Source organism: Tamandua tetradactyla, chromosome 20 (genome assembly GCF_023851605.1).
Source record: "Tamandua tetradactyla isolate mTamTet1 chromosome 20, mTamTet1.pri, whole genome shotgun sequence".
NCBI classification, from domain to species: domain Eukaryota; kingdom Metazoa; phylum Chordata; class Mammalia; order Pilosa; family Myrmecophagidae; genus Tamandua; species Tamandua tetradactyla.
The window spans coordinates 44334883-44395830 of record NC_135346.1 but is presented as its reverse complement, the minus strand read 5'-3'; the positions used below and the strand labels follow the sequence as shown (position 1 = coordinate 44395830).

Here is a 60948-nt window from a genome sequence, read left to right as displayed (position 1 = left end):
ATTTTTTTATTGGTATTGATTTCAGAGTATTTTAGTCCATCACTCCTTCCAAGTGGTTATTGTTTATGAATACGAAATCTATCAATTATTGTATATTAACTTGATATCTAGTTTACTTACTGTATTTGCTTTTGTTTATAACAGTTTTTTTCACTGAAATCTCAGGTTGTCCTTGTACACAAAAAATCATCTTCAAATATTAAACAACTTTAGACTTTTTTTGCATTAACTAGAACCTGCAGAATAATGTTAAATAGTTGAAGACATCCATTTTTATCTTATATTAATAATTATCTAATGTTAAGGAATGCGCATTCCTGTGTCTACCCCAATTGGTTATTATTTTAAATTATTTTAATATATATTATTTCAGGTTAGGTCAGATTATTTTGCTTTTTTTTGTTAGAGAAGTTGTGAATTTACATAATAATCATGCATTAAAATATAGGATTCACGTACACTATCCCACCACCAATACCTTGCATTGGTGTGGTTGTTACTATTGATGATAGCACTTTAGTTTTTATAATTGTATTTTTCTTTCAGTAGTTATCTTTGTTATAATTGATGAGATATTATCAAAATAGTTTTATCACCTATCATTTGCATTAGGTGTATTTTTCCCATGTACCACTCTATTAATACCACCCTGTCATACATTTGTTATAACCCATGAAAGAACATTCTTATGTTTGTACTAGCTACTATAGTCTGTAATCTACAATAGGGTTCACTGTGCTGTACCATAATATACACATTCTAAAGTTTCCTCTTTTAACCACATCCACCTGTATAGTTCATTGCTCTTGAATACATTCACAATAGTATTCTACTTTCAGTGCCATCCATTTCCAAACCTTTACTATCAACCTGAATAGAAATTCTGTACAACTTAAGCATCAACTCCCCATTCTCTACCCCCAAACTATTGCTTGGTAAACTATATTCTAGGTTCTAATTCTATGAAATTTCTTATTATAATTAGTTCATAACAGTGAGATCAGATAATATTTGTCCTTTCATGTCTGGCTTATTTCATTCAGCATGATGTCTTCAAAGTTCCTCTATGTTGTCACCTGTATCAGAACTTCAATTCTTTTTATGGGTGAATGATATCCCATTGTGTATGTATATATATACATATACATATGTACATATACACACACACACAAGATTTTATTTATCCATTCATCAGTCTGATGGTCACTTGGGTTGATTTCATCTTTTGGCAATTGTGAATATTGCCACTATGAACATTTGTGTGCAAATTTCTTAATTTGTGTCACTGCCTTCAACTCTTCTAGGTATATACCGAGTATTGGTATTGCCAGGACATAGGGCAACTCAGTATTTAGTTTTCTGAGGAATCACCAAACTGATTTCCATGGTGGCTGAACCATTTTACATTCCCACCAACAGTGAATAAATGTTCCAATTTCTCTGCATCCTCTCCAACATTTATAGTTTCCTGTTTGTTTAATAGCAGCCATTCTTATAGGTGTGAGTTGATATTATCATCTTAATTTGCATTTCTCTTCTAGCCAGTGAAGATGAGCAGCTCTTCATATGCTTTTTATTCATCTGTATTTGCTCTTCAGAAAAGTGCCTATTCATTTTTTCTGCCCATTTTATAATTGGGTTGTTTGTTCTTTTGTTGGTGAGTTGCATAATTTCTTTATGTACACAGGATATCAAGCCTTTATCCAATATGTGGTTTCCAAATATTTTCTCCCATTGAGTTGGCTGCCTCGTCACCTTATTAACAAACCCTTTGAGGCACAGAAGCTCTTGATCTTAATGAGTTCCCATTTATCTATTTTTTCTTTGACAGCTTTCTGCATTAGGTGTAAAGTTTAAGATGCTATCTCCTTTTACTAGATCTTGAAGATATTTCCCTACATTTTTTACAAGTAGTTTTATGGTACTGCCTCCTACATTTAGGCTTTTGGTCCAATTTGAATTAATTTTTGTATAGGGTGTAAGATAGGGGTTGTCTTTCATTCTTTGAACTATTGAAATCCAGTTCTCCCATGCCCATTTACTGAAAAGACTATTCTGTCCCCATTGGGGGCCTTATCAAAGATCAAATGTCCATAAATTTGGTGGTCAATCTCTGCACTATCAATTCTACTCCACCGGTCAGTCCTTCTGTCTTTGTGCCAGTACCATGCTGTTTTGACCGCTGTGGCTTTATAGTAAATGTTAAAGTCAGGAAGTGATAGACCTCCCAGTTGATATCCTTAGCTATTTGAACTCTTTTTCCCTTCCATATATAAATTTGATAACCAATTTTTTAAATACTTCAAAGTAGTTTGTTGGGATTTTTATTGGCATTGCATTGAATCTGTAGATCAGTTCGGGTAGAATTGACATCTTGATGATATTCAGTCTTCCTATCCACAAGCATGGAATATCTTTCTATCTATTTAGGTCATTTAAAAATTTCTTTTAGCGATGTTTTATAATTTTCTGTGTATAAGTCCTTGACATCCCTGGTTAGGCTTATTCCTAGATACCTAATTCACAGCAATTTTTTTCTTAGTTCCTCTTCAGATAGATCATTGCTTGTGTTTAGAAACATTACTGATTTTTGTACATTAATCTTGTATCCTACCACTTTGCTGAATTTGTTTATTAGCTCAAGTAGTTTTACTGTAGATTTCTCAGGGCTTTCTAAGTATAGGATCATGCCATCTGCAAATAATGAAAGTTTTACTTCTTCCCTTCTTATTGTATGCCTTTTTATCTTTCTCCTATCTAATTGGTCCAGCTAGTACTTCTAAAACAATGTTGAATAATAGTGGTGACAATAGGCATCCTTGTCTCATCCCCAATCTCAAGGGGAATGCTTTCAATTTCTCACCATTAAATATGATGCTGGTTAGGGGTTTTTCATATATCCCTTTATGATATGGAGAAAGTCTCCTTCAATGCTTGACTTTCAAAGTGTTTTTATCAGGAAAGGATGCTGGGTTTTGTCGAATGCTTTTTCAGCATCAATTGATATGATCATGTGATTTTTCCCTTTTGATTTGTTAATGTGCTGTATTATGTTGATTGATTTTCTTATGTTGAACCACCCTTGCATTCCTGGTATGAATCCCACTGATCATGATGTATAATTCTTTTATTGTGGCGTTGGATACAATTTGCTAGTATTTTGTTAAGAATTTTTGCAACTATGTTCATTAGGGAGATTGGTTTGTAGTTTTCTTTTTTTGTATCATCTTTACCCGATTTTGGTATTAGGGTGATATTAGTTTCATAAAATAAGTTAGATAACATTCCTTTTTCTTCAACTTTTTGAAAGAGTTTGAGGAGAATTGGTGTCAGTTTTTTTTGAAAAGTTTGATAAAATTCTCCTGTGAAGCCATCAGGTCCTGGGCTTTTTTTTTTTTTTTTTTTTTTTTTGTGGGAAGATTTTTGATGATTGATTGGATTTCTTTACTTGTAATTGGTTTGTTGAGATCTTCTATTTCTTCTTGATTCAGTATAGGTAATTACTGTGTTTCTGGGAATTTGTCCATTTCATCTCGGTTTTCTGGTTTATTGGCATTTGGTTGTTCATAATATTCTCTTATGATTTTTTAAATATCATCATGATCTGTGGTAACAACCCCTCTCTTATTTCTGATTTTATTTATTTGTGCCCTTTTTTCTCTTTTCTTCTTTATTAGTCTAGCTAGGGGACCATCAATTTTATTGATTTTCTGAAAGAACCACCTTTTAGTTTTGTTGATTATTTTTATTGCTCTCCAGTTTATTTATTTCTTCTTTAGTCTTTATTATTTCTCTTCTTTTATTTGCTTTGGGGTTAGTTTGCTGTTCTTTCCCTAAATTTTCAAGATGAGCAGTTAAATCCTTAAGTTTTGTTCATTCTTGTTTTTTTAATATAGGCATTCAGGGCAATAAATTTCTCTCTCAGCACTGCCTTTGCCGCATCCCATAAGTTTTGATATGTTGTATTCTCACTATCATTTGTCTCCAGATACTTACTGATTTCTCTAGCAATTTCTTCCTTGACCCTCTGATTATTTAAAAGTGTGCTGTTTAATCTCCTAATATTTGTGCAAGCTCTGGTTCTTTGGTGATTATTAATTGCCAACTTTATTCCACTGCGATCAGAGAAAGTGCTTTGGATAATTTCAATCTTATTACATTTATAATATTCAGTTCATGTCCCAGTATACGAGCTATCCTGGAGAACATTCCATGTGCACTAGAGAAGAATGTGTAACTTGGTATTTTGTGATGTAATGTATATGTAATATATAATAAATGAAATACATATCTATTAGATCTAATTCATTTATCTTATTGTTTAGATTATCTATTTCCTTGCTGGTCCTCTGTGTCATTGTTTTATCTTTGGGGGAGAGTGGTGTATTGAAATCTCCCACTATTACTATTGATATGTCTATAGCTTCCTTCAGTTTTTCCAATGTGTGTCTCATGTACTTTGGAGCTCCTAGATTGGGAGCATACACATTTATGTATTTATTATTTGGTTATTTCTTCCTGGTGAATTGTCCCTTTTATTAACATGTAGTATCTTTGTTTCTTATAATATCTTTACATTTAAAGTCTATTTTGTCTGATATTAGTATAGGTTCTCCTGCTTTCTTTTGCATAGATCTTTTTTCCATCCTTTCACTTTTAATCTAACTGTGCCCTTGAGTCTAAAATATCTCTGGTAAATGGCATATAGATCAATTATGATTTTTGATCCATTCTGTCAGTCTGTATCTTTTAATTGGTGAGTTTAGCCCATTAACATTCAAAGTAATTACTGTAAGAGCAGTTCTTGATTCTACCATCTTGTCCTTTTGTTTGCATTTGTCAGATCTGTATATTATTTTCCTTCTCTCTTTCTTTTCCTTTAAATTACCCTTACTCATATTCTTCCATTCTGTGCCCTCCTCCAGGACTCCATCTCCTGTCTTTTTTTTTTTTTTTTTTAATCAGCTGACAGGGCTCCCTTTAGTATTTCTTGTAGAGCTGGTATTTTGTTGACTACTCTTTAGTATTTCTTGTAAGGCTGGTATCTTGTTGACTAGTTCTCTCAATCTTTCTTTGTCTTTGAAGATTTTAATCTCTCCCTCAATTTTGAAGGATACCATGGCTAGATAAAGAGTTCTTGGTTGAAAAACTTTCTCATTCAGGATCTTAAAAGTATCATACCACTGCCTATTTGCTTCCATGGTGTCTGCTGAGTAGTCTGAACAGTCTTATGCATTTTCCCTTGTATGTAGTAGATTGCTTTTCTCATGCTGCTTTCAGGACTTTCTGTTTCTCTTCAATACCTGACAGTCTGATTAGTATGTGTCTCAGAGTAGGCTTGTTCGGATTTATTATATTTGGAGTTCACTAGGCCTCTTTGATGTGCATATTAGTGTCTTTATAAGGTTTGGGAAGTTTTCTCTAATTGTATCTTCAACTACCTTTCTCAACCCTTCGCTCTTCTCTTCTTCTTCTGGGACACCAATAATACTTATATTTTTGCACCTCTTGTTGTCCCTCCCTTTCTAAGATCTAGTTGCATTTTTTCCATCTTTCTTGCCATTTATTCATTTGTGCACTCTAGTTCTATTATTCTATCTTCTAGCTCACTTATTCTTCCTTCACTTCTTTGAATCTGCTATTGTGTGTCTCCAGTATATTTTTTATTTGGTCTACTGTATCTTTCATTTCTTCAAGATCTATCATTTTTCTATTTAACTTCTTGAATTCTTCTTTATGTTCTTCTAGTGTCTTCCTGATATCCTCTATTTCTTTATAAATATCCTTAAGTAGTTGTTCCATATTCTATGTCCCATCTGGAATTTTAATTTGGTTGTTTAGCTGAGCCATTTCTGCTTGGATCTCTGTGTGATTTGTGATTTTCTGTTGTGTTCTGGGCATTTGTTCATCTTGATATGGTTATTACGCAAGTTGGTTTCCTTCACTCTTCTAACGTTTTGTATTTATTTAGTTTTTGCTGAATGTTTCCTTTTACATTTTGTTTGTTGGTTATTCTCTGTCCAGTCAAGGTCTGGATCTCATGTAGCTGATACTATTCAACTTAAGGGTCTGTTATAAGGTAGGCCAGGGTGCAAGGGTACTCCAGTGGCAGAATGACCAACTACCAACTTGAACTCCTAGCCCCTTCTCCTAGCAGGTGATGACTGTGAAGCTCCTTCTCCCTCAGCTCCACCCCTATAGTCAGGAGGACTCGGGGTTCATGCGTTCTGCAAGGCAGCTACCCTGTGTGTGTGTGTGTGGGGGGCTGCTCAGCAGGGAAGCTGCTGTGTGGAGGGGGAGACGCTCTGCCAGGGGTGCCGCCCTACCAGTTGGCTGCTTCACCATGAGGGCTGCCCAGCAGGGGGGCTTCTCTGCCAGGGGGCCGCTCCGCTGGGGGTGCCGCCCTGTCAGCTGGCTGCTTCGCCAGGTGGGCTGCCCAGCAAGGGGGCTGCTGTGCTATGGGGGCCTTCTCACCAGGGGCAGCCAGCTGGAAGGTCTCTGCCAGGGGACCGGGAGCCGACCAGCGCCGATCAACTGATCCGCAGTGTTGGTGGGCCTGCCAGGCACCGTGACTGCTTTTCCCGCATTGAGGTAATCAGTACCCCCACCCCAAGTCCCGCCCCGTGGTGGACAGTTGCTGGCAATGCCCACTGCAACCATATGGAGAGGTTTCCCCAGCCGGTAACTGTGCAGGCTGGAGCCAGGAGGGTCAGCTCCCTCTTATCATACCTCCCCTGCAGCCCACCCACTAGGGATCCCCGTCACTGAACCCACTTGCTCTCCCCTGATCCTCCTTCCCTCCAAAACTGACTAAAGACCCTCCTAGACTACTTACACCCCGGGACTTGCAGTCCTGGAGTCCTGGATATTTTCTCCCTGTCTTCTACCTCATTTCACGGAGCAAGGAGTGAACTCGCTGCAGTCCCATCAGCGATCTTCCCGGAAACTGGGCCATTTTCCATAAGCAGGCACCGAGAATCCAATCCGCGTCCCCAGCATGGCAGGTGAAAATTCTTTCACTGAGCCATTTGCTTTCATAGATTGGTTTTACTTACTTCCTCTTCCCTCTTCCTTGGCTAGGGCTTTCCTCCTATTCTCTCTTCTTTCCAGGGTGGTACCTGGTACTAGTGCATTTGAGTGAGTAGGTCAGTTGGCAACACCCGTCTCTGTAGAAGACTCACTCAGGTGGGGGTAATTTGGCTGCCAGGTGCTGTTTATTGCTGTTCTTCTCAGAGATATCTTTCTCTGCTCTTTGGAGTTTGCCCTTTGCTTAGCCAGTCACCACCTTAATTCTAACAGTACATCATTTCCCCCTCAGAGACATCTAACTCCCTTTAATCTTAAGGGAATTTGAGCCAATGGTCCATCTTCTGTAATTGCTTCAAGGTGTTAATGCATGTACTTGCTTTACTGAATATAGAGATCTGGGGCTATGCTATTGAGGTAGCTGATTCAGCAGGGGAACAGGAATGCATCCTCTGGCAAGAAGTTCTTGTGAATGGCTTCTAATCTGAAGAAACAAACTTGGTGAGAAGTTTAAAAATGCAAGGGCCAATCAATAGCAAGAGGAGCATAGAAATGGCTGGGCCTAAGGAAGGCATTAGCTAAGTGAAACTGGGGAAGAAGGAAGGAAATGACCATCCTTTAGGTCCAAGGATGAATTTTAGCTGGGCAGCTCATTCCTGCTTTACTGGGGAATAAGAGGGTACATGTGGCAATTTAAGGAGTGTAGGAATGAGGCTTAGAAGGGGCATGATGGACCAGGCTGTGGCTTTAGCTGCTGTGTTGGCCTGGTTATTTCCTTGAGAGATGTTGCTATTATTTTTTGATGGCCAGGGCAATGAATTACTGCTATTTTTGTCAGCAAGAGCACAGCATTTAAGAGATTATTTCTTGGTAGTGTTTAATTGGGAGAAAGCCTTGCTCTTTGTACACTGCTGCATGAGCATGCAGGAACAGGAAAGCATAGCTTTTTCCTTTTTCTTAGTTCTAGAGCTCAAGTGAGGTCAATTATATCTGTTTTTTTTGAGCTAAAGTCCCTGAGGGTAGGGCTTTGGCTTCACTCTAGTTTGGCTGATTATTGCATACTTTGCTTTCTTTGTTTTTTGTTAATAAAGTTACTTTTAGAAATAAAAATATTTGACAAACTATAGCAGACATTTGTCTTGTTTTATACATTTATTAGGGTTAGTGATAGTGATACTAGATTAATAGCTAAACTAAATCTAGTTAATAGCTAGAACATAGTTTCTATACTTGCCTTGTTTCCCTTTTAAAAAGTTTTTTGTTGAAGATGAACTTCTGATTTATTGCTAACCATGTGTACTTTTAGAGAAGTCTTAGAGAAAAGTAGTGTAACTGAAAAACTTGGCTAGTATGCAGTTAAGTATTAGGATGTAATATGGGCAGTGAGAATATTGTTAAGTCTTTAGGAATTTCATATAATTTCTAAATATATGAGAAATTTTAGCTTAACAGAAAGATAGAAAATTTCTTTTAATTATTATAATATTTCCTAAACACTTTTTATATAAAACTATTTTATTACCTAATGTTTACAAGGTGAGAGAAAATTTTTTTTTTTTTACATGGGCAGGCATGGGGAACCGAACCTGGGTCCTCTGGCATGGTAGGCGAGCATTCTTACCTGCTGAGCCACCACGGCCTGCCTGAACAAATTCTTTTTAACAGTTTTCCTTTAAGAGTGAGAAGACTTGTCTACTGAAATAAAGGATGAGAAGATCAATATGAATATTTAGACACAGTACTCCGATGGTTAAGAGAAGTTTTTTATTACTTTTTTACCACAAATAGACTAACAGTCTACATTATTTTAATAGAGAGAAAACTCAGTTCTAGTTTTGAAGCTATATATGGTTTTACACAATTTTTTAAAAAATAATATAAACAGGCTTATTAAATTTGGTTAGCATCAACTATGACAGACAGAATTTACTTTCATAAACCTTTTACAACTTTCTGTGTCCATTCAGTTGGCAATGACTACAGCAAATAAAATTTACTTTCATATTAGAATATATTAGTTCACAAAATTAACATATTGCAAGACTGCTCTGAGGCAGTTGTAGGTCAGTGAGGTCTGCTGTTAAAGCATTCTTTAAGATATGGGGACTATTTTGAAACACTTGGGGCAGCACTGTCCAGGTGAGCTGTGTGGGGATTTTATTAAGTTCCTGCCACTTAAAAGCAAATAGGTATTGAGAGTCAGGGTGAAGAGGGAGACAAAAAACCAAAATGTGTTTTTAAGAACTGGGATTGAGAATTTAAATGTAGGCAGGGATTATTCAGTAAGCTTCCCCCAGGAAGCCCCCATCCCATACAGACAGGCTTATTTGCACAAGGATCTCCTTTGGGATGACAAAAGGCCTTCACTAGTCAGGGCCTTAGGGCAAGCAAGGGGGTAAATGGTAGCTGGGTTTACTAGTCTTAAAGTGGCTGCAGGGAATGAAGAAGATCCCCAGTGTCTTCTTCATATCTTTTATCTCTTTAATTATATTTTCCTTCATATCTTTGTATTGATTTAGGAGATTTGTTTGAACATCTTAGATTAGTTGTTCCGAATTCTGTGTCTTCTCAAATGTTTTAGTTCTTTTGCCTGGGCCACATCTTCCTGTTTCTTAGTATGGCTTGCAGTTTTTTTTTCTGATGTCTTGGCATCTGATTATCTGGATGAATTTACTCTGAAGATCAGTTTCTCTTTCTTCCTAGGGTTTTGTTGTTGATTTTCTTTGTGTTAAGACTCTTTCGTGCACTTAAAGCTTAACTTATTCTAAAATTGCCCATGTTTAGCTGATCTTTTTTCTCCCAGTTCTCCTTCATCTGATTCTTGCCCTGGATATGTGGTATAATTTTTAAGATTCCTCTGTTTGTGCAATTGTTTCATTTCCAGGAAGACAGTTCCTTTCCTCTGTTCCTTCTCTAGGAGTCTTGATCTGTTCTATTTGCTTTTGTTTTCTCTAGAGTTTTGTTTACACTCCTTTCATTGTCCCCAGAGGCTTTGGTGGTCAAAATCTGGGAGGAGGGACATCCTGGAGAAGACTTACCCAGATCAGTATTTTCCAGGCCAAATGGTGCCATGGACTCATGAAGGGACACAGACCAGCTCCAACGTGCCCTTGGGAGAGGGTCAGGAAAGACCAAAACCTTTTAGACGTTTCCCCAATGCTGCACTTTGTGGCCTGCCAGAAGAGGACATCCTTCAGTGAACTGTTCCCTGCAGCCCTAAGGAGGTACTGTTTCTTTAAACCTCCACTGCCCCCACCCCTGTAGGGGCAAAGTTAAAACAATGGCTGCAGCTCCTTTTGTCTGGGATGGGTTGAAGCAGTTGCTCAAAGCTGGGACCAAGTAATCCAATTTCACTAATCAAAAGCCATGATTAGTGCTCAACTGTGACCTCTCTCTGCCTCGACTTTTCTTAGGGAAGAGGATTTTTATGTCCCTTTCTGATAGCTATCCAGGGACTAGATACCAAGGCAGCCTGCGAGGAATGGGTGCTCTCTCCTCTGCATGGAGAGAGCTACTCACAGTACTTTACTGCAGTTTTTCAGTCTCTTCTTCCTGCTCCCCCCCGGATGCTGTATGGTGTTCTGGCCCCCAGAACCTAGAATAGTTGTTTTAGGCAGTTTCTCCCTGCTTACAAGCTGTTTGGGAAGAAGAGTGAATCCTGGAACTCCCTACTCCACCATCTCCCCTCGATGTTTCTATTTTAATATCTTGCTGAATTCATTTTGCTAATGAAGTTTTTACCCTTACAAATGGATTAGTTTATAATTTTATTTTTATTATTACTCTTTTTGGGTTTATATAAAAATTACATTTGGTTCATAAAATGAGCTGTGATGTTTTTCATCTTTCTCTGGTTTTGCACTATTTATATAAAGAGAGAATTATTGTTTCTTGATGGTTTCTAGAGAAACGTCCATAAAACAATCTGGGACATTTGGGGAGTTAGTTCATTAATTATCTTTTCAGTATCTTATAGGGTGATTGGTCTGCTAATTCTATAGACTATTTTGACAATATATGTTCCAAAGATTGTTCTATTTTATTTCCATTTGCTGATTTATAACAATGAGGCTATACAGAATATTCTTTTACAATTTGTTGATGACAGAAATAGAATATTACCACTTTGCCATCCTTAATGAATTCATTGTTTAAGGTAATGATTAGTAGTGATTGTTACTCACAAAAATAGTGATAATTGATCTTGATGGGATTTCACAATAATGCCTATAAAGTAGTTTTATCAAATAGCGGAACCCTAATCTCACCAGTCTTCTGTATATAATGTCAAGTTTTAGAAAATGAAAAGTACAGAGGATTATAATAAATGATGTCAGAGGATACAGTCAGCAAAATCCAGAGTGTGGGCAAACCACAGGACAACAGACCCAGCTTTTTCAACAAAAACGTTGCAGAGTAAAAAGTGAGAGGAAAACAGAGAAGAAAAATCTGTACATTAAAAGAAACATAAAAGCCTTATTAACCAATTGCAATTTTGGATTTTGTTTGGATTCAGATTCAAACAAATAAACCAAAAAATTGTGATCTGGGAAGTTTGAAAATTGCATACTTTAAGGAATTATTTTTAATATTTTAAAATTATGATGTAGTGGCTACCTTTAGAAAAGGGATGCTGCATTTACTAGAACATACTGAATATTTATAGGTGAAAAGATTAGATATCTGAGATTTGCTTCAAAATAGTATGGTTGGGATGAGTAGGTGGGGCATAGAAATGAAATGAGATTAGTCATGAGTTAGTAATTACTGTAACTGGTTGATGGGCACGTTGAAATTCATTATTCTATCTTGTCTGCTTTCGTACATATTTGAAATTTTCCATAATAAATCCAACAAAACAAAACAGTTTTGAAGCTCTAGTTATATTCCATTTTTCTTGATTAATGCTCGTTATTTGAAGTTTTTCTTTATTTTTCTTGATAAAGTTTAACAAAAGTTCGTCTATTTTATTAATTGTTCAAAGAATCTGTTTTTTGTTTTATTCAGTTTATATCTTTAACATTTGTTTTCTTGTCTTTTTGCATTTCTTTCTGATTACTGATTTTATTCTTCTCCAGCCCTCAGCATTATTCTGACTGTGGTTACAGATACTTTTTAAGAGAGGAGTGGTTTGAGTGTTTTCTCTGAAGCATTCCAGTTCAGAGCACTAGAACTAGTGTCTCTTTCCCAGAAAAGATTAATCTCATGCTGTATAGCCAGTTTCCCTTAATCACCACTATAAAGTAAAATTTTCCTGGGAATTCACAATCACCCACCTTTTTGTCATCTGTACACTGCCCTGCACATCACCAGTCCTTTACTCCTAGACTCCCAAACGCTGTACTGTGTCCTCTGGGACCCACAAAGGTGATCAATGATTTACTCCCTATCTCTTATCATCTTTGTATTGTGTTTTCTTCTTGTTGTAAATTAAACTTAGATGTCATAGTATAAATTCAACTTTCTTAAAGGCTGTATTGTTTTCCTCCCTCATGCTCCATGTACTTCAAGAACAGATGCTGGGGTCGGTTTCCTCCTTGTTCTCTATTGCCTCTTCTAGACTATACCCTTCTTGGAAAAAACCCTGCTCCTTCTGGAAGTACTCAATCCCTCTGTCCCTACCCCATCCTCCATCACATTGTCTTCCTTGAGGCATCAGTATTTTTTATCATCATGCTTAGCAAAACCAGTTGCTACCCTTCAACATGTAAATTGAATTTTTAGGAAATGAAGAGTACAGAGGATTATACTAAATGACGTCAGAGGATGCAGTCAGCAAAATCCAGAGTGTGGGAAAACCATAGGACAACAGACCCAGCTTTTTTAACAAAAATGTTGCAGAGGAAAAAGTGAGAGGAAAACAGAGAAGAAAAACCTGTACATTAAAAGAAACATAAAACATAAAACATTAAACATAAAAGTCATATGTAAGTTCTTTGAACTTACTATTGTTAATGACCCTTTTCTTTACTTTACCAGCCTTTCAATTCCTGGTCACATCCAGAGCCATTTAAAAAGTAGCACCTCGGGCGGGCCGCGGTGGCTCAGCGGGCAAGAGTGCTTGCCTGCTATGCCGGAGGACCCCGGTTCGATTCCCGGCCCCAGCCCATGTAAAAAACAAAAACAAACAAACAAAATATAATAAAACAAGATGTTTCCCTTTCTTCCTCCCTTCCTTCTCTGTCTTTCCTTCCCTTCCTTCCTCTCTCTTAAAAAAAAAAAAAAAAAAAAGTAGCACCTCATTGTTGTACAGGCATTTTTGTGAATATCTTTTCATTTTTCATGGGTAATACCTAGAAGTTGGGTTGCTGGGTCATAGGGTAGATTTATGTTTAGATTTCTAAGAAGCTGCCAGATCTAAAGTGGTTGTAGCATTTCACATTCTCATGAACAACCTGAGAGGTTCTAGTTGATCAATAATTTTAACAACATTTGGTGTTACCAATTATAAATATTTTAAGCATTCTGTGTGTGTTTAGTGGTAGCTCGTGATTTTGAGCACCTTTCACATTTAACTGGTCCATTTATGTATTTCTTTCGTGAACCGTCTTTCACCTCAGTTTTTAATTGAGTTGCAGATGTTTTTAAAATTTTGAATAAAATCTGGATATGAGTCCTTTGCCACATCTGTTTGCAAATCCTTGTGTCTTGCCTACTCCTTTTCCTAACAATATTTTTTGATGAATAAAAGTTTTAAACTTTTTGATCAAGTTTAATTTATTTTTGTGTATGTGTTAGGTAGGAGTCACAGTTTATTTTTAAACATATGGGTAGCAAGTTGTTCCCTCACCATTTGTTGAAAAGACTTTCAATTCTCCATTAAATTGCTTTGATAGCTTTGTTGAAATCAAATGAATGTATAAGTTATTTGAACATTACAACCAGCATTAAAAAGATGAAGAAGGATATTATGAACAACTTTGTGCCAAAAAATTGAAAACTTAGATGAAGACAGCTTACTATGATAGAAACAAGATGAAACATAAAATACAACTAGCCCTATTAAAGAACTGATTTCATTATGAAGCATCATCCTGAAGAGAAACTGTAGGCCTAGACTGTTTTCACTAATGCAGACTATCGAACATTTTGGGAAGAAATAATACCAATCTTACATAAAATCAATCTTAAAATAAGATTTTATTTTATTTGGGGCCCTTAGCGCTTTCCTTCCCAACTCATTTTATGAGGTTGTTATGACTATCAACATAACATCACTGATGATGTTAATGATGATGAAGGTGGGCTTCATTATTTGGCCAAGGTAGTTTTGTAGGGTTTCCACTAAAATTCCTTTTTTCCCTCCTTTCTGTATACTTACTCTCTGGAAGCAAGTCACTAAGAGAAGCCCACCCTAGAGTAGTGGGAAGTTAAGCTCCATCTCCTTGAAGGGGTAGTAGCTACATAAGTTATTTAGAATTCTATGTGAAAGAGCTGTCTCTTGTAAAGGCAGCCATTTCTTCATCTTTTTTTTTTTTTTTAACATGGGCAGGCACCAGGAATCGAACTCAGGTCCTCTGGCATGGCAGGCAAGCATTCTTGCCTGCTGAGCCACCGTGGCCCACCCAGTAGCCGTTTCTTCTAATCCCTGTTTGGTACTGTATGTTGGAAACTTTAATTACATTATCTCCCTGGAGATGTGACTCAATCAAGAGTGGTTGTTAAACTGGATTAAGTGGAGACGTGTCTCTACACATTCTAGGTAGGTCTTGGTTAGTTTACTGGGATCCTATACAAGAGGAAATATTTTGGAGAAAGAAGGAGATTCAGAGAGAGCAGAGAAGGACAATAGAATGCTGCAGAACCACGAAGGAGAGAGTCCACTGGCCAGCAACTTTTGGACATGAAGGAAAATGCTTCCTGGGGAGCTGGAGCGGAAGCTAGCAGATGATGCCATGTTTGCCATGTGCCTTTCCAGACAAGAGAGAAACCCTGACCCAGTTTGCCATGTGCCTTTCCACTTGAGAGAGAAACCCTAAATTTCATCGGCCTTCTTGAACCAAGGTATCTTTACCTGAATGCCTTAGATTGGACATTTCTATAGACTTGTTTAAATTGGGACATATTCTTGGCCTTGCAACTTACTAAATTCCCCTTTTTAAAAGCCTTCTGTTTCTGGTATATCACATTCTGGGAGCTAGCAAACTAGAACAGTACTGTATTACTTTTTTTTTTTTTTCTATTTTAGCAATCATGCTTTAACTTCCAGAACAACACTATGACCTCTGATTACTTTAAAAACGTGCTTTCTTATTTTGTGCACTAAATATCTTATGTATACAAATTTGAATTTTTAGAAAATTTCCTTCTGTTGCCTATATAATGTCTGTTTCCTCTAAAGTCAGTTTCCGTGGTTATTTATTCTTTTGTATGCTGTATTGTGGGGTGTTGCATTTCATTTTTTTTCCATGTGAGTATCCTGTTATTGCAGCACCACTTGTTTAATTTTTTTTTGGGGGGGGTGGAGAAGTCCATGGTCTGGAAATCTCTGTGGTTAATTTGATTTTTGTCTTTCAAGTTTCTGTTGTCCCCAAACATCTAGGTCTTCTGGTTTTGTTCAAATTTATGTATAAAGCTAGTACACGGATCCTTAGCAGTTATGTTTGCTTGTTTAAGCAACAGGACCATCAAAAGAAATGGGAGGGCTTACTATAGACCAACTGTTGGTAAATAATCTGTACATAGGGGTAGGCTTTCTACTTCTGAATCATAATATAACAAGGAAGGCTTTTTAAGAGAAGAAATGAGAATTGGAGGTGCTATTTTGGTTTTGACCAAAAAGATTCCAATGAACTCTGCAGCCAACATGAAACCATCTGGGGAGAAACACTTGCTACTCATCTTTTCTACCACTAAAGAACTTGGTTTTAGAAAAGAAACCTCTTCCAGTGACACATTCTGAGAAGAAAGTGTGTAAAATATTATATGCTTAGGAAAACTGAAGATTTTGAGATGATGGTTTATATCAACAGTGCTTCTCCTTCTCAGGAGGATGCATATAGACATTTTTTTATCACATTGGTCATGAAATATTTTCTGTGATATGAACTCCCTACTATTCTTCAGAGACAATATTAATATTATTATCTATAAGCCTTCAAAATATTGCCCATGCCTATACACAAGTAAATGTATATATTTTGCAATACTTTAATAATACTATGTACATTATTTTAGGTCATGTAAGCATCATGAACATTTGTTCAAGTTATTAAATATTCTTTGCAATATCAGTTTAGTGGCTACCGTGTTCCAGGGAATGGGTATATTGTAATTTGAGTTATATATATTAAGCTATCACAAATAATATTTTGAGGAATACATCTGGATAGTCACCTTTGCATATAGGATGATTATTTCCTTACAGCAAGTTTTCTCAGCATTCACAGTCTTGACATTTTGAAAGCATCATTCTTTGCTGTGGGTGCTGTCCTGTATATTGTAGGATGCTAAGTAACAACACTGCTCCTGTGTACACTAGATGCCAGTGGCACTCTACCCACCCCATTGTGATAAGCAAAAATATTTTCAGCATTATCAAATGTCCCCTGGGATCCAAAAAATCTCCTGACATTGAGAACCACTTTCTCAGAATAAAATCTTTGGGGACTAATTTCTCGCACAAATGGTATATACGGTTTTCTTTTTAAAAAAATCCATGTCAGTTTTATTTTTGGTTTGAAGAAAGCGATATGAGGATATAAAGAGACAATTTAAAAATTCATGAAAAAGTTTTCTTATGCTTTTCCCCTGAAAGTTTATAGTTCTATATGGTGATAGATACCATGAAATCCAATTTTATTGTTAGCTGCAGGAAGATCACACTTTGTACCTAGAGAGCGATAGAGTGCAGAGATATTGGAAGAAGGAAGACCCAGCTCCTAAACTGCTTCTCTTCTCTTGACAATACAACATTTTGTGAGTTCAGTTTTTGTAAACACATTTATACATTTTGGGGACCTTAGCGCTTTCTTTTTCTAGACAGTAATTTAGGGCTGATTAATTGTTTGAATTTTGGGATCAGGTAGATTAGGGTTCTGATACTATTGCTTGCCAGTTTCTAAGTAGCTGTGTGATCTTGACTACTTTATTCCTCATTTTTTTGCATCTTTAAAATGGTAATAATGTGTTCTATCAAGTAGAGTTATTGGGATGGTCAAACATAAAATATGTTAAGGCTTTTAACAATTCTTGGCACCTCGAAAGCACTCACTAAATGGTAGCTGCTCCCTTTCCCTCAATATTGAAAGAAGAATGTTTTATTTTCTCAACTTAATTCTGTACCCATAAGTCCTCTAGGGAGCAGCAGTAATTGTCTTCAAACTTCTTCACTGGTGTGATAGCTCAAGGTGTGAATACATAATTTGTTGCCCAGAATCACACACAGTTCACAATTTGACATATCCTTCTAGGTCCTTCATGTGTATACATACATTTTTATATGGCTGAGATCACACAAAATGTATCGTGTGCTTTCCCGAATATTTACCAATTCAAAGTCCCCAAACTATGATTATTTTGATAATCAAGAATATATGAGGCCAACTTAATTGGGGGGAAAATGTATTTCTGCTTTTCTTAAGGACAAAAATTCCATAAAAGACTTGAATGGAAACAGGCCTCTGTAAGTATTGACTAGAGTTACAAATACCACATTTCCTTAATGCTCAATATAAAATGAGACATAAAACAAGATGACAATAAATATAATGCATCTAAGAGAATTCATTAACAGATCTATATTCAGATATTAGCAAGAAGGTACGTTTCCACCATATCGTATAACAATGTTTTCCTATGGTATGGGCACATACAATGTGCACATGCAATGGTTACATCAAAATGGAAATACGAACACATCTGCTTTCGTTCCTCCTCTTATGCTTCTTTCTGCTCCTCTATAGCCAATTTAGTGAACAAATCCGGATGCATACTTCTCAGAGATGATTAAACAATTCCACGTCAAATGTGCTTCTTTTCTATTAATTTATAAAATTATTAATTCACTAGCTCTACTTTATATCATACCTTGCCACTTCAAGATATCTAAAAAAGTTTAGCTATAAATTTATTAATTCACTAGCTCTACTTTATGTCATACCTGGTCACTTCAAGATACCTAAAAAGTTTAGATGTAAAATAAAGAATGAACCTATCCACAATAAACATGGGTATTTTACCAAAAAAATTGCACATAAAACTATGGTGATAATCTAACACTGTCTTCTAGATATAGAGATACTAGCGAAGAGCCATTCCCTTTGCACTTCCTCTTCCACCAATTTAATAACTAAATACAGAAATAGGTCGAGCTCCATGAGGTGGATTAAAAAGGTCATTTCCAGGAGAAAGTTCTTTCTATAAACTAACACAAGGGCATTTCTATAGGGATTATTTTACTACCTTTATTTTAAATACACTTTGGACATTAGGACTTGAGCTTTAATGCACAGAAATAACTAAAATGCTTGTATGGAAAAATGGTTAGACAATTTGAACTTGCCTAACAACTCACAGGCAAAGAACGGTTCCCTGTCCCCACCACTGCCCTGTCAGTATACCGTTACAAGACATCTAGTTTACAGTGCCATTCCCCAAGTACAGCCATTCCTCTGTATTGACAGAAAAAATATTTAAAGTGTCATTTTACACTCTCTACTTTTAACATGTGTTGTATACTTGTAAGTATCCAGAAAGACTAGATTTTTCAAATATCAACTTAAATTTCCCCACGATACACTCAGCAGCATTGAATAAACCATTCACATATAATGAAGGAAATAATCTGAAAGTGTTTTCTAAATAGGAACATTTTGACCTAGAACCCTTCCTCTTCTCGCTCTATCAACCCAGTGGTTGCATCTGCAATACTTAGAGGGGATTTCAAACAATTTCGACTCCACAGGTAAAATGCCCTTGTTTTCAGAACGAAGACTTCACTATGAATTTTAAAACAAAATGTGTTAGTTTACTAACTCTACTTCTGTCATACACTGGTAATTTCTTTAACATTTAGAAAAACTGTATGATACAAAATTAGGATCGTTTGTCCATTATATACACTATACACACAGTGAAGTAAAACAAAATGCACAGAACACACAGGATGATGGTTTATCTTGCCCAGCTATAGACTTACTGGCTTAGAGCCCTTGGTACTTCCTTCTCCCTCCTCCCTGAGACAGCACAAACAGGACGTGTACGGCTCTGGAGGTAGTTTGACCATTTCATTTCCAAAACATATTTCATATGAATTTTAAGCAAAGAAATCTACAAAATGTGTTATTTTACTACCTCTACTTTTACCGTATTTTCTGCACTTCTAAACATCTAGAAAGACTATGTGTTTCAAAAAAGGACTTCAATTTGTTCACTATAGACACAATAGTGTTGAATAAACTGCATACATGAAGCAATGGCTATAACTAAAACTGTCTTCTAAATAGAAACATTCTGATCTAGAGCCCTTCATTTCTCCTGACTCCTTCTCTCCACCACAAACCCAGTGGATGAGTTACAGGTACGTGTGTCACTTAGATGTGGTTTTACAATTTCATTTTCTAAAGTCCTTTTCATAAGACAGCCTCTCTAAGAATTTTCACACAAAGTGTACAAATGTATTAGTTACTAATTCTGCTTTTGTCATACAATGGCAACCTCTTTAATATTTAGAGACTAGATATTATAAAATTAGAACTCATTTGTCCATGTATAGACACACAGTATACAGTACAGCAAAAAGCTAAATGAATGTACATAGAATGCAGGGCAGCAGACTATCAGAAGTTTTCTAGCACACACAAGCAAAACATCTTTTGCAATTTCTTACCTCTCAAAATCGAATCAATGAACAAGTACGAGAGTATGATGTTCAGAAGTGTTTTAACAATTCCATTCCCAAAGACAATATTTCCCACTAAATTTTAAAAGTTATTTAGTGTTATCCTACTACCACTATCTTTAAACACATCAAGCACCTCTAAACATTTAGAAAGACTAGATACGTCGAATAAGAACTTACTTGTTCACTACATACGTAGTATTTTTAAATAAAACTGCACACATATAACAAGCATTATAATCTGCGATATCTCCTAAACATGACCGTCTTGACTTTGAACCATTTCCCTCTCAATTCCTTTTTTCCACCACCATTTCAGAGGACAAGTACAGGCAAGAGTAATGCTTAGAAATGGTTGAACAAATTCACACCCGAAACTCATTTACAGAAGACAAGCTTTCCAATGAATTTCAATGCAAAGTATACAAAACATGCTAATTTCACTAACTCTACTTTATCATACACTGGCCACCTCTTTAACATCCTAGGGACTAGATGTTGTAAAATTAGGACTCATTATATACACCATATACACAGCTAAACAAAATGCACAGAACACAAAGAAAAAATTTTGCCTGAAATTGACCGAGCATGCCATGCTAGCATATTAACTTTTGCAATTGCTTCCCTCTCAGCAAATTCAAACCACTGAAAGAATATATAGACAGGAGTATGCTGCTCACAGAGCTGGTTTAACAATCCCGTTTCCAAAAGACACCATTTTCTATGAATTTGAGCAAAACAATATTTACAAAGTAATATTTTACTACTACTACTTTTAACACACATCAGGCACTTTTATACATCTGAACAGACTAGATGTTTCAAATAAGAACTTAGTTTGTCCACTACATGCAGAGCAGTCTTTGAATAAACTGCACACATGTAACAGCAGTTATCATCTGAAGGTGTGTTCTAAATATGAATATTATGGTCTAGGAGCATTCCTATTTAATCCCTCCACCAAATCTGTGGGCTATAATGCTCAAAATTTCAGAAGACAATGTTTCCCAGGAATTTTAACATAAAATGTACAAGATGTATTCGTTGACTGTTTTTGTCATGTCCTGGCACCCTCTTTAATAATAACATCGAGAAGACTAGATGTTGTAAATTAGGCCTTATTTGTTCATTATATACACAGCAAAGTAAAACCAAATGCACAATCATAGGGACAATGGTTACTATTGCCTCATTATAATGAACACACTGGCATAGAGCCCTTTGCACTTCCTCTCCCTCCTCCCCCAAACCAGTGCACAAAATGTGCACTACTCAGAGAGGTGGTTTGGCCATTCCAATAAAACCCACGATATTTCATATGAATTTTAACAAAAAGATATTTACAAAATGTGTTCTTTTACCATCTCTATATTCTAACGTATGTCAGGCACTTCAGAACATCTAGAAAGAAGATATATTTTAAAAAATTACTTAGCACTATCAACTATGTGTAGAGTAGTGAGGAATCAAATGCACACTCAAAACAATGGTTACATATGAAAATATCTTCTAAGTATGACCAGTCTGGCCTTTTCCCCTTCGTCTTCTCAGCCGTCTGCTCCATGTCCCCTGTCTCACAGAACAGGGATGCATGTCCCCAGGTTGCCTTTTTCACAAGCAGTCTCAATTCCATTTCAGAAGACTTTAATTTTGTATGATTAAAAAAAATGTATTATTGTTTTAACAAATGGGCATTACAAGACATGTGACTTTCCCTGCTTCATCATACCTCAGTCCCAGGTCTACATCTAGAAAGCCTAAATGTAGCAAATGTTTTCTTTTAAAAGGCCAGGGGGTCAGGGGAAAGTTGAGAGCAGCTTTTCCATATTATATAAACACAGGTTTTCCATAAAGCATCGGTAAATCTTTCCAAAGTGGGGTGGGCCCTTCTTACTGAACAAATGTGACACCTCATTCTATTTTTCTCTTTCATTTCAAGCAAGGTCTAGCCACGCGATGGCCCGCTAACCCTCCCACCCGTGGTGGCCCAGGAACTCACTTTCCAGTCTCTAAGGCCTTTGCCCGTCCCTGTCAGGACGAGGTGGCATCTCCTCCAGCTGCACTGACTGGTCACCCTTGGTCCCGGATCTGCACGGCTACGCGGCCTGAAGGGGTGGCCGCGCTTGTGTCCACGTAGACCCACCTCCTGGGCCCTCGAGTCCCCCAACGGCTCTCCGCGGCGTTCGGGAAGCGGCCGTTCTCCTTTCCCCACACGTCTGGGCAGGGAAATCGGGCGGCGGGCGAGGTCCAGGCCCGGGGAGGCCGCCGCGCCCATCAGGACCCCAGGGCTTCGGCCGCTGCCTCAGGGCTGGTCCCGGCCAGCGGGCAGGCGCGGCGAGGACTGCGGGTCGCCGCAGGGCAGGGACGGCCGGACCCGGGTCACCCGCCGACCCCCGGCGGAGGGCTCGGAGAACACAGGCCGCGCTTCGTTTTTCACCCGGCTCTCTCAAGGTATGATACTTTAGCATAAAATTTTATAATTGCATATGAGATACCGTGATAATTATGGGTTGAGTTATTGAGAACAATCTCCCGTTGGATGTGAGAAGAAAATATTAGAAGCTTGATTTTCTAAGCATTTTAAATCTCATCCATTTACGTTTGGCAAAGTACCTAATGCAGTAGTCGGATGGTGTGATGTATGCAATTTATAAACAAAAACAGGTTGGGAATGTTTACTTTTTTTTTTTTTTCACTGCTGAATGTGAGACCACTGGCACAGAGGGTAGCGTTTTAGTGCTTTTGTGATTTGGGATGGTGATAGGAATCATAAATCTCACCGCCTGTCAGAATCCCTACGATTCGTTGTGCTGTATTTCAACAACATTATGAATGCAGTTTCATCATTCTTGACTTTTTCACTAACAGCGGAAGTATATTTTAAGCGTTACTTTGTTTTCAAGATTGATTGGAGTAAGGAGCAAGACAAAGCAGTTCTCTGTGTCCTTGAATCAACCTAGGAAAAGTGTATTTCTGTGATTTGAGAAAGGAAAAAATTTGTAAGATTCTAACGTTCTCTTTTGAATGTGTAAGCTAGGTCTTAGGGGGCAACAATAGCCAAATTAACACTTTTCCCTGTCCCTTCCTTCCACCCTTCCTTGAAATAAGGATATCCAGAAAGTAATGGAGAAGTGCCACAAGATTGGAGGCATGTAAACTGATACAAGGGTTCAGAAACTGATGGAAGGGAGTAAGTGCTCTGTGTGTGTGTGTGCGCGCGCGCGCACGTGCATGCTCATGTTTATATAGTGGGACCGACATTCCAGGATCCTGGTCTGTGACAAGCTCTTTGCATTGGACGTTTAACATTCATTTCCACCTTTGTATAAGACAGGTAAGGGAGGAAGAGAATTTCTTACCCCTCTCATTGTAAATATTTTTAACGAAGAAAGAAAGGATAAGATGACAAGTTAAGGTCCTGTACTGCTCCACATTGACCTTACATTCAATTTAGGGCCCCACTCTTCAGACTATCAGCATTTTGTGAGTGTTTCCAGAAATTTCTATGCATATAGAAATATATATACACACATATACATATATACAAGGAAATATATGTGTATGTGTGTATATACAAAGATATATTTGTATATGTGTATATATACAGCCTTTTCTTAAACAGATGGTAATCGTGTTTTAGAGATTGTATTATCCAACCTACTTTAATTCACTTTGTAATGTAATTTGAATATTTTCAGTATGAGGGGATACAGATTTATCTCATTTTCTTTAGATGTTTTATGACATTCTAATGTTTAGATTTACTATAATTTATTTAGCTATTTCCTTATTTAACATTGTAATACCCTTATGCATATATCTTTGTATACTTATAAGGGATACGTTTATAGAACTGAGATTATTGGTTCAAATGTAGGCATATTTAAATAGATGGTAGAGAAATAAAAGTACATCAATCTATCCTCTCATCAGGGAGAAATTTTCCCATTTTTTCAAATACTCATATTGTTTAGATTTTATGGGCAAACATGGCATTTGATTTTTCTCTTAATTTCTTTTTCTTTAATGATGAATGATATTGAGCATCTCTTCTACAGCCTATTGGAAGGAGGTAATTTTTAAAACATTGGAGTAGGACCCTTCCCATTTTGCTGATTGCTTCCCTAACTGTTACTATACTTAGGGTCACTATTCTAGTTTGCTAGCTGCTGGAATGCAATATACCAGAAACAGAATAGCATTTAAAAAGGAGAATTTAATAAGTTGCTAGTTTACAGTTCTAAGGCTGAGAAAATGTCCCAATTAAAACAACTCTATAGAAATGTCCAATCTAAGGCTTCCAGGGAAAGATACATTGGTTCAAGAAGGCTGATGAAGTTCAGGGTTTCTCTCTCAAGTGAAAGGGCACATGGTGAACACAGTCAGAATTTCTCTCACGTCTGGAAAGGCACATAGCGAACATGGTCAGGTTTCCTCTCTCATCTGTAAGGGAACACAGCGAACACAGCGTCATCTGCTAGCTTCCACTCCTGGCTGCCTGTTTCATGAAGCTCCCCAGGAGGCATTTTCCTTCTTCATCTCCAAAGGTCACTGACTGGCAAACTGTCTGCTTCTCATGGCTATGTTGCTCTCTGCTCTCTCAGAAATCTCTCTCATTCTCCAAAATGTTTCCTCTTTTATAGGACTTCAGAAACTAATCAAGACCCACCCAAATGGGTGGAGACATGCCTCCAGCTAATCCAGTTTAACAACCACTCTTGATTAAATGACATCTCCAGAGAGATGATCTAATTGCAGTTTCAGACATACAATACTGAGTAGAGATTAGAAGAAGTGGCCGCCTTTTCAAAATGGGATTACGATTAAAACGTGGCTTTTCTAGGGTGCATGCATCCTTTCAAATCAGTACAGTCACTACAGAAGTGAAGACAGTGAAGAAGGCGAATTTGAATGAACTTTGGCTGCTCCATCAAGCAGTCTGATTATTGAGGAAACTTGGAAAACTTCACGTGTGTGACTCGCCACCCAAACCCAGCAGAGATAATCGGACGATTACATTGCCTAGATTTTCAGCTATGTAGGATTTAGTCAGCTGTTGTAAGATCAAAGGTGCCCATTTTCATCCCTGGGTCTTGCTTTGGGAAAGTTATTTACTTGGTTAGACCTTGCATGAGAATGCAGTAAGGAGTTTTAGACCTGATTCCCAATGCACAGAAATACACAGCAAAATTATTTACCATCCTGGACTCAGGTAACAGTCCCTAGATCATTGAGTTTGAGTGGGCATCAAATTCTGTGGGTGTGATTCTACTGTACATGCATTAACTATTCTTCATCTTGTTTCATTATTTTCTAAGGCTTTATTTTGTATTGGATGGTGAAAGTCTTGTGGCTAGAGATAAACCAGTATGGCAGTTTTGAGAAGATGCGGAATAAAAATGTGACTGATGAGCATATGAATAATCAAATGTGACATGGATAATATAGCTTTATCTTTGTAACATTACCTAGATTGGGCTCTTATGCTATTAATATGAATTTAAAATGTATTAGTATATTTTTATGATGTTTAAATGGTTTGACTGGTTTGTATTCTGAGACCATTTCTTGTTTTACTCTTTGATCAGATTCTACTCTTAAAATTCACTGCATGGTCTCTGTAGACAAGAAGCAGAAGTTCTCTATGGCTAAATCCTTTCAGTTAAATGACAGAATCCACATTTCCTCTCATTTTGTTCTGAGGCAGCCAATATATTTTATAGTGTACCACATTCTTTTCTTCTTTTAAAGACATTTTCAAGTTTAATATATGTTTTAAAAGTTAGATAATTATCAGGCAAAAACCTGAAACCCTGCAGACCTTAAAAGAATTATGAAGAAATGTTATAAAATTCATATACAGAAACCTTTACCAGGTCTATTTAAAAATTGCAGCCATATATTTGCTGGTTGCATTATAGTAGCATTGTTAATATCATCTACCATTCACAAGCATTGAAATAAACTTATTTAGAAATAATGCTATTTACTAAAAAAATAGGGGAAGATAATATATATATCTCTTTATGTTGGATTAAAATTGTTTAGGTATATTTTGCGGAAAGTGGGATGTTTTAAAGATTAATCTTAACAGGAAAGTCTTTTTCTATGTAAATATCTTGTAACTTCACACTGTATAATGCTGAAAATTTTCCTGATAATTTGTGGTTTTGTGATCTATAGATCTGAGTTAAATTTACTCATTTGAAGATTTCTTACTTTGTTATGGCGATATATTGACCCCCCCCAAATTGTTTTTCTTTATATTTTTCTTAGGGTACCCACTCTGGTCAAATGGAATCATCTACTTTAAAAGTTATTATGAAAGAGAAGTATATAGAGAACAAATCACATGTAATTGTGGTAAAGGATAATTTTTACTAATCAGTTAGAAAACATCAAAGACATAATTGTTTTCTTTGTCCCTGTAATCCATGATGGGTCAGTAAAATTATTTCGTATAATAAATAATATTTTTTAAATGCATTAAATTGCTCTGTACTGAATGCCATAAGAGAGTTAAGTAATCTCTAACTCCTGCTGGAGAGAAGAATAATTTTTTATGGCCGTTTCATTTATTCAACTGCATTTACTGAAGTCGTGTTCTTTTTATGTACTCTGCAAGGCAAAGAGTTTGGGTGGGCCTGTTAGAAGTAAAAATGATCGGTAAAGCACACTGCCTTAGGTATTTTACAAGCTTGGGGATGGGAGGGTATGGAGAAGTAATCATGAAAACAACATAGGATAATGCAAAGAAAAATGAGAAGTAGTCATTAAAGTACAAATGGCATAGTAATAAGTGCTAATGTTAGATTGGTGTTTACTAATTGCTCATCTTTAACAAAGGGCTTGACTCCCCATCATCTCCCCAATATCCATCGCCTTCTCCTTCTCCTTCCCCATCTCATATTTACTGTGCAGTTTATAAGGGACTTAATATTTTTTCAGTAATCCCCCCCTCCATGCTATAGTGATTGGTCTATCTAGCATGTCTGAAGCGGTTAGCACATGGAATCCCTCTGCCCCAGACACTGGTTCAGGAATGGACTTGTTATTTACATCTGGGCAAGTAGACAAGAGGAGAGATTTCCTGAGGGTTTACGGTAAGTTTTTTCCTCACTGTTCTTGGAGAGATTCTTTAAAGGATCATTTAGTTCACACTTTTATCTTAGATGAGGAAACCTGTAGCTCGATTGACAGCTTCTTGGAACCATGAGGAAAGCCAGCCTTAGACTGAATCTGACAACCTCAGAAGGCCCTGCACAATGGAAGAAGGAAACCATGTCCCTTATCCCGTGGCTGAGCCAATGAATCAAGCCAAGCCTGAAGCTTATTCTTCCTCTGGACTTCAAGATAAGTGATCAATAAAGCACTTTGGTATTTCATTCTGGTCTGAGCTGGGTTTTCTCCTGCTGTGCTGGTTTGAATCTGTGGTAGACCCCAAAAAAGCCATGTCCTTTAATCCTCATTGAGTATTTCTGGCTGGGAGCATTTTGATTGTTCCCATGGAGATGTGACCAACCCAACTGTGGATGGTAACTTTTTTTTTTTTTTTTTTTTTATGCTTGAAAATGCCCATCATGATTTTTATTCATTAATAAAAACTGGGAGGACTATAATTACTTCAAAAATTAGGAATGGTCAAATATATTGTAATGGGTCCAAATGGTGAAATACAATACCAACATTAAAATTCAAAATTTTAAAGAATATTTAATAGCATTGAAAAAGGTCAAGTTAAAATATTGCATAAAAAGACAGGACACAAATGTGTACATTTATGATAATCCTAAATTGTGGATGGTAACTTTTGATCAGATAGCTTCTATGGAGTTGTGACTCCACCCATCCATCCTTTAAAAGAGGAAACATTTTGGAGAGAGTCCCTTTTTGTAGAGCTGCAAGAAAGCCAGCAGATGCTGCCATGTTCACCATATGCCCTTCCAGCTGAGAGAGAAACGTTGAACATCATTGGCCTTCTTGAACCAAGTATCTTTCCCCAGATGCCTTAAATTGGGCATTTCTATAGACTTGTTTTAATTAGAACATTTTCTCGGCCTTAGAACTGTAAACTAGTAACTTATTAAATTCCACTTTTAAAAAGCCATTCTGTTTCTGGTATTGTGCATTCTGGCAGCTAACAAATTAGAACACTGTTGAAGTTTAAATAATCTGTATCATTCGCCTTTAAATATGTTTGAGCAGTATAGGGGTGGAAATGGGAGTGGCCCTACTCACTATTACCCCTAGCTAATACAGCTTGGTACCAAGAGTGGTGCTTAAGAAATAGGATTTTAAAAATGGGTTTTTATGATTGGTTTTCTTCTCTGACTGGGCTCAGAGGCACTGAGGACCCTGATTCACATAATAAGAATGATATATGAGGTGAGTTGGCAAAAGAAATAGTTAGAATATCACCACTGGATTCTTCTAATGCTTCGCTTGTATGAAACCAGGCTCTGGGGGATAATGTTTTTGACACCTTTATGGAATTTTGTGGAACTAGGAGGTATAAAGATGTTGGCTGGTTGTTGTTAGATATACTGTATACATTATTGACTGAAAGGGATGGTTTAAGGCTTCAAATGAGAAGCTTATGCGCTGACAGATGTGAACATTTCTATGAGTGTCCTGAAAATATCTTATTTCCTGTAGCTGTAGACTTGAGATTTCTGAAAATCAGATTCAGAATCTTCTTGTTAGAGTAGCAACTTTACAACGTAAACTGAAATCTCAGTCTTGCAAGGTGTCTTCCATTGAAGTGAGGGCATTGATTGGAAAGGAATGGGACCCTGAAAAATGGGATGACGACATATGGATTAATAATGATGTCAGTAGAGAGGTTGAAACCCTAGGTCATGCTGAGTCTTCTCTAGATAACCCCATAATAGTCTGCCCTGAGGACATAGCCACCCAACCTCCAGCCTGATCTGAGGAGTTGCCCACTCAACCTCCACCTGAAAGGATTAGCCCTAGAGTGATTAATCCTATTTCACCAGATGAAACTGAAAATGAATGCCCTGAAGCAAATGGCTTGGAAGATACTTCTAATTCTTTTCATGGCCCACCCCCACCACCCCTTATTTCTTCCAGGGGGACTAAAATCTCAACAGGCCCCAAAAGGGGAGGTACAAAATATCACCCACGAGGAATTATATTATACTCCAAAAGAACTGTGTGAGTTTTCTAATTCATATAGAAAGAAATCAGGGGAATATGTGTGGCAATGGATTTTAAGGGTGTGGGATAATGGTGGGAGAAATATAAAGCTGGATCAGGCTGAATTTATTAATATGGGCCCACTAAGCAGAGATTCTGCATTCAGTGTTATAGCTTGAGGAGTTAGGAAAGGCATTAACAGTTTGTTTGGATAGTTGGCTGAAATATGGATTAAAAGGTGGCTGGCATTACCTGAGATTGAAATGCCAGAACTGCCCTGGTAAAATGTAGATGAGGGGATCCAGAGACTTAGAGAGATTGGAATGTTAGAGTGGATTTATCATGCAAAGCCTGCTCTTACACCCCAGGAATGTCTGGAGGATGCACATTTTACCAGAACTGTGAAAAATAAATTTGTGAGGCTAGGGCCATAATCCCTGAAGAACTCTGTAGTTGCACTTCTCTGTAGGTCAGATATTACTGTGGGAACAGCTGTCACTGAGCTGGAATCCTTAAACACAACGGAGATGATCGCATCCTGGTTTGGCAGGAGCCAAGTGGCGGTGCTTAATCACCAAAGAAATGGTGGACATGGCTATCATAATAGATCACAGACTCAAAGCAGGAGTAAAAGTAATCTGACTTGCAAAGACTTGTGGTGTTGGCTAGTAGATCATGGGGTACCTAGAAGTACAGTAGATGGGCAGTCTGCTAAATTCTTGTTTGAGCTGTATAAAATAAAAGTTCTAGGTCAAGTGAACAAAAGTCTAACTTGAATTACAAAAACATGTAGTCATGGTCCCTTAATCAATTTCCAGACTTGAAACAATTTACAGACCCAGAGACCCTTGGATGAGGGGGAGGCCAGGTCCCTTTTGAGGGGGGGAACCCTGTTACACTGCCACAAATTTATACTGTTAATCTTCCTCCAAGCCTTCCCCAAGGAGATTGACAGCCTTTTACCAGGGCAACTGTGCATTGGGGAAAAGGAAATGATCAGATATTTAAGGGATTATTAGACACTGACTCAGAAGTGACATTAATTCCAGGGGACCCAAAACGCTACTCTGGTTTACCAGTCAGAGTGGGAGCTTATGGAGGTCAGGTGATCGATGGAGTTTAAACCCAGATCCAGCTCACAGTGGGTCCAGTGAGCCCTGGACCCATCCTGTAGGTATTTCCCCATTACCAGAATGCATAATTGGAGTAGACATACTGAGCAACTGGCAGAATCCCCACACTGGCTCTCTAACTCATGGAGTGAGGGCTATTATAGTAGGAAAGGCCAAGTGGAAGCCACCAGAACTGCCCCTACCTAGCAGAATAGCAAATTAGAAGCACTACTGGATTCCTGGAGGGATTGCAGAGATTACTGCCACTCTTAAGGACTTAAAGGTTGCGGGGGTGGTGATTCCCACCACATCACCGTGCAATTGTCCTATTTGGCCTGTGCAGAAAGCAGATGGGTTTTGGAGGATGACATTGGATTATCAACCAGGTGGTACCTCCAATTGCAGCTGCTGCTCTGGATGTGGTATCATTGCTTGAGCAAATAAGTACATCCCATGGTACCTGGTATGCAGCTATTGCTCTTGCAAATGCTTTTTTCTCAATAGCTATTAGTAAGGACCACCAGAAACAGTTTGCTTTCAGCTGGAAAAGTCAGCAATATACTTTCACTGTCCTACCTCAGGGGTATATCAACTCTCCAGCCCTATGTCATAATCTTGCCCTCAGGGACCTTGACCGTTTCTCCCTCCCACAAGACATCACACTGGTCCATTTTATTGGTGATATCATGCTGATTGGACCTACTGAGCAAGAAGTAGTAGCTACTCTAGATTTATTGGTAAGGCATTTGCATGTCAGAGGATGGGAGATAAATCCAACAAAGTATAGGGGCCTTCCACCTCAGTGAAATTTCTAGGTGTCCAGTGGTGTGGGGCATGTTGAGATATCCCTTCTAAGGTGAAGGATAAGTTGCTGCATCTGGCACCTCCTATGACCAAAAGGAGGCACAATGCTAGTTGGTCTCTTTGGATTTTGGCAACAACATATTCCTCATTTGGGCGTGCTACTCCGGCCCATTTATCAAGTGATCAGAAAAGCTGTTAATTTTGAGTGGGGACCTGAACAAGAGGAGGCTCTGCGACAGGTCCAGGCTGCTGTACAAGCTGCTCTGCCACTTGGGCCATATGATCCAGCAGATCCAATGGTGCTGGAAGTGTCAGTGGCAAATAGAGATGCTGTCTGGAGCCTTTGGCAGGCCCCTATAGGAGAATCACAATGCAGACCCTTAGGATTTAGGAGTAAAGCCTTACCATCTGCTGCAGATAACTACTCTCCTTTTGAGAAACAGCTTTTGGCCTACTACTGGGTCTTATTAGGGACTGAACGCTTAACCATGGGCCACTAAGTTGCCATGAGACCTGAGCTGCCTATCATGAGCTGGGTGTTGTGTGAGCCACCAAGCCATAAAGTTGGGTGTGTGCAGCAGCACTCCATCATGAAATGGAGATGGTATATGTGAGATAGGGCCAGAGCAGGTCTTGAAGGCACAAGTAAGTTGCATGAGGAAGTGGCCTAAATGCCCGTGGTCACCACTCTTGCCATGTTACCTTCTCTTTTCCAGACCAGAGCTATGACCTCTTGGGGAGTTCCTTACAGTGAATTGACTGAGAAAGAGAAAACTCGGGCCTGGTTTACTGATGGTTCTGCATGACATGCAGGTACTACGCAAAAGTGGACTATTGCAGCATTACAACCCCTTTCCAGGATGTCCCTGAAGGACAGTGGTGAGGGGAAATCCTCCCAGTGAGCAGAACCTTGAGCACTGTACCTGGTCGTTCATTTTGCTTGGAAGAACTGGCCAGAGGTGCATTTGTGTACTGACTCATGTGCTGTTGCTAATGGCTTGGCTGGATGGTCAGGGACTTGGGAAGACCATAATTGGAAAATTGGTGACAAAGAGGTCTGGGGAAGAGGTATGAAAATAGACCTTTCTGAATGGGCTAAAAACACGAAGATATTTGTGTCCCATGTGAATGTGCACTAGAGAGTGATTTTAACAGAGGAAGGTTTTAATAATCAAGTGGATAAGATGACCCGCTTTGTGGATACCAGTCAGCCTCTTTCCCTAGCAACTCCTATCATTGCCCCATGGGCTCATGAACAAAGTGGCCATGGTGGTAGGGATGGAGGTTATGCATGGGCTCAACAACATGGACTTCCTCTCAGTAAGACTGACCAGGCTGTAGCCACTGCTGAGTGCCCAATTTACCAGCAGCAGAGAGCACACTAGCCTCTGATATGGTACCATTCCCTGAAGTGACCAGCTGGCTACATGGTGGCAGGTTGATTACACTGGACCACTCCCTTCATGGAAGGGGCAATGATTTGTTCTAACTGGAATAGACAGTTACTCTGGATATACGTTTCCTTTGCCTGCACGCAATGCTTCTGTGAAAACTACTAGTCTATAAAGATGGATGGAATGCCTTATCCATTGTCGTGGTATTCCACATAGCATTGCTTCTGATCAAGGAACACACTTTACAGCAAATGAAGTGCAGAAATGGGCACATGCTCATGAAATTCTCTGGTCTTACCATATGCGTGATCACCCAGAAGCAACAGGATTGATAAAATGGTGGAATAGCCTTTTGAAAACTCAATTATGCTGCCAGTTAGGTGGCAATACCTTGCAGGGCTGGGGTAAAGTTCTCCAGGAAGCTGTGTATGCTCTGAATCAACGTCCACTGTATGGTGCTGTTTCTCTCATAGCCAGGATCCATGGGTCCAGGAACCAAGGACAGGAAATGGGAGTGACACCACGCTATTACCCTTAGCGATCCACTAGGAAATTTTTTGCTTGCTGTTCCTGTGCCCTTGAACTCTGCTGGTCTACAGGTTTTAGTTCCAAAAGGGGGAGTGCTTCCACAGGGAGAAACAACAATGATTCCACTGAACTGGTATCTAAAGCTGCCAACTGGTCATTTTGGGCTACTCATGCCCCTGGATCAACAGGCCAAGAAGGGGATTACTTTACTGGCTGGGGTGATTGATGCTGATCATCAGGAGGAAATAGGACTGCAACTACATAATGGAGGTAAACAAGAGTTTTCCTGGAATATAGGAGATCCCCTAGGGCATCTTTTAGTACTATCATGTCCTGTGATTAAAATTGATGGAAAACTGCCACAACCTGTTCCAGGCAGGACTACCAATGGCTCTGAAACTTCAGGAATGAAGGTTTGAGTCACCCCACTAGGCAAAGAACCACAGCCAGCTGAAGTGTTTGCTGAGGGTAAAGGGAACATGGAATAGGTAGTGGAAGAAGGTAGTGATACATAGGAACTACAACCACTTAATCAGTTACAGAAATGAGAACTGAAATGCTGCTTTGTTCATGTTATAATATTTAAGTTGTAAGATATTTAATTTAAAAATGAATATTACCAAAAGACTTGCACCCTATTCTGGGTAGATTTAATGCATTTCTGGTTGTACATGAGACAGTTGAGTATTGGTAGTTGAGGAAAAAAATGTGTCTTTTATTTTTTTCTATTTGGAGATTAAGTATGGTTTAAGGTGATGTGTATAACTGCCAAATTGACAAGGGGTGGACTGTCATGGTCAGCGTCATGTGTCAACTTGGCCAGCTGGTGGTGCCCATTTGTCTGGTTGGGCAAATGCTGGCCTATCTGTTGCTGTGAGGACATTTAATGGAATTAAATCTGATCACATCGGCTGCATCCACAGCTGATGGCATTTGTAATCAGTCAAGGGGAGTGTCTTCTGCATTAATGAGTGATGCTTAATCTAATCACTGGAAGGCTTTTAAGGACAATTCAGAAGAGACAGTCTCTTTTTCTGTTTTGGCCAGTGAGCCTCTCCTGTGGAGTTCATCCAGACCCTTCTTCAGAGTCATCATCTTCACAGCCTACCCTATAGATTTTGGACTCTGCATTCCCATGGTTACGTGAGACACCTTTATAATTTTATATCTATGGATATTTCCTCCTGATTCTGTTTCTCTGGAGAACCCTAGCTAATACACTTGCCTTCATCCCGTCTAAATTATACCCAGGAGTTACTCTTTTAATCTTCACATCAAGCCTCACAGATAGATGATTTTATTGTCCCTGTTTTATGGATGAGGAAATTGAGGCCTAGAATGGTTAAGTAACTTGCCCCAAACCACAGTAGCAGTAAGCGGTAAAGCCAGTATGATAGTAGTTTAACTCCAGGGACCACACTCCTAACTACTGCATCCTACTGTTTCACATGCTTTGGGCAAACCTAAAGAAGTGGTATGGCGAAAGCACTTGATCTGGGCATTTAAAATAGAACATAAATCAGCAGAGAATGGAACTGAAGGAACAGCTTTGGAGTGTAGGACATAAAGTAGCTGAAGCCAGGGTCGAGGCTTTGTGTAACTCCTCAGTGGGATGACAGGAGACAGGACCAATAGGGAAGCTCTGAGGTCTCTCAGATGTTAGAAGGTGAAGAATGAGAAGAAAAAAATGGTCTAACAAGATGGGTGAGTTAAAAGGAGGAAGGAGTTTATTAAAAGGAAATGGTGAATGTAGAAGAAGCAGAAAAATTGATTGAGTCTAAAACAATTCTACTGCTAGTCCATTAGATATTGGAATGACAGAACTAGCAATTGGTTGGACAAAAAAAAAATCACATCACCATGATCTGCTTACTTTAAGAGTTCAGTATTATGATTAATTATCAGGGAAAATTCAGGTTATAATTTAGTAGAGAAGGTGGAGGAAGTGTTGCCTAAAGGGGTTGGTTGAGAATGTGTGTCTAAGTGTTCAAATGAGCACAGTAAATGGTAGCAGGGTTGTTTCACTTTGCTAAAGTTGCCAAAATGCAATATACTAGAAATGGATTGGTTTTTATAAAGTGTATTTATTAGGTTGCAAATTTACAGTTCTCAGGTCATGAAAATGTCTAAATTTAAGGCATCAAGAGAATGCCTTAAATTTTCTGAAGAAAGACTACTGGCATCTGGAACACCTCTATCAGCTGGGAAGGCATGTGTCTGGAGTCTGCTGGTCCTTGGTCTGGGTTCGTTGCTTTCAGCTTCTGATTCCAGAGGCTCTCTCTCTGTGACCTGTAGATCTTCTCTTAGTGTCTCCACGGTATTTCTCTCTCTAAGCATCTGTGCGTCCTCTCTTAGCTTCTCTGGGGAAACTCTGGATTTCTTCTCTTAACATCTCTTAGCTCTCTCCAAGTTCTTGGTCCTTCAAGTTCTGTGGGTCTTTGCTTAGCATTCCGGCGTGTTTCTGTCTGAGTGCCCTCTAAAACGTTCTTCTCTTGAAGGACTCCAGTAAGTGGATTTAGACCCACCTTGTATGGGCAAGGTCACATCTCCATGGAAACAACCTAATCAGAACTTCCCACCCAACAGTATATCGGCACCCACAAGATTGGATTAAAAGAACATAGCTTTTCTAGGGTACATATCAGTTTCAAATCAACTCAAGGGGTATCCACAGATGAGGATAATGGCATGGGATAGAACACAGGTGTGAGAGGAGTAGTGGATTGGAAACAGGTGCATTTTGGTCAATGTTCCCAAATGAGCAAGACAAAGAATTGCTGGAGGTGAAAAGACCATTGCCAGATTGAACCACATCAAAAGATTTCACTTACATAGGGAGACTCTTCCACAGTTCTGATTTCCAGTGCAACACATCCTGCTGGCAGAAGGGAGCTGAGGTGGCTCTGATAACCTGACAAACCTGAAACAATATTAATATTCACAAACAGATGGAGGGTGCAGGCCTATAAAAACAACAAAAACATCAGCTGAGGCTGCCACAACAGTGACAGCCATAGTAATTTGTAACTCCAGTCTTTGAAGAAGAACAGAGCTGCATATATTATTTTTTAATAATCAGTCACAAATTAACTTTAACAATTCCTAAACCTGTTTTTCTCTCTAGCTTGTCATTATCTGCAGATGTCAAAACAAGTGAAATAAATTGACTAGATTTCCTTCAGATGTTTGTTGATAATAATTATTCCCTAAAAAAATAATAATAAGTCTGACAGCAAAAGCTCCTTCCTGGGTCATTACTTTAAAATTTCTTTTTTTATCTGTGAATATCTGGTAGAGATTTTAGATTCTGCCTTTTTCTTTTTCTAAATCATCAAGCTCATTGTTGCTCCTGAAGCATTGACTAAACTTTGCTATGGGGGCTTGATTAAAAATGCACATTCCTGGTCTCTACCCAAGATAGGTAGATTTATTAAGTCTGGTATAGGAACCAATTATCTACATTTTATGTGAGCCTGCTGCCCCCTCTTGATTCTTATGTGTGGATGTCATACCAGGCTGTGAGCAACACAGCTCAAGTCTTCTTGGTGGGCTGGTGGCTGGAGCTTAGGATAGGGAGTTGTGCACCCATTGCCCTGAAAATTTTCTTAATGATTTTTTTTGCCAGCCTTTATTTCTCTATGCTTTGCTTCTTGAGTTAGAGTGTCAAATGCCGGGATAAGGTCTGAATTTGAATCCTAATTGTGACATTTACTGAAGGTGAAACCTTAGCAGAGGCAGGCAGCCTTTTTCTGAGTCTGTTTCTCCATTTGTGAAATGGCCCTAAGAATCTTCCTCAGAAGACTAGAGAAGACAGATGGACAGTGGTGTACCCAATATCTAGTACATAATAAGTACTTAATTATTATCGCCTTGATTTTTATTTTGCACTCTCTTGTTGCGACTGCCTATGGGGTCGTAAGCACTGAAGTTTTTGCTTATGGAAGATTACACTAGATGTGCACACACAGGTGGGAATTTTCTGTTCTTTCCATCCCCTTTATCCTTTTCCTTTGGCCCCAAATTAAGACCCATTAGCGAGTAGCTGAGCCCAGTTATGAGGTGAAGAATGGGATGTGCTACTGAAGACTGGGCACTAGAGCACAAACTGCATGCATTGGGAATCTCAGAACCCCTGCAGGGTGCTAAAGGAAAAGCATAAGGCAGGATACAGGGAGCGTGTTTATCTACTCATGTGTTGCCAGTTGTGCATCCCACAAAAGCTGTTTACATCCAGAGTTTTGGTGTGGCAGATTTCTAGTTTCAGAATAATCATTGAATAGAGCTTCACGAATAGAGGTAGATATTTTGACTTCTGGTTTAGATCATGGATTCCACAAAGAATTTCCTGGAAAGCCTGGATGGTCTTTTTTAATGTAACAGTGCAAAAAAAAAGGCTTTAATAGTTTTAGCATACATTACCAACTGGCAGTTTATGGGCCAAATTCACTCTTAAAATTTTTTACTTAAATTTGCTCTTTTACATTTTTACTTCCTACCTGCATTGTGTTAAAAAAATGGAGTAAGTCACCCAGGTAAAACAAACAAACAAACAACAAATACAACCAACAAAGTCACCTGGAACTCCAAATTCTGGCTTTTCTTGAAAAATCCAGAGATATGATCATTATTGGCCCAGGAGAAGGGAGCAAATTCACCATTGTGTCATGGTCCACGACCGCCACTTGGTCTGTTTCAGTCATTGTTTCCTGCCTCACTGCCCTTGGCATTGGTATTTGTGACCACAAACTTAAGAGTATAGGCTGTAGATTCAAACTACCTGGGTGTAATTACCCACTCCTCCATTATCCTGTGTAAGTCAGGGCAAGTTAATTCATCACTTTGTGTCGATTTCACATCTCCAAAATAGGGATAATGATAATATCTGTATCATGGGACTGTTAACAGAGTTACACAAGAACAATATATGTAAAGAGTATGGAACACAGTGCTAGTAGTACTTAAGGGAGAGTGGGATGGTCATGATGATGAAGAAGATGATGATGATGTTAGCTCAGTTACAATAGCTGCTTCGTCAACAGCTTGGGCTAATATCTGTGTAATGATAACAGCCACTGAGAGACTATTGTCTTTTGCTACATAGGAGGATATTTAAAAGACATTCCTACTGAGCATTGTTGTTCATTGAATGAAAACAATAGTAAAATGAAAGAGAATAAAGGGATATATTAACCTATTTTACACAATCATTTTATGAAAAATTTCAAAAATGCAAAAAAAAAAAAAAGCCAGAATAGGTTAAGCATTTGTATACCCTCAACCTAGCTTCAGCATTATTATTATACTATATTTACTTTCTCTCTGTGTGTATGTGTGGTAGTTAGAGTCAGGTGTCAACTTGGCCAGGTGAAGGTACCTAGTTCTATTACTGTGGCCATGAGCCAATGGCATGTGAACCTCAACTGTTGCTGATTACATCTGCAGTCGGCTAGGAGGTGTGCCTACTGCAATGAATGATGTTTGATTTAATTGGCTGGTGCTTAAATGAGAGAGCTCAAAGTAGCACAGCCCAAGCAGCTCAGCATACCTCATCTTGGCACTTGCAGCTCAGCCCAGGCCTTTGGAGATGCAGAAAGGAATCACCCCAGGGAAAGTTGTTGGAACCTGGAGGCCTGGAGAGAAGGCCAGCAGCGATCATCCTGTGCCTTTCCACGTAAAAAAGAACCTCAGTTGAAAGTTAGCTGCTTTTCCTCTGAAGAACTATATGTTAACTAAAAAAAATCCCCTTTTATTGAAAGCCAATTCATCTCTGGTGTTTTGCATTCTGGCAGCTAGCAAACTAGAACAGTATGTATGTATTTTTCTTTTATTTGCATGATTGCATTTTCAGAAATTGACTCTTCACCCTAAATTCTTTTGCCTGCATCTTCTAAGAAAAAACATTTCCCTGCAATACTTTTGTTACAACTAAGAGGAAAATTACCAGAATTCCATATTACTTATCAAATGATAAGTAGATTTCCTTGATTGTCCTGCAATTATATTTTAAAATTTTAAGAAGAGTTCAATGAATGTTCACACACTGCAATGAATTTTTAGTCTTTTTTAATCTAGAAGAAGCTTGCCATCTTTTCTTTTTATCAGAGAAGTTGTGGGTTTACAGAACAATCATGCATAAAATCCAAGATTCCTATATACCGTCCTATAATTAACACCTTTCATTGGTATGGAACCTTCACTACAATTGGTAACAGCACATTTTTATAATTGTACTCTGCTATCTATTTTTAAATTGTGGTATAGTTCACATAAACTGTATATATTTAAAGTGCCGGCTTTATAAGTTTAGGCATTTATGCACCCAAGTAACCATCACCACAATCAAGATAGTAAACATATACATCACCACCAAAGCTTTGTAGTCCTTCCTTTTTGACCCCTTCCTATCTTGTCCCCCATCCCAGGTAACCATTGGTCTTCTTTCTGTCACTTAAGTTTTGTTTGCATTTTCTAGAATTTTATATAGATGAAATCATAATGTATGTACCATGTGTCTGTTTTCTTTCCTTTAACATACTTATTTTGAGTTTACTCCATGTTTTTGTATCTGTTCTTTTTATTAACAAGTAATATTTGTTTGATGTATAGGTCACAATTTATGTATTCACCTATTGATAAGCCTCTGGGTTGTTTCCACTTTTGGCTAATACAAATAAAAGCTGCTATGGATATTTGCATATAGGTCTGCATTGACATAATGCTTTCTTTTGTATTGGGTATATTTCTAGAACTAGAATAGCTGGATCATATAGTAGATCTGTGTTTAACATTTTTTTGTGTGTGTTTAACATTTTTAAGAAACTGTGAAAGTGTTTTTCAATGTGGTTGTGCCATTTTATATTACCAGCAGTATTTGAGACTTCCAGTTCCCCCTTGCCAATACTTGATAACTTATGTTTTAAAATTTTGTCCATGCCCTTGTCTTTAAGTTTTGCCCTTATTTTGTTTGTTTATGCTTTTCATGACATTTGAAGATTCTGAGAAAGTTGACTTGTAGAAAAATCCACATTCTGGATTTTTTCCTCTGTTTTTGAAAGTGTTTTATAGAATGCTTAATTGGACATTTTTACATCACAGACTTTCATGGGCAAGCATCTTAATTCTCTGGTTGGTAGCTCTAGGTGAAGCTAATCATCTAATTGTAATCATACAATCATCTTCAAGAAACAAGAATACTGGAACACATCACAGCTCTACAGTTCAGGTACTTCCCTCCAGCCACTCCAATATACCATAAACTAAGAAGGGGCTGTCTATATAATGTGTAAGGATAACCTCTTGACTCAATTTGAAATCTCTCAGCCACTGGAACTTTTCGTCTCATTTCTCTCTCCCCCCTTTTTGGTCAAGAATGTTTTCTCAACATTGATGCCAGGTCCCATCTCATCACAAGATTTCTGTCCTACATTGCCAGGGAGATTCATACCTCTGAGAGTCATGTCCCACATGGAGGGGAAGGGCAGTGAGTTCACTTGCCATGTCAGCTTAGAGAGAGGCCACATCTGAGTAACAAAAGAGGTTCTCTGGGGGTGACTCTTAGGCCTATTTTTTTTTTTTTTTGCCTGGGCATGCACCAGAAATCAAATCCGGGTCTCCGTCATGGCAGGTGAGGTGCCAGTGAGCCACCATTGCACCGCCCCTTAGGCCTAATTTTAAGTAGGCTTAGCCTGTACTTTCAGGAATAAGTTTCATAGGGGCGGCCCTCAAGATCGCAGGCTTGGCCTACTGGTTTGTTTAACCTCATTGCTTGCTAGAATATCAGAAATTCTCCAAATGGAAAGTTAAATATTGCCCCCTTTCTCCCCATTCCCCCAAGGAAACTTTGTGAATACTTCTTTATCGACTGTCCCAATCTCTCTGGGATTTTTCGGGGCATCACATTAGCCTGGACAACCAAAAATGCCCTATTCAAGATCCCATGTATTTATGGTGTTAACTAAACTGACCATAAAAATTAAATTAGGAAATGTACTACTAAAATATTAATTTTGCACCAAATAGACATCTCTTAGTCTCACACAGAAGTTGGATGATACCATCCTTTGTCCAGTCTTCTGATCTATCCTAGTCCTATCCAGATCAACTTCCTTCATGTCTCTACTTGATGTCTGATCACTTTTTCCAACTTTTAAAACAGTTCCTGTATGGGATAGTGCTGACTTTCATAGCTTTGCAGCTCTAACTCTGAGTCTCAGGTGTCACATCAATATCCAAAGTTTCTGGGAAAGACCATGTCATATACAAATAGCTCAGTATCTCAGGATTTAGAATTAACAGTTGTATTTCCTGAATATATGTGACTGCTATTAACACTTATGATCTAGGATCCTTTACAATAAACCCCAAGCTGATAACCCATGTACTTACCTTCAGTTCATCAAATTTTTATGTTATAGTATCCACATGATTGAGGCATGATAATATTTGTCTTTTTGTTTTTAGCTCTTAAGTTTCACTCATCTAGTTACATGCCTCACAACTTCATTCCTTCTTGTGGCCACTCAGTAGTCCATTAAATGTGTACATCATAGTTCCCCTTTCCATTCCTCAATCATTGTACCCTTCCATGAACACTGCTGCCAAAAAAAACCAGTGTGTAAATGTCCATTCCTGTCCCCACACTCAGTACCTCCAGGTATACATGGAGCAATGGGGTTTCAGGATTATATGGCAACCCCACCCTCAGCCTCCTGTGGAACCACCACACTGCCTTGCAAGGGTCTAGACCTCGCATTTCCTTACCGACAGTGAATAGGTACATTCTCTCTCTGCATTCTCTCTAGTACTTCTTTCTCTTTTCATTTTAAACAGTTTTATTCACACATAATAAAATCCATCCTAATTGTATAGACATGCCATCACCACCATACTCTATCTGAAGACATTTCCTTTTCTTCCACACAGAATCCATATCCCTTTCCTATTTCCCCCACCTGTTGACGTTCAGTTTTGGCATAAAGCCTTTGTAACATTCAGTGGAAGCCTATTACAATGTTGCTGATGATACTAGACCCTAGTTTACATTGATTGTACTTTTTCCCATATATTGTCTATTTTCAACACCCTGCAATACTGGCATTCATTTGTTCTCCCTCATGCAAAAACTTTTTTTTAATTTGTGTAAGTAATCACCATTATTGTACACTCTAGGCTTTCCAAATTATACCATGTCAGTCTTTATCCTCTATCTTTCCTTCTGGTTTCATAAGTGCTCCCAGCCCTTCTCCCTCTATCATACTCACAATCAACTTCATTCAGTGTATTTATGTTGTTGTGCTACAATCAGGTGGTATTGTGCTATCCATTTCTGAATTTTTACAATCAGTCCTGTTGTATAATCTGAATCCTTTCAGCACCAGTCACCCAATCTCTATCCCCTGATAACCTATGTTCTTAACTTCAATTCTCCAAGTTCATTCATTAATGTTAGTTCATATCAGTGAGACCATACAGTATTTGTCCTTTTGTTTCTGGCTAATTTCACTCAGCATAATGTCCTCAAGGTCCATGTTGTTACATGCTTCATGGCTTTATTCTGTCTTACAGCTACATAATATTCCATTGTATGTATGTACCACAGCTTGTTTAGCCATTCATCTGTTATCGGACATTTGGGCTGTTTTTTTCTCTTGGCAATTGTAAATAATGCTGCTAGGAACATTAGTGTGCAAATGTTCATGTGTGTCCTTGTCCTCATGTCCTGTGAATAGATACCTAGCAATGGTATTGCTGTATCATATGGCAATTCTGTACTTAGCTTTCTGAGGAACTGCCAAACTGCCTTCTATAGTGGTTGCACCATTTTACATTCCCACCAATAGTGAATAAGTGTGCCTCTTTCTCTACATCCTCTCCATCACTTGTCATTTTCTGTTTATTCATTTATTTTTTTGATAATGGCCATTATAATGGGTATCAAATGATATCTCACTGTGGTTTTGATTTGCATTTCCCTAATAGCGAGTGAGGTTGAGCATCTTTTCATGTGCCTTTTAGCCATTTGTATTTCCCCTTCTGAGAAGTATCTGTTCATGTCTTTTGCTGACTTTTTAATTGGGTTTGTCTTTTTTGTGCTATCTATTTCTGAATTTTTGAGTTGAAGTAATTGAGTTGAAGTATTTCCCCCATTTTAATGAAGAAACTAAAACCTAAAGAGGTTAAGGATTTTGATGAAGCTCATAGAATTCATTTGTTCTACACTGTCATCTCTGAGGTATGGGTTGATTAAGTATCTGTCAAGGTTAAGTATACATAGCAATTTATTAGAAATTATTTTTGGACACTGAATGTAAAAAGCTAAAATTCTATGTTATATAACTATAATTGTTGGCTTTAAGATTTTTACCAATTTGAGCTACCTTCTGAGAAATACTTTTCCTACTGCAAAGGTTTTAATATGTGCAGATTTTAGAACCTGGTTTGACCTATTTGTAAGCTGCTTATTGGTGAAGCCATGGAAAACTCCATGTTATTAGAAGAAAATCAAGTGGGTCTTGTGTGAATAAATTTCATGTTAGTTGCTGAGGTATAGCCTTAATGCTTGTTAGTATTTTTCAGCTCTCTTGTATAGTCTTGTCCATGTCTAACGGAGCAGCAGGCAAGGAAAGGATAAATGGACAGATAGTTTAAAAATATGGATAAGAAATAATTAATAGAGGGAACAAAGGTTGAAATAAATTTAATAGATTGAAATACTAGTGATCAATGAGAGGGAGGGGTAAGGAGTATGACATGTATGAGTTTTTTTCTTTTTAATTTCTTGTGCTGGAGAGGTGCATATGTTAAAAAAATGATCATGGTGATGAATACACAACTATGTGATGATATTGTGAGCCACTGATTGTAACCATGTCAAGAATGTTTGTATGTTTGTTTGTTGTTTGCATTAAAAGCATACAAAATAGAGAAAAGAATAAAGAAAGCATATATAGATAGAACAAATAATTTGTCTAGCCAACTTCCTCTAAGCAAAAAAAGGAATTAAGATAAAGTGCATCAAGTGTCTTCTATTTAATATTAGAATATCATTTAGAATAATAAAACTTTGATTATCTTCCCCACTAAAGAGAATGTTCTGTAGGAAAACACAGGCTACCTCCCATGAAAATGACAACATCACAAAAGGATTTTTGGTGAGAGAGTAATAGTAATAGCTTATTATTACCACAGCCCTATAACTTTGTTATAACGCAAATGTTGATTATTTGACAGGTGAGGGACCTGAATATTAGAGAAGTTAAGTAACTTGGCAAATAATTGCTGCTATGTGTAGAGATGACATTAAAATCCAGGACTGCCTAAAAGACTGAATAACTATACTATATTGTTTCCTTGTCTTTACAGTGCATTCAATAACATGTAGTGCATTTATTTAAATACTTTATCTTTTTAAAACAAAAATTTGTTAGAATCTTCTAGGTTATAATTAAGCCTGCTACGTACATAGAAAATTAACAATTTGAGAAAAATTATAGGTGCAAACAGTTGAAAATTAAAAATGCATATGTCGTATCAGTAAGGATCTTAGCAGGAAAGAGCACATTCATATCGGGTAATTTGAAATAAGTTTAATAGAAGGATTATTCTAAAAGAATAATAATAGACAGGGTTAGGGAAACCACAATGGACAATGCAGTACCTTGGGGCTTAGAAACATTAGGGAATTACCGCTCTTGGGCCTGAAGTGTTGAGAAGGAAATGGACACTACTGTGGAGCATGAGAGAGAGAGAGAGAGAGAGAGAGAGAGAGAGAGAGAGAGAGAGAGATGAGAGATATGAATGGATGGATGTGGTGAGGACCACTTGACAGGAGTTATAACTTTGGTTGGGGCTGGGATGTAGCCAGTTATCAGCAATTCTATGGGAAAGGAAGGGATTGGGGATTTCACTCTCCTGCCTCTTGTGATTATCATCTATGGAACCTAACTTGGAAGCCAGAGGGAAAAGGAGCACACTGGTGCAAATGATGCAGGTCAGCTTCTGAAGGCACAGAGCAAGGCTGAGAAGGAAAGGAGAGTGGACCTTGGAGGGACAAAGGGAAGATATCAAAATTTATTTATCCTCCACTTCATTTTATAACAAACCACCTTATAGAGAGTAGACCTTTGTACTCATCTTTTCGCCCTCACATTGCTCGGTACTACATCATTAGTTATCTCCTCCATACCTCTTACTACCATGGGAAAGTATTCCTTTATTTATTTGTATATTTTGTAATTGTATGTGTCCCTTCACTATAATATAAATTTCTAAGGGCAGGGGGCTTCTTTTCCTTTAGGGATGTGGGAAGATTGTACTTCCTGGTCCTAAGTTGGGTAGGGTCATGTGGCTTGTTTCAGCCAATGAGTGGTAAAAGAAGTGACTAAGTCATTTCTAGGCAGAAGCAGTTTTTCACTGGTATAAAACCTCTAGAGCTATTTTCCCCATTATCATAGTGACCAGCAACATTCAAAATGGTTGCTTCCATGTCTGTTGGTACAAGGAGTAAGAAGATCTGGAAGAGAGCCCTGGCTGACCATGTGGTTTGAGGGACAAATAAACCTTTGTTTTTATGTCATAAAGATTTTGGCACTGTTTGTTAGCAGGACTGTAACATAACCCTTCTGACAGATTCCTATGTCTGGAAAAAATGTGTGAATTCATCCCTTTTAATTTGAGCAGAAGTCTTGTGTAGCCTGTGATTATCTAAGTAGCTAATTTACATAGTTTTGAAACTTCAGCTAATCAATATGTCCTTGTCATGACTTGAAGATTCACAAGTTTATATTATATTCTGTTTCACAGTAGAAGGTTTTCTAAATATAACTCTCATTAATGCCAACATTCTTTGCATATTGGGCAGATACTACCCCTTAAATGCTAGCTTTGAGTGAGAACGACAAAGAACCATTAGAATGAGGCAATCAGCCTCTCCTGGGAGGACAGAAACTAATTTGAGTTTTGAGTTTATCTTTTTAATGTTTTATTATTCTCAACGATAGTAACTTTAAGATGCAGAGTGGAAGTCGCCTAAGCCTGTTCAGTTCTCTCGTGTCTAATCTGCTCTTGCTGTTCAAATGTGTGGTAGTTAGATTCAGTTGTCAAATTGGCCAAATGAAGGCACTTAGTTCTATTGCAGCGGACATGAGCCAATGGTACGTGAACCTCATCTGCTGCTGAGTACATCTGCAGTCGCTAAGAGGCATGCCGGCTGTAATGAATGATGTTTGATTTAATTGGCTGGTGCTTAAATGAGAGAGCTCAATATAGCACAGCTCAAGCAGCTCAGTATACCTTGTCTCAACACTCGCAGCTCAGCCCAGGCCTTTGGAGATGCAGAAAGAAATTACCCCGGGGAAAGTTGTTGGAACCCAGAGGCTTGGAGAGGAGGGATTAAATAAGACAATTTAGGAGTAAAGTGTGCATGTGTGTATATACTGTGTGTGTGTGTGTTTGTATTCAGAAATTATTTAATTAAAGGATCTTCTGCCTCAATATTTAGCTTACTAGGTTAATTAATTAACCATTAGTTTCTGAATGTTTTAACTTTCTGCATAATGTGAAATATGCTTATATTAGCTAGTAAAATATCCAATTAAAATACAAAATGAAATCTAATACAGGGGTGGTTGATTTCATGTGTCAACTTGCCTAAGCTTTGGTGTTGGTGTTTGGTCAAGCACTGACCTGTGTATTAATGTGAGAGTATTTCAAGGTTTTATAATCACTTGATTGTATCTATGATCAACAAAGGAGATTGTCTTCAGCAATGTGGGGATTTTCCTCATCTAATCAGTTAGAGGTCTTAAAAATCAGAATGGAGGATTTCAGAGATCAGAAGGAATTTAGAGTCTACTTCAGTTTTGGTTCTTATCATAATTCTTACTCAGCCAGTTTCTGCTGGGAATTTGGACTAAAGGTTTAGCATTGTGCTTATCAGTTTCCAGCTTGGGGAAAGCACTATGCAGTTTGAAGTTACCAATCCCCACTGTTGTGTGAGCCAAGTATGTGTACACACACACACACACACACACGCACACACACAGAGAGAAAACACAAATCTTCTTAGTTCTGTTTCTGTGGAGATCCCTAACTAATACAATACAAATAATATAGCACAAAAAGTGTATATCTAAACATTTTCTCAATATCATTAAAATTATGTGTAAAAGTGGTTGTTAAATCTTTTTTTGTGATTTTAATTCTTAAACAATAATGAAATGCAATAATTGTATTTAATGTACTGGAAATGACTGAAATACTGACTAACGAGAGTACGTAACCTGGAATCTCTGAGTGTGTTACTTATTTTATCACCTTGGTATTAGTAATCTAAGTATCAGAGTTCTACAATGCTTCTTTGCAATTTAAAGCAAGCGTTGTTTCTGTTCTGAGGCTTTTTGAAAATGTGGTGTCCCTGTGACATGTGTTTCTTGGCATGTAGTTTGTCAGAACTTACTTTGGTGGTGTAGTTGGAACCTGTGATGTTTTTATGGATGGGTACTGTGAAGTGAATGTATGGGGTGGGTTTTTTATAAGCTGCCTTAGAAATAGAATTTGGAATAAACTTAGTTTTAGTGAGGGTTGCAACACTGTCTACCTTTAGTATTTGGGCAGTCCTTTGCTTTTGTAGTTATTTATCTTATATTAACTCCAAAGGGGAATAATTTCTTCATGGGAAGAGGACCTGAACAAAATGGAGACTTTGTGATCCAATAAATCTTATTCCATATATGGTTACTATTTGGAAGGAACTCAAATAACTTGTCTGCACATTGCAAACACACAAATTATTTTTTGTATAGTTGTTTTATTGAGTAGATAAATCTTCCAAAATGGGTCCACTGAGAATGAAATAGAAGAGTTGGACTCATGCGGACAAATGAGAAGAATTACCATTGGTCATATAGTTCTCTTTTGAAAACTAGCATCAGTTAGATTCATTATTCCCTTGGCCTTTTCCCTTCCTTCCCCGATAGATTGATGTGTCCATTTATCTACCAGAAGAAGTAAAGGAACTATCTAAGTCAACTGTAAGTAAAGGGGACCTATATATTTTTAGGTCTTTTTGAAAAAGGTGAAGTTTGCTCATATCACCCCCACATCCCTAAGAGGAAAGTGAGATGGTAGTGGTACTTCCCATAGTAGTAGGAGGGACTAGCTCACAGTACCCTAAGAATAGGGAAAAATATTAATTCAGTATTTTCCTTTTACTATACATTGTCTTTTTTAGTAGATCTGTGGGATGCTGCCCTAGTTCTCAGCTCTCTCTTGACCCTACCACTCACTAACTTTAGAATCAAGGTACTCATTCACTCAGCTTTTATATCAGTGTTTGATTTCAGGTTTAAGATTACAGATTCAACTTATCCCAGTCTATCTTATTGAAAATTCACAGTGTAGTGCCTACCCAGGAATTGTCCTCAGCAAAGGAGAGTCTCTTTGCCCCAAAATTGGGCCCCAACCTCAGAAATAGCCTATATGAAAAAGGGCCAAAAAGCTTGGTCTCTTTGCTTCAATTTGGGACATCTCTGAGGGACAATCCCAATTTATGGAGAGCTCTCCATGAGGTTAGCTGAGGTCTCTGTTGCAAGTACATAAAAGTTCAACTTTTCTCTCTGCACAACCCTGTATTCTTTTCTTTACTACTACAGATTTTTAGCTTGCAAGCATTCCCTAAGAACCAGTGAAATGTCAAACTCAATCTCAGTCTATTTTCTGGAGAATCTGATCTAAGGCAGCAGATTCTAAAATGATATTTTGCAGCTGATCACCTACTGGTAGGCTGGCAGTGAGGACTGCATCACATACGGTTGGTGGGATGTAGATAGTCAGTGGTAAAATATAATGGTGCAATTATTCAAACTTCCATTCCAAGTTCTAATCTGAACTGGGATTAGATGCTGGTAGAAGGGAATATGCTTGGAAGACTCACTATCTCAAGTATTTGAAGAATTTAGAGGAAGTAGAAATCATAAGGTCTGTGGAACTGGATAGCCCCTGCTGAATGCAGAGAAAGAAAATGAAAGGTTGAAGGTGACTGATCATTTATTTAATTGGGAAAGTCAAAGGAACTCAATAATAAGATGTAAATAAATTCTCATCTGTTACAGCAAGAGGAAAGAGACCTCTGAATATCAGGATCAGAACGGGGCACCTGTGGGTAGAGCTATAGAGACATTTGAATTTTCAAGGCCAGCAATTCTCCTATGCAAAGTGAGGACTCTGGGAAGGAATGGGATGCTGCATCTTGGAATGCGGTTATTTGAGTCAAAACACTTGAGAAACTTCTCATCTCCCTGAATCCTCTTTGACTTCAGAAGTGACTTACCCCATTATATTAAGAGCTAGCGTAACCTCATTACTTGAAATGATGGTTAGATTATTATGCACATTGAAGTTTTCTTTTTATTAGTGTTAGCAAGGTATATATTTTTCAAAAACTGCCAGTTTGTATTATGTACCCCAGAAAAGCCAGGTTTTAATCCTAATCCCATTTTGTGGAAGTAGCCATTTCTTTTAATTCTGATTTAACAATGTAGGTCAGAATCTTTTGATTAGATTATCTCCATGGAGATGTGACACACCTAATTGTGGGTGTTAACTTTTGATTAGATGGAGATGTGACGCCACCTATTCCAGGTGAGTCTTGATTAGTTTACTGGAATGCTTTAAAAGAGGAAACATCTTGGAGGGAGTCAGAAACAACAGAAATGCCAGAGTCAACAGAGAGTCAACAGAAACTTCAGGGCCAACAAAGAGAGCAGAGACACGAATGTTTGGAGATGCTTGGAGCCCAGCAGATGTTATTGTTGGTCTTCCCATGAGAAGTTAAACAAGCCAGAATCTAGGGAGAACGAAGGGAAGCCCAGACATGAAAGCCAGCCCCAGAGAAGCAAAGTGAAGAACTCCCACATGGACAGAGATGGAAAGCAACGGAGTCGATGAGCAAGGGACCAGCAGATGCCAGCCACATGACTTCCCAGCTGGTAAAGCTGTTTGAGACAGTATCAGCCTTTGTTGAGTGAAGATAACCTCTTATTGGTGCCTTAATTTGCATACTTTTACTTCCTTAGAACTGTAAACTTGTAACTTATTAAATTCCTCTTTTGTAAAAACCTTTCCAATTCTGATATATCACATTCTGGCAGCTTGCAGACTAAAGCACTAACTAATTAATTACTTATTTTTTATTAGATAAGTTATGGTTTTACCAAACAATTGTGAATAAAACACAGAGTTCCCATATACAATCCTATTATTAACACCTTGCATTGGTGTGATCCATTTCCTTCTTCTTTTTTTTTTTTTTTTACATGGGGCAGGCACCTGGAATCAAAGCCGAGTCTCCAGCATGGCAGGCAAGAACTCTGCCTGCTGAGCCACTGTAGCCTGCCTGGTATCTTCCATCTACTTTTACCCAATTAATGTTTGTATATCCAAAGTGCATTTCTCGTGATCAACATATAGTTGAGTCTTGCTTTTCTTCTCCATCTTAGAATTTCTGCCTTTTATTTGGCATATTTTGACCATTTACATTTATTGTTGTTATTGATATAGTTAGGTTTAAGTCTGTCCCTTTGCTTTTCATTATTTATTTGCTCCATCTGTTTTTTGTTTCTTTTCTTCTATTTTTTTGCCTTCATTCAGATTAATTCTATGTTTTATTATTCCATTTCATTTATTTTGTTGGCTTATTAGCTATAATTATTTGTTATTTTAGTGGTTGATTTAGGATGTAAAGTATACATATTTAATTTATCCCAGTGTACATTTAAGTGGTATTATACCACTTCCTCTATTCTCTTCTCCAAACTTTATTCTATTGGCATCATACATTTTACTTGTACATATATTAGAGATACTATAATGCATTGATATACTTTTTTGTTGAAATTGTCAATTATTATTTTCAGAGATTTAAATAATAAGAAAAAAATCATGTATATTTACCATGCAGTTGCCATTTCTTTTTTTCCAATTCCTTTGTTTGGATCTAAATTCTAGCTGGTATCATTTTCTTAATATATGAAGGACTTCCTTTACCATTTCTTGTAGTGTAAATCTGCACTGATGAATTTTTTCAGCTTCTCTATGCTTTTATTTCTTCATTCTCAAAAGACATTTTCATTGGGTATATAATTCTTGATCAACAGTTTCTTTCAATACTTTAAAGATGGACTTTCATATACATCTTCTCACCTCATATGTTAGCATCTGTACAGAGAGCATCAGTATAGAAGTGACACTGAATAACCAAGTAGACAAGAATGATTTGTCCAGATAAGGTCAACTAACCTCTATCATTAGCTAACTCTTTGACATTGGCAAAGATGGAGACTATTCGTGGGTACACATCCTGTACTTCAACTCACCATGCCTAATCCATCTACACTGCTGTTTAATATTTAAACTGCTAGAAACAGACACAAATTCTGAGCCTTCTGTAGGAGCCAAGTGTTAAAACAAGACCTGCAGAATTTGTTGGGAGCAGCTGGCCTCAGGATGGCGGCAGTAAGCTGTGGAGATTGTTATGTAGAGCAGGCTGGGAGGAAGAGAATGTTTACCCCAAATGGTTATGGTAAGTATGAAGGAAGAGAGCACTGAAAAATAAGCTCTCTGTTCTTTCAAGAAATGCACACATGCCTTTTGTCACCCTGCAGTATTTGAGCAGGATCTGGATAAGAATAAAGTTGTCTGAAGTCTGATGTCTGATGTAAAGTGAAGCTTCAGACCCCCTGAGCCCGTCTGTGCCTTTCTTTCTTTTTTTCTCATCATTCCTCAATATTCTTTGGGCTCTGTTTCAATAGGAAGCAACACCTTCAATATAGCAATATTGCTTATGGGGACAAACCAGTCATTTAGTATTGATTATATTGGGCCCCTTCCACCCTGGAGTGGGAATAGATTCATCTTGCCTTGAATTGATGTACATTTTGGATATGGTTTTAATATTCCTGCCCACAGGGTGTTAGCTGGCTCCACTACTCAAGAGTTAGTAGTGTTTGATCTATGGATACAAGAGTTTGTATAACATTACATCAGAATAAGGGACCCACTTTACAGCAAAGAAGGTGTAACTGTGAGCACATGACCTTGGGATCCACTGTTCTAGCCTATTTCATACCACCCAGAAAACACTTGCCTGCCAGATTGATGGAGTGATGAACAAACATTTTTAGAAGACAAAGGACACCATATATACCCTTAATCAATGACCATTATATGGTGCTGTGTCATGGTCAGGGACATGTGTCAACTTGGCCAAGTTGTGGTACCTGTTTATCCGGTTGGGCAAGTGCTGGTCTGTCTGTTGCAATGAGGACATTTCATAGAATTAGATCATGAGCATGTCAGCTGCACCCACAGCTGATTCCATTTGTAATCAGCCAAAAGGGAGTGTCTTCTACAATGAGTGACGCTTAATCTAATCACAGGAAGCCTTTTAAGGAGGATTCAGAGGAGACAGGTTCCATTCCTGCTTCAGCTGGTGAGCCTCTCCTGTGGAGTTCATCCAGACCCTCCATTGGAGTCGTTGCCTTCACAGCCTGCCCTGTGAATTTTGGACTCTGCATTCCTGCGGTCATGTGAGACACTTTTATGAATTTTATATTTGCAAGTGTCCCCTGTTGATTCTGTTTCTCTAGAGAACCCTAACTAATGCATGCTGTATCCCCAAAAGTGTAATACATAGTCTGAGAACCAAAAATTTGTATAGGAATTGAGCAGCTTCCCATGGCTCCAAATGTACCCTCTTGTGGAATTTGTGTTTCTCATCCCCAGAACTAAAGGCTCTGGGGGCCAGAAGTTTTGCTTCTCAGGGAGGGAATCCTTCCTCCAGGGAACATAGCTTTTGCCTATTAAATTCAAAGTTATGGCTAAGGTTCATACTTTTTGGATTTTTGTGCCAAGAAACCAGAAGGCAGGGAAAGGAGACACAATTCTGGTAGAAAATAATTGACCCTTATCATCAGGAGAAGGTAGTTCTGCTGTTACACGATGAACCACCCAGGTGATCCACTGGGGTCTCTTGCTACTTACTTACCCAATTTGACCATAAGTTAACATGTATAGCAACCACTCCTTGAGAAAGGCATGGTGACCAGGGGCTTGTACTCAGAGCTGACATTGGCAGAGGTGCTGAGGGTGAGGGGATCTGGAATTGGTAGCAAGGAAGAAGATAATGTGAGTCAGTTGAGACCCTGAAAACAGTTGCAAAAGTGGAAGGGCTGTTGTTTAGCTCAGTAACTCTCCACTTGAAAATTTTCCCAGGAAAAGAGACCAACCAGAATCCTGGAGGAAGTATTCCCAGATGAGGTGAGCTTACTCCTGGTAGATCTTGGTAGCACAAGGGGTAGATCCATGAATCTTTTGGTATGTCACTCCAATGCCCTACCTTAGTATCAAGGCACTTGCCACAATTCAAGACAACTCTGAATGCTACGCACTCTAGAGCTTCCTGTGCGATTAGATGAGTGGGATTCCTGTGGGATTAGTTGAAGCTTTTTCAGAGTTCAGTTTTGTCCACTGCCCTATAGTATTTCCTTCACTCATTACCAGATACTTATTTTAAAAACATTTTCCAATAAAATTCACAAGTGCAGATCTCCATTTCAGTGTTTGCTTCTTAGGGAACTTGATCTACAGCACTCGTCCTGGCCCTTATGTAGCTTTATGCCATTAAAACCAACTCTCAGAATTCAGTTAATAAGAACTTAAACTTGAGTTGTTAGTATAAGACATGTGAGATGACTATTGTTTTTGTTATCCGGAATCAAGTAAGCTTTATGCTGGTAGTTGCATACTGATTTTCCTTCGGGAATCCACTCCTTCTTCTCCTTCTGTGTGCTTTGCATGACATTGACTCACCCCTAACTCCAGAAGTTGGCTTAAGAATCAGGCCTAGCCATTCAGGGTATCACTTCTCCCTAGGTAAAGTTCAAGAATAAGCATGCAACTCAATAAGAACCAGTGAGCCACAACAAAACCTACTTGAGCTGTAAAGAAAAAAAGAAATGTACACTTTCCCTATTGTATCTGAACCTGGAAGGCTATGGTTTGGCACTTCTGGCAATCATTTTGCCCCCTGAATTTGAAGCCATCATTGAGGAAGACAGAAACAATATGGGGAGAGAGTCCGGCTCCTTGAGTCATTTTTTGAGCCCCTAGATCAACACACCTCAAGAAAATATATTCTTGGATTTTCAATTTTATATATACCTCTCCCTTTAAAAACAAGCCTTTTTTTTAGGGAACTCAGACATGAAAAGAATAAGGACCCATTTCAAGCACTTCAATGTGTTCTAAGGAATATTTAGGCTAATATTTTCTTGCAGTATGTTCTATTCTTGTTACCATGATAATTACTGTAATCATATCAGCATGGTACAGAAAGGTCCTGCTGTTAATTGTGGAGAAAACAAGAACACTTTACTATATTTTTCTCTAATTATTAAATATGGTATTTGCAAATCAAGAATCTTCTTCAGGATGCCCTATTTCTTGCAGAATGGCAGCTGGTTAGGGAAAGTCTATTTTCACCTCTCTGAATCTCCATTCCCTGATATGTACAATGGGAAAAAATCCTCCCATTGAATGCAAAATTTGTAAGGATGAAATGAAATGATGTACAGGTAGATGTTTTGTTAACTGCAATTGACTGAATAATTGTCTGTGGCTATTCATGGTGGGAACTCAGCAAGAAATAAGTAAGTGATAAGTGATGCAGCCCTGAATCTGTTAGTTTATAGTAAACTGAAATGTAACACGGTATTGATATGGATATCTATAGTTTTAGTTAGATGAAAAAGAGTCTCAGTTCTTAGATATTAATTCCTCAGGATCTAGGAGCATACATTATCTAAACTTCCTTTCTGGGACTCCTCTTCACTGTTCTTATAGCCTCTTGTGCATGTTTTTTTCAATCAATCACTGCATTTATCTCAGAATATTGAAATGATTTTGCTATACCTCAATTACTTCCACAAACTGAGAACTTCTTGTGGGCAGGGATTATGTCTATTTTCATTTTCTCTAAATTTCAAGCAATTTGCAGATACTATTACTAAATGAATGTTTGCTGAATTAAATTGAGGCTATTCATTTCTTGATCCTTATACTTCTTCTAGCATATTTATTGTTCTTTCTTTTATCTTCAGAAGTTGGCACTGATTTTTCTACCTGATTTAAATTCTACATCTGAAAGGAGTTTTGATTATTAGATCAAACTTCTAAAGCTTTATCTGGACAAAGAGTAATAGATATCAAAACTATTAGCAATGATTCAAAATATTTTTAACAGAAAATTAACGTGTATTCGAAGGAAAATTCAAATAATATGTAAGAGGAGAGTATAAAAAATATTAACTCTCTTTTACTCACCTCAATCCCACACTTTGCCCTGAGATCACCACTACTATCTATTTGGTACATATCTTTCTACATATTTTTCTTTACATTTGCAATCACATGTGTCTGCATATGCATACAAAGCAGCATGTCCACATGAAGGATTTTTACATAAATAATACCAAACTTTGAAGATTTGTTCTGGGACTTGTTTTTTCCTTCAATTAGCAGGATATATGTGACTACTTTCCAAATCAGTACACAGAAATTACTTCATGCTTTAAAAAGGTTGCATTGCATTCAAAGCATGACATATTATCATAATTCATTTACACTTTTCCCTATTTGCAAACTTTTTTCCCAATTCCTATTGTGACGTAGAAGGCAATGGCATTCTTGAACGTGTAGAATTCTGAGGCATAGATTCAATGAAGTGGAATTACTGAGTCAAAGGATATGCACATAAAATCGATACCAAATAACCCCCTAAAAAGGCTACACCAATTTATACTTCCACAAGTGTATGATAATATTTACCTCCTTACCATTGCCAACAATAATATCTATTATTTACTTTTACTTTTTACTGATGAGTATGTGAAAAAAATGGCGTCTCATTGTTTTATTTGCATGTCTGTAACTTCCACTAAAATTTTCTTGAAGGATGAAAATTCTTTTTCAACAAGCCCATATTTTCTAGCTTTTCTATTTTAGATCTGAAGCACAATTAAAAAAAAATTCGACATTATCAAATTATTTTTCCAGACTATCATGGCAAGAATTGTGACTCTTCAGTCATTTAAATCTTTGAATTTGACTCTGTAACTTATTGAAAACCGAAAAGACTTTCCTCATTGTTTCACCAAGTCCCATTTTTTAGACATCCTGCTTTAGACTGAGATTCTGATTGATCATTTTGGTATGATGTATTTAAGCAAGATGTTTCTTTCTTCTGGATGATTTTGAAAATTGGGTGTAATCGTGAGAAAAAAATAGTAACAGCTATCATTTACTGAGCCCTTGTTAAATCTTAAGTACTTAACGTGTTGTATTACATTTAATCCTTTCATCAGCCTTATTAACAAGTTATTTCTGATGCTCTTTTTACACATGAATAAACTGAAGCTCAACAGACTTCATTTAATTACCCAAGTTTCAAAATTAGTAGGTGTCTGACTCCGTAGCTATGGTGATTCTTTTTTTTTTTTTTTAGTCTCTCATCCTAGTCTGTTTGCCTCTAATTCACACTCCACAGATATTTCTCAGTGGTCAAAGTTCAGGATAGAGAGAGGGTATTATAGGCTCTGTCAGGAAACTGTGACAAAATCACAATTGTATAACCTGGTATCTACCAGCTTTTTTCATACTGGGATCATGCAAGACAAATAAGGGCACATAGAAAATATTGAGCTACTCTTTCTTCAATTCTCCCAAAGATAGTTCACTAGCAACATTCTAGATGCATAGGAGATAAGTTGTTTCTTTGCATATGATGGATCATTTAGGCTGTCAGGGCTTAATACTTTCCTGGAATCCTCGTAGAGAAGAGTTGAAGAGTTGGTAGACTAGCATCTTCCATGGGTCTCTCTCACTTGAGCAGTGCTAATTGTTCTTAGAAACAGACACACATGAGAAATGACTCTTAGTGTCTAGCATATAACATTTCTGTGACTTTTTTTTTTTACCTAGATGCCACTCAAGTAACAAGTTTATTTAGGACAATTATTTTGGAAGATTACCTGATTGTTGATCATTTCTATTGGCAAATATTAAAAAAAAAATTACCTGTAACTCCCACCAGTATGAATATAGGATTTTTAAGAACTTCCATTGGGCCATAACCGTGTCATGTTCTTCTTGCATTTTTCCAAAGACTAGGTATTTAGCAGGTTTATTTATTTGTTTTTGTTTGTTTGTTTTTTCCTACTCATGATTTCTTTTCTCAATTGGATATGATTAAACTTAAAGTTAGGCTATATAAGGCCCTGATATTAGTTTTGCTGTGTGTGCCTATTATTATGCTCTAGTATTGGAAGGAGTAGGGAACATTTTCTGGTAAAGGGCAAGGTAGTAAAGACTTTTGGCTTTGCAGATCATATAGTTTTTGTTACCATATAGCAAAAGTGGCCATAAATGATATGTAAAAGAGTGGACATGACTGGGTTCTGATAAAACATTATTTGCAACAACGAGTGGTGGGTCAAATTTATTCTTTGCGTTATAATTTGCTGACCACTGCTTTAGCAGAAGAGTCATTAAGACCCAGAAAATTCTCAAAGTAATACCATTTCTTGCAGCTTTAATGTTTCCATAATGCATTCAAATAAGTTATAGGAGTCAGGCAAGATTAATATTCAGAGTTCCTTTTGAAAATATCCCTTATACTGAGTATCCCCCATCAGTTAGGATCTATCACAAATGGTTATACACACTGCTTCTTTAAACCCTCTCTCCTACCTCTGCAGATAGGTAGTATCATCCCTACAGCATAGAAGCTCAGAGGGATTGAGAAAATTGCCCTAGGGTTCATAGCTGGTTAGAGACAAAAGCTGGACTTCTAGTTAAGTTGAAGAATCTCTTTGCACTACAATGTTCTTTTTCATAAGTAGCAAAACAAACAAAAAAAGACAGTACCTATATGATGGCTACCTTCATGATTTGAGAAAACAACAGTAACAACAGCAGGGCAGCTGCAGCAAAAGTAAAATCTAATGACAACTAAACAAATGAAAGCACCAGGATTTCACCAGAGTGCAAAGAATAAACATTGCAGAATGTTCATGAAAATTGAATGAAGATATGGATTGGATATAATCTAGAGACAGTCTCAGCGTACAGTTACGTGTGCACCTTTTACCTGTGATAAGAAGAGAGAACTTTCACTGAGACGTGCCAATGGGAGGGCTGTCTCCCTGGACACTCACCCATGCCTGTCTCTTACTGCCTGTAGCACGGATGACGTGTCTTAGCGCTCTGTACCTTCAAGGCATGGAACAGCAAGTCAGGACCACTGCTTTCACTTCCCATGTGGGATTGTTTTTCAAGGTTCTGAAGTATAGTATGTGCTTGTGGTCCCATCCCTGTCTTAGACACCACTAAGAATGTGACTAAAGATTTCTCTTTTAAATCTTCTCTCTGCTTTACAGTGTAATTTTTGAAAAACAAGATAAATCCTTTTTTTTTTTTTAATTTGAAGGAATCAAACTGAAATGTTAAGGATCTTTGTAATCCCCAAAACTGTTAAGTATGGTCAATCTGCTACTACTGCCATGCCCTGTAACTCAGACTCCATAAAATTCCTTGGAAGACAAAAGCAAACATAGAGAACCGATGGGCTCAGAGAACCTCCGGAGACGTGTTTTGATCTTTATGATAACAACATGAGATAAGGCTGGTTTTTAACATTAAGCAAAAAAAAAAGAAAAAATATTTATAGATGAGCTCTTGACCATTATGTCAATATTTTCCAGTCTCCCAATTTTCCTCATGTTTTCTCCAGTTTCCATAACAACCCACATCCCTTGAGCACCTGGAGTTACTAATAAGGAGGCAGTTTCCACCAGCTTTTGATGTTTGCTTTTCAGGGAACCTCTGCTCTTTTTGACCCCCTGTGGTCTACAACATTTCCAATTAAATTTTAGTTTGCAAACATTCCAAACTTGTTGGTGCTGGGTGTAATGAAAGTTTATGTTCTTGTGGTTCTTACTCCTGTTATCAATAAATTTTTTAAAAAACCTTTCTTTTCTTTGAATATATGTAGGAGACAGGAGAAACATTTTTCTACAGCTTTTGCCAGTCCTCATAAAGAAGAAAAAAATGCTTATTATGTGTCTCCTTGAGGTCAGAATTTATTATAAATATGGGAAAATTATTTCTGCAGTATTTTATCTGGCAAAACAATGAGAAGTCTTTTAAGACTTCACTGTATCAGTTTCTTGGTTAGGAAAGACAGAAAGATACAAAATGTACATAATCTAAGTTTTCTGCCCTTAAGAACAGTTCACTCAGATCCTGTGTGGTTATTAGATTCTCTGATGTTAATATTTGGACTCAAAGACATCAACACTCATGGTTGCATCCATGTATTTTCTGCTTTACATGTCATTTATTCAGAGTTGATGTGGAATTTGGTACTCAGCCACCTGTGTGTCATCTCAATCTTATGATACTATATATTGTGGCAGGTATATTTTAGTTACTTTTTAAAGCCTTATACTTCACTTGTTTCTTCATTTTGTTCAGCTCCAAAATCTTCTCCAGTTTCTGAATTGAAATCGGTAGAGGATTGAACAAACTATCCTGTGCTGTGTAAAGGAGATCAAGGGATGATAGAAGTTATTTTAGCCTTCTATATGTCATCTCAATTTATGTTCTTCCTTTTTTGTTTTGCATGGGCAGGCATCGGAGATTGAACTCGGGTCTCTGGCATGGCAAGCGAGAATTCTGCCCTTGAGCCACCATCGCACCGCCCGATATATATTATTTACAGGTGGTGTGAATTATGCATTTAGATACTTAACATAATGGATTGAGTCATGTCCCCTGTAAAGATGTACTGAAGCCCCAAACCCCAGTCCTGTGAATGTGAATCCATTTGTGAAAAAGGAACTTTGAACATATTAGTTAAGATGAGGCCAAACTGAATCAAGCTGGGCCTTAATATGACTGGAATCCTTGTGAGTGGAGGAACTGTGGAGAGGAGGAGAAGAATGTGGAGAAAGGTGGCCACGTAACAGAGGCAGAGATTGAGCTATGGATTTTTGGCAAACCATCACCAGAACACTGCAGACCTTGGAGAAAGATCTTGCTACCACTTTGATTTGGGACTTTAGCCTCCAAGAGTCTGAGGCAAAAACTACTGTCATTTAAGCCAACCAGTCTGTAGTATTTGGTAACATGTAGTTTTATGTATTTATGTATATGTTTATTTTAGTAACTTCATTCAAGTTTAATTTATTTATCCTAAAATTTGCCCATTTTACATGTGTAGTTTAATGATTTTAGTAAATGTGTGGGGTTGTGCAATCATCACTATAATCCAATTTTAGGACACTTCCATCATCTTAAAAAGCCTGTTTGCAGTTAATTTCTGCTCCCATTCCTAGCATCAACAACCACTGATCTGCGATCTATCTCTGTAATTCCCCTGTTATAGACACTTCATATGAATGGACTTTATGCAATATGTAGTCTTTTGCATTTGGCTTCTGTATTAGTTTGTTAAACCTGCTGGAATGCAATTACCAGATATGGAATGGCTTTAAAGGGAATTTATTAAGTTGTAAGTTTACAATTCTAAGGCTATGAAAATGTCTAAACTAAGGCATCCATGAGAAGATGCCTTGGCTCAAGAAAGGCCAATGGATCTGAAACACACCTTTGTCAGCTGGGAAGGCACATGGCTGGCATCTGCTGGGGTCTTTGGTTTCTTATGTCAAACAGCTTCTTGGCGTTGTTTTCTTTCTTCATCTCCAAATGTGTCTTGTCTGGGTTAGCTCTGAAGCTTTTTTCAAAATAGCTCCCTCATAAAGGACTTGAGTAAGCAACCCCATCTTGAATGCATAGAGACAGATCTCCATGGAAACCACCTAATCAATAGACCCCACCCACAATTGGATGGGTCACATCTCTATGGAAACAACTTAATTGAAAGATCCCACCCAGCAGGATTAAAGAATGTGGCTTTTCTAGGGTACACAACAATTTCAAACTGGCACAGCTTCTTTCACTTAACATT

At 37.9% G+C, this 60948-nt stretch overlaps 1 protein-coding gene across 1 annotated transcript; it reads left to right on the top strand.

Moving 5' to 3' along the window:
* Positions 1 to 19872: 19872 nt before the first annotated feature.
* Positions 19873 to 39531, top strand: LOC143664335 (uncharacterized). The gene is made up of 3 exons (XM_077137986.1): positions 19873 to 19888; positions 22008 to 22321; positions 31662 to 39531. Exons 1-3 carry the CDS (start codon positions 19873 to 19875, stop codon positions 31749 to 31751), a joined length of 420 nt encoding a protein of 139 aa, XP_076994101.1. The 3' UTR covers positions 31752 to 39531.
* Positions 39532 to 60948: the final 21417 nt, after the last annotated feature.

Bases quoted from the DNA above. Each gene is read 5' to 3' on its own strand.
- LOC143664335 (XM_077137986.1), top strand. The intron at 22,322-31,661 runs GTATGATACTTT...TCTCTTTTCCAG, and splicing joins TTTCACCCGGCTCTCTCAAG to ACCAGAGCTATGACCTCTTG.